The 72089-nt window shown below is 34.0% G+C and overlaps 2 protein-coding genes across 51 annotated transcripts; both read right to left on the bottom strand.

Moving 5' to 3' along the window:
- Nucleotides 1-12592: 12592 nt before the first annotated feature.
- On the bottom strand, nt 12593-57482 carry LOC105168707 (uncharacterized). 50 transcript variants are annotated; one of them, XM_088882189.1, is made up of 54 exons: nt 57191-57481; nt 56480-56731; nt 55753-55889; nt 55470-55548; nt 55264-55349; nt 53147-53283; nt 52884-53037; nt 52673-52782; nt 51504-51925; nt 50810-50912; nt 50405-50578; nt 49836-49926; nt 48408-48581; nt 48109-48209; nt 46936-47361; nt 45514-45625; nt 44086-44259; nt 43787-43887; nt 42614-43039; nt 41761-41934; nt 41192-41303; nt 39764-39937; nt 39465-39565; nt 38297-38717; nt 37444-37617; nt 36875-36986; nt 35447-35620; nt 35148-35248; nt 33981-34400; nt 33286-33388; nt 32312-32423; nt 30884-31057; nt 30585-30685; nt 29418-29837; nt 28723-28825; nt 27749-27860; nt 26321-26494; nt 26022-26122; nt 24855-25274; nt 24160-24262; nt 23186-23297; nt 21758-21931; nt 21459-21559; nt 20292-20711; nt 19597-19699; nt 18623-19365; nt 17195-17368; nt 16833-17006; nt 16590-16724; nt 16388-16488; nt 15219-15640; nt 14217-14389; nt 13953-14107; nt 12593-13576 (listed from the first exon to the last, which is right to left on the bottom strand). In XM_088882189.1, exons 5-12 carry the CDS (start codon nt 55313-55315, stop codon nt 49873-49875), a joined length of 1206 nt encoding a protein of 401 aa, XP_088738315.1. In that variant the 5' UTR covers nt 55316-55349; nt 55470-55548; nt 55753-55889; nt 56480-56731; nt 57191-57481; the 3' UTR covers nt 12593-13576; nt 13953-14107; nt 14217-14389; nt 15219-15640; nt 16388-16488; nt 16590-16724; nt 16833-17006; nt 17195-17368; nt 18623-19365; nt 19597-19699; nt 20292-20711; nt 21459-21559; nt 21758-21931; nt 23186-23297; nt 24160-24262; nt 24855-25274; nt 26022-26122; nt 26321-26494; nt 27749-27860; nt 28723-28825; nt 29418-29837; nt 30585-30685; nt 30884-31057; nt 32312-32423; nt 33286-33388; nt 33981-34400; nt 35148-35248; nt 35447-35620; nt 36875-36986; nt 37444-37617; nt 38297-38717; nt 39465-39565; nt 39764-39937; nt 41192-41303; nt 41761-41934; nt 42614-43039; nt 43787-43887; nt 44086-44259; nt 45514-45625; nt 46936-47361; nt 48109-48209; nt 48408-48581; nt 49836-49872. The 50 variants fall into 50 exon arrangements, with proteins under 50 accessions (XP_088738315.1, XP_088738337.1, XP_088738355.1 ...); XM_088882211.1 differs by having other exon boundaries at nt 12593-14107; nt 48408-48553; nt 57191-57482; XM_088882229.1 differs by having other exon boundaries at nt 12593-14107; nt 53147-53320.
- An 11932-nt stretch (nt 57483-69414) lies between these two features.
- LOC110012429 (uncharacterized) lies at nt 69415-71912 on the bottom strand. The gene is made up of 3 exons (XM_020696044.2): nt 70608-71912; nt 69904-70042; nt 69415-69755 (listed from the first exon to the last, which is right to left on the bottom strand). The coding sequence occupies exons 1-3, from the start codon at nt 71910-71912 to the stop codon at nt 69415-69417; spliced, it is 1785 nt and encodes a 594-aa protein (XP_020551703.2).
- Between the last annotated feature and the right edge of the window lie 177 nt (nt 71913-72089).

Raw genomic sequence — 72089 nt, 5'->3', positions numbered from 1 at the left:
GCACTCCTGATCTTGAGTTCAGAACTGCATGCTATAATGTTCATGATGATTTTTCATTGATGTGCAGTGAGGTTCCTTCTATGGCTCCTTATGCATGGCTGGTATATTCTGAAACAAAGAGAGGTTCTAAACATAAGCGGGGACTATTTGGATGTAGTGCATAGAGAACTTGCAGTGTTCTTTTCTTTTTTAATCTATTTATGTTGAAAGTATGACAGTGACTTATGATTTGTACTTTGGTGTGATCATTTGCAGGTTTGGTAAGAAAAAAACATAGTCCTTCTGATAGCCAATATTTGCAGATCAGATTCGCTCTATGTGCCAAAGCATGTGTGCTGGGTCAAACCTCGAATATGATTCTTCATTTGATTTGAGCACTGAGCGAAAGAAAGTGAGAGTATCATGCAGTTGTTGCTGGCCAGCCCATGTTCCACTTTCTGGGAGTGCTGAGACGGTAGCATCCCTATGATCCATGTGATCATGGCAGCAGTGGCAAGACATTCCTATGGTGGAGAACAAGATAAGGTAGTACTGTTAGTTAAAACATGTTGAACCAGAGGGCACCAATTGTTTACCCTTTTCATTTATTCTTTTGTTATGCTATTGAATTAGCTGCTTATGGATTCTTATTTGATGGCAGGATCCAGATGCTTCGATCCGTAAAAGGGCCCTCAAGCTTGTTTATCTTCTAGTAAATGAAAGCAATGTGAAGCCTTTGACAAAGGAGCTTGTTGATTATCTAGAAGTAAGTGTACTGGAATTTAAGGGAGACCTCACGGCCAAAATTTGCTCAATTGTGGAGAAGTCGAATGATCTATAGTTTGTCTATAAGGTTTGCTCACTTTCTTGTCCAATTAGTTTTATAATATGATGTTTGATGCATGCTATGTTCATGACTTCATGTGAATGTGTGTCCATGTGTCTTGAAGCAGCTCATAACTATGGAGTACTTTACAGAGTATCTACTTGATTTGGTCTCTGGATGAGTTGTTTTCTCCAACTTGCAAGGTTTAAGAAAGTTTGGTTATTGATTGATTTTGCTTTGTTTTATAGGTCAGATATTTGCTTTGTTCTGAAACAATTGTTTCAGTAACAGAACATTTTAAAGGTCTTTCTTCCTTTTCCCTACTAGTGGCCCCTCTAGCTCCTCTACGTATTGCATGTCAAAACCTTATTTTGCTCTCATTATGGTCTTTCACAGCCACATATTTCTCAGATGCTTCAATTCTATGCCTTCACATATTTTTTCTCTTCTTTTCCATGTGTTGTGGCCTGTGATCACCCAAGTAGTAAAACATGCATGACCTGCTATATAGGTTGACAATATAAATAAATTGGTTGAACTTGAATAATGATGTATCTTCTAGTTTATTGTAGTTAAACATAATCTCATTCATCTTGCTGTGTGGTGCCAGGTTTGTTGTTTGTGGCTTTATGTATAGTACGGAGATAACATGTCTGTTGTATGCCTCTTTATTTGTGTTGTTAATAATTATTTCACAAATGGATCAAGAAAAGCTTTTGGGTATCAAATATTACTTTCTTTTTTGTCAATCTGGGAGTCGGCTTACAAGCATTATTTTCATCCCAAACACTGGGGTGGAGTTAAGCTTAATTGCTTAAATTCGCTTCTCGATTGAAAGAGATACTGTATGAGATTAAAGCAAAATGATGAAAATGTTAATGTTCCTCTTTATCAGCAGAGCTGGGATTAATGTGCTTGGCTGATTGTATAGATGTTAAAAACTTATCTAGCATTGATTGTGTTGTTTCTTAGGGGTGTTCGTTAAGAGTCCTCCAACCTGGAGATATCCCAAGGGCTTTGCCATTTGGGCAGAGTCTTAGCAGGCACCTTGCAAAACATATTTCTATATCTCATAATTGGATTCACATCTTGAAAAAAGTGACTCTCCTTGTTCCTCATAATTGGAATGACATCCAGGGAAAAGTGACTTGCCTTGCCTTGCCTTGCCTTGCCTTTTCTTTTGTAACTCATTCTGATAGATGCCTTGTTAATTAAAATTCATGTAATCTGGGAATTAATCTGTTCTTGTGGTATACACTATGCTCTTGCGAGCTTGGACTGAGCTTCAAGCTTCTCAATTTTACCACCTTGTAAAGACAGCCTTGTAGCCACGTAATAACACTTTGCAGGGAATGAAAACACAGTTGCTGAACTGAGGATGGTAACCTTCCAGTGACGGGCAAACACGGATTTACTTTGCATGGTGAGAACATCTACATTCTAATGTAGCTCTTTCCATTCCTACTTCAACCTTAGGAAAGAAACAGGATTAATAAACAAACTTGTTTTTTCATTTATTTGTGTTCTTTACTAACCATTCATTTCGTTTTGCTTACAGCATATTGCCAAGAAGCGAATGAAGTTCATTCCATTGGTTATAGCACTCAGTTGTTTTAAATTTATGAGATGAGCTTCTGATTGATAATTTTTATGAATAATAAGACCTCATACTTTTTAATCATATATATTAATTTAAAATATAAATAAGAGATTAAATTTTAAATGTAGAGGGGTATAAATATCTGTATATATCTAATTAGTTATTAGGTTATAAATTTAAATTATCTATGCTAATAAATTTTTTTGGAAACAATGAAATTGATGAGAGCAATCGAGAAGAAGTGTGGTTGTTAGGAGTACTGGAGAGTGAATATTCAAATTTAGGCATTGAATAGAAGTTGAATGCTTTTATTGCGTTGATTGATCTACTCAGAGTTGGTACTTAGAGATGGTTGCAGTATCAAAATGGAGGTAATCCTTTTATTTAATCCTTAATGTATCAAATAGCTCCTCTTTTTTGTGCAGGAATGTGATTGTTGTGGAAAATTGGCAAGAGCAACAACTGTCAGGTTTGCAATTTGCATGGAGTTTTGCATTCTCTCTGTTGTTATCTCTCTCTCTCTCTCTCTCTTAACATAACTCAACTTTTTGATCGGTTTGTAGTTTATTATTTTTTATAAAATTTTTATATTAAATAATATTTAATTGATATAAAATTAAAAGATTATTTTTTTATTTATATTTATAGCTAAACTTATTACAAAAAGATCAAAAGGGGTATGAAAGCAATATTTACAAGAATGAATAATACGATCCAAAGTACTTTTATTAAATCACATCTTAATCGAAATACTAAATGAATTACCACACTTGCATAAATTATTTTTATTACTAAAAAGTAGAAGGGGTGTCAAAGTAATATTTATAGAATGAATACTATAACTTCATATATATCTATATTATTTTTACTAAATCCAAAATTATTTTATTAATCTTCTTATTGAATCTGCGTGTAATTTACTCTTTTTAAAATTAAAATATTAAATTGTTTAAGTCATAAATTAATAAAATAGATCAATTAAGATATTATAAATTATTTATAATTAATATTCTAAATTTTTTAATCAGTGTATAATTTACTCTTCTTAAAAATAAAATATTATATTATTTGATTTTATATTATATTAATAAAATAGTTATTAGGTTATAATTTAAATTAAAAATTACCATATTAAAATTTTAAATTAAAAGGTTAATATTTTATTTTTATTTATAGCTAAATTTTTATTAGCAAAAGATAGGAACAATATTTAATAGAGTAGATAGAGTGTGTAGGATCAATATTTATTAGATTAGATAGAGAGTGTGTCATGAGAACTATAATATGATCTCCAATTTTTTTATTATAATAATATAAATTGTTATTATTTTATTAACTTTTTTTATGTATAATAAGTACACCTTTTTATTATAAATTTAGATTAAAAAGTTATCAAGATTAATTTTTTATTTTTATTATCCGAATGGGCCAAAGTCAATATTTGAGAATGAAAATACACCCACATATATTTTTTATTTGTACTAATTTAAATTTAATTAAATTGGAATATAAAGTAACATCTTTTAACAGTTTTATATCAAATTATTTAATGAATATACTAATAAAATTACTTAAAAGGTTTTAAATTTAAATTAAAAAATTAACACCTGTATAAATTAATTTTTTTTAATTATCAAAAGGATAGGGGTGGTGTCAAAGCAATACTTATGAATGAATGATTCCGTATATCTTTTTATTATCTGTACTAATTTATATTTATATTATTTTATTAGTTTTATAGAATGTATATATTAAATATGATATTTAATTGATATTAATAGTTACGAGATAATAAATTAAATTATAAAACTATACATCTAATTGCAATACTAAATTATTAAGTTAATATATAAAATTGCATCTCTTAATAATTGAATATTAGATTATTTAATTAATATATTAATAAAATTAGTTATTAAGTTATGATTTCAAATTAAAACTTTTTGTAATAAAAATTAATAAATTTATTTATTTATTTTACTTATGCTAATCAGATGTTTTGTGTCTTATAAAATAAGATTATTAAAAATCTACTAAATAATTTATAATATTAAGAATCAAAATTTACTCTGTAACATAAATACTCATCACAATAATATAAAAATATGATTTAATAAATTATAAACACAAATGTAATACCATTCAGCTTCTATCATTTAATTTAATCATCAAAATTAAAATTCAGATTATTAGAAATTTATTAATTTAAATTATACTTAAACTAGGCATTATATTTTTAAACCTTATTTTTCTAACCTTTCATAAATTATATTAATTAATTATATGAAAATATATGTTACAGAGTAAATTACATTAAGAATAAATTTAATTTTAGATCATACTTAAACTAAGTTGTACATAATATTTTTAAATTTGACTTATTGTTTGATTTGAAAATATTTTAATAAATTTGATAGGGTATAAATAGTAACGAAATTGATATAGAATTCAATTTATGATATGCAGATTGTAAAAATATTTATAATTTATTAGTAAAATAAAATAGTCACTTTTGATATAAATAATAAAATTTTATTTGTATTTTTTAATTTAAATAAACTCTGATTATACATTTAAATAATTCAAAGGTTCCTATGATTTTTTACTTTCTTTATAACTAAATCAATATTTATAAGAATGAAATATTTCATATATATTTTTGACTTTTTCTTTATTTCTATGCATAAAAATCAATATTTATGAGAACTAATAATATGTTCCCAATTTTTTTATTATTTATACAAATTTACATTCTTATATTTTTATGTATAAAACTACACCTCTTTATAGTGAAAATACTAAATCATCTAATTAATATATTATGTTATAAATTTACATTAAAAAATTATCAAGATTAATTTTTTATTTTTATTATCTGATAGCGTCAAAACAATATTTATGATAATGAACAATATAACCCCGATATATTTTTTTATTTATACTAATTTAAATTTAAACTATTTATTAACTTTTTTCATCAAAATAAATATATAAAATTACATCTCTTAATAATTAAATATTAAATTATTTAATTAATATATTAATAATTAGTTACTATGCTATAAATTTAAATTTAAAATGTATAAACTAATTCAAATTTTTATTTTTATTTATAACTTAATATTAATTATCAAAAGATAGGAGAAGTCAAAGCACTTGAATGGATTATATGATACCGTATATTTTTTATTATTTATTACCTTATATTTAAATTGTTTGATTAATTTTTTTTATAGAATCTTTATATTAAATTACATAGTTAATAGATATATTAATACGTAAATTTCTAAATTACCAGAAGCTAGAGGGGGTGTTAAAATATGTTTATGGGAATGAAAATATGACCTCATTAAATTTATTAGCATTATTGAAATTGTATGTAATTTACTCAATTTAAAATTAAAACAATTAAATTATTTGATATTAATAATTTAAATTAGTCTAAATAAAAAATTAATCTTTGATAGTTTCTTAACCTAAATTTATTGTTTAATATATTAATTAAATCATTTAGTACTATTTTATTATAAAGAGAAGTGATTTTATACATAAAAAATAAGAATTTAAATTATTATCATAATCGGACCGGTTAAATTACTGGGTCACTGGTCCAACAGTGGTCTGACCAGTTCAACGGGATATATAATATCCACCCACCTCCTTTGCTTCTCCAATCCTAACTGGTAGACGAGTCGAATCAGCTCGTGAGGTTCGATTTTTCCTACCTCTTCTTTCCTTCTTCTTCCCCCCACCCCCTTCTCCTTCTTTTCATCCACCACTAACTTTTTTTCCTTCTTCTCCACCTGATTTGTTATTCAGCTCATCATCTTTTCTTATAATTTGATTGGGTTGGTCAAGTTTCACTGGTTTTGTATGGTTTTATATTAATTTTTTATTTTTATAACATTAATTTTTTATTTTTGTTTATAATTAAAAATTTTATTAACAAAAGGTAGAGGGGTCGAAGCAATATTCATGAAGTATAATTTTATTATTTACACTAATTTAAATAGTTATTTTTTTTTATTATTTATACTAATTTAATTTATTAATATTAACTTTTTTATGTATAAATTTACACATCTTCTATAAAAAATTATTATTTAATATTATAAAATTAATTTTTATTTATAAATAAATTTTTTATAGGGTGTCAAATAGAATGAATATGACGTTATTTATTTTTATACTATTATTGAATCTGTATGAAATTTATTCTTCTTAAAATTCAAATGTTAAATTATTAGATTAAAAAATAGTTATTAAAGTTAAAATTTTAAATTAAAAAATGATTTTAAAGTTATAAATTTATATTATAAAATTCTTAAAGTTATAGGGTCACCATCTTTTTTCTTGTAACATATTTTTGAATTTTTTATAGAATTTTTATCATCACTATAATTATTTTTCGACCACACAGACTTGGGCATAAAGCTTCTGAGCAACTTGGGCCGCACCTACTCCTCTGCTGGACCGATCATCCCTCTGCTGGGCCGTTCATCCACCATTTTGTTATTCCTGATAACGGGATCTCGATAATTTTCCTATTTAAAAAAAAACTAAAATAATGTAACCCCAAATTTTTTTTATTATTGAATATATAATTTACTACCAACTTTCCCCCAGAAAATACCCTACAGCTGTTGTTTTCCAACGTCTTAATCCAACACGGATAGTATCAATCGAAGGACGTACGATGACCTCACCATTTTTTATTTATACTAATTTAAATTTAATTAAATTGGAATATAAAGTTACATCTTTTAGCAGTTTTATATTAAATTGTTTAATGAATATATTAATAAAATTACTTAAAAGGTTTTAAATTTAAATTAGAAAATTAACACCTGTATAAATTAATTTTTTTTTTAATTACCAAAAGCATAGGGGTGGTGTCAAAGCAATACTTATGAATGAATGATTCTGTATATTTTTTTATCATCTGTACTAATTTATATTTATATTATTTTATTAGTTTTTATAGAATGTATATATTAAATATGATATTTAATTGATATTAATAGTTACGAGATAATAAATTAAATTGAAAATGACTTAATCTATATATAAAACTATACATCTAATTGCAATACTAAATTATTAAGTTAATATATAAAATTGCATCTCTTAATAATTGAATATTAGATTATTAATTAATATATTAATAAAATTAGTTATTAAGTTATGATTTCAAATTAAAACTGTTTGTAATAAAAATTAATAAATTTATTTATAAATTTCACTAATTAAAAATAATTAACTTTTTCTTTATTTCTATACATAAAAATCAATATTTATGAGAACTAATAATATGTTCCCAATTTTTTTTATTATTTATACAAATTTACATTTTTATATTTTTATGTATAAAACTACACCTCTTTATACTGAAAATATTAAATCATCTAATTAATATATTATGTTATAAATTTACATTAAAAAAATTATCAAGATTAATTTTTTATTTTTATTATCTGAAGGCATCAAAACAATATTTATGATAATGAATAATATAACCCCCGATATATTTTTTTACTTATACTAATTTAAAATTAAACTATTTATTAACTTTTTTTTCATTAAATCAATATATAAAATTACATTTCTTAATAATTAAATATTAAATTATTTAATTAATATATTAATAATTAGTTACTAGGCTATAAATTTAAATTAAAAACGTATAAAGTAATTCAAATTTTTATTTTTATTTATAACTTAATATTAATTATCAAAAGATAGGAGAAGCCAAAGCAATACTTGAATGGATTATATGATACCGTATATTTTTTATTATTTATTAACTTATATTTAAATTGTAGAGGGGGTATAAATGCAATAATAGATATAATTTTATTATTATTATTGAATATATAATTTACAAAAATTTGGATTGGACTGCTTCTGCATTGGGCCCAAAGCGTCATTTCACTGGGCTGCTTGGGCCGCCTCATCCTTCTTCTGAGCTGTTCATCCACACGATTTTGGAGTTAAAATTTAACTTTTTATTGGGCCCAAACAATAATAACATTATGTACATTCCTAATGTGTTTATTTCCCTATTTAAAAAAAATAAAATATTATAATAATTTAAAATTTTATTAACTTTTTTTCTGTATAATTTGAAAATTATTGTTTTATTAATAATTTATGCAAATACAAAATAATTAATTTGCATTAAGATGAAATTATTTATTTGTGAAAATATAATTACAGACAACAATAAATGCATATTTTAATAAATCCATGACCAAAGCATATAATATAATAAATTATTATGGTTGGTCTTAAATATGGATTAATTCAATAACTAAACTTTGCATTTCTTATCCACTAATTAAATAAAGTTTTGCAACTAAAATAATTTATGCCAATACAAAATAATTAAATAATTTATTTTTACTTATGCTAATCAGATGTTTTCTGTGTCTTATAAAATAAGCTTATTAAAAATCTACTAAATAATTTAAGAACCAAATTTACTCTATAACATAAATACTCATAAATACTCAAATTTTCTCATTAAAATTAAAATTCAATTTTCAACTTTTATTTTTAATTATTGGTAACTAACGTATATTATTCTTGTATTTGAGAGAAAAATGATGAAGCGTTAAAAAACCCTCATATGATAATGTTCCCTTGGTACACTCAACTATTAAAAAGTAATAAATTTTTACTCATTTGTCAAGAAAAAATGCAAAAAAGTATAGTTACATTCTAAATAAAGCCACCAAAAATTAAACCGCCTTCGTAAGAGAAAATAATAGTAGAAAAATAAAATTATCTATTTTAATAAATTAATTTTAAATTATAAATATAGTGTTTGTATTTAATAAATTTATACCTATTTATTACTTTCTGAATTTAAATAATAACTTAGTATATTAATAAACTTCGACCATACATCATCATAAATCCACATTTATTTTTTAAAACAAAAATTTGGAAAAATTACATAAAGAATAAATTAATTTTAAACTATACTTACTAATAAATAAAATAGAAAAAACTAAATGATCCAACTTATCTTTAATGTTTAAAATTATCTATCTGATTTAGTTTCATTTTAAAATATAAAATATTATTTATCATATGCACATAAGAATGATGCATCAATTAATAAATAAACTTTGACAACAAATTATAATAATAAATAAAGTTTATTTTTTAAATAGTGAAATTTAAATAATAAAATTAAAATTTTAAATTATAATGAATTTTAATAAACAGATTACTAGAAATTTGTTTTACAAAAATAATAAATTAATTTTACGACTTATTATTTGATTGGAAAATATTTTGATAGACAATAATTAATAAATAACAGTTAAGTAAAAGAATATAACAGGGTATAATGAGGAAAACAAATATAAATGGCAATAAAGAGAAATTTATTAACAAAATTGAGAAAACTATTGTCTTTATTTCTGTTTAAAATTAACAATAAATATATTTAAAATATATTAATAAATATTTACCAATATTTTACATTTAAAATATACTAATAAACATTTACCACATATTTTACACTTACATTTGATTTCTTCGTAGCAATATAAGATGGTGAATCCTTTCAAATTAACCACATAATAATTATAAGATGTAGTAAAAAAAATAGGGGTAATGAAGCCACATTCACATACCTAAATGGAAATACCAAATTGAGAAACCCAAAGTCTAAAGAAAGAAAGCAAGAATCTTGAGAGAAGACGGACGTAAGTATAATTTTAAATGAAAAAGAGGACCTAAGTATAATTTTAAATATTTTTTGGGTGAAAAATATAATTTAGATTTAGAGCATTAACATTCAATCTCTTCTCTTTCTACAACTACCATTATTTTTTTTCTTAAAGACTTTATGAGGTGAAACCCACAAACAAAAAAGCTATAACTCTACCAACAATATCAGAACAAGGACAAAGATACTTACCATTCTACCTATTTCATTACATTATGTCTTTAAACTTAACCTTCACCTTCATTGTTGTTCAAAGAAAGAAATTTAAAACTATGGCAAGTAAGTTCAGTTTTTTAATAGGGTACATAATAATCAAAAGTATACATCTGAGTGAAGAATAACAACCATAGTACCACCATTCACAACAAGCAAATGAGGTATGATAAGCAACTAACAATCATCCGAAGAACTCTCCGAATTTAGGTCTCAATAACTTGACAAAAAGGATTCACATGGCAGAGTAGAAGTTAAAAAATTTCAGACAATCATTGTAGACTATATCTGTAAACTAAGTTCCACGTTTTCACTCATATATGCAAATAAAAAGAAACTGTAGTTAGCAATTAGTAAACAACAAAATTGACCTAAATCACTTACTCATTTGTCAAGAAAAAATGCAAGGAAAATGTATTATATTTTAAGTAAAGCCACCAAAAGTTTACCCAACTTTGCAAGAGAAAATGATTGTAGGAAAATATAATATATTTTAAGTAAAGCCACCTAAAAGCTAAAATTTCCAACAAACATTGTATACCATATCTCTAAACTAATTCCAGTTTTTCACTCATATATCCAAATTAAAAGGAACTGGAGTTGCCATTTGTAACAAATTATCCATTTGTAACAAAAAGAATCTATAACTAAAATACCCAAATTTATCAAAATGTATTCACAGAACATGAATAAAAATTTATTAATACAGAGAATTAACTTGTGGAAAATTTAATTATATTTTAGGATATATTAATGGATGAATATCATGATAACCAGACGGATAAGATACAAGAGAGAAAGAGCATGCATGGAAGTGTTATCTTCAAGCATATTATATGATCACATCCCCTTGAATACAAAAAACTATTAAAAAGTAATAGATTAAAACGAATTACTAGAATTATTGGCCAAATGCTTTCCCCATAAAACACTACAGTAGAGTTACTCGTTTGTCTCGAAGGAAAATGTAATACATTTTAAGTAAAGCCATAAAAAATTTACCAACCTTCCCAAGATAAAATGATAACATGAAAATGCAATATATTTTAAGTAAAGCCACAAAATGATCGTAGAACTTACTGCTTTTTGAACAAACCGCATAACTTACTGCTTTTGGACAATGATTGCGAGTCTATCGAATGAAGAGTTACTCCAACTTAAATATGATAAATTAAAAATGGACAGGTTATACATACAACAAAATACAAGAGAAAGAACCTCTATTGATTCCTTGCAGCACCACGAATAGATTTAGAGCAATAAGATTCAATATCTCCTCTTTCTATAAGTTATTTCTCTTCATCAATAGGTTTTGCGGGATGAAACCCTGAAACTAAAAAGTTGCAATATTCACATACGCTAACTCAAAGAACTCTACCTACAATAAGTGGGAAATATGAGATGTGAGTTGCAGGATCGATGCATCAGGTTTAACACGTAATCTATGTTAATTCTTACTTAAGCTAGAGGAGCACAATTACATTAATTTGTTATCTAAGTAACACGGAAAATGCACTCCCTCATCCTCTTTCTCCTGCCCAATTTTTAGGGAACCAAAAGAGCCTTAATTGAGTTCATCCCCTATTCCTTTGTCAGTCGACATCAAAAGATAATAATAGATAGGATTCAGAATGTAACAACTAGAAACAAGAGCACAAAAACAATCATTTTTAAGAGAAATCGAAAAAGAAAGATAAGAGGAACATTCTAGTTAATTCACATATTTATACACCATATGTCTGAAAAGTGGTATTAAAATAGTATTCATGATAATTAAATGAATGAGAACAATGGATCAATCTACATTAATTCACACATTAATTCTTCTCTTGCTATTTTAGAAGAATCAAGTAGATTAAATAATGTGTGAGATAACCTTTCATAAATTATCCAATTTACAAGCTCAATATATGAAACTATATTTTATAAAGTAAATTACTTATATTACCAAATACTTTACATAAAGAATAAATTTAATTTTAGATCATACTTAAACTAAGTTGTTGAGCTCCTCACATAATATTTTTAAATTTGACTTATTATTTGATTTGAAAATATTTTAATAAATTTGGCAGGATATAAATAGTAAGGAAATAGATATAGAATTCATTCTACGATATGCTTTCTTTTTCTCTTTTGTACAACATCCATTTTTATCTTATCGACTCAGGATTTGACCCACAAAATCCATTGTACAGGCTTTTGTCTTCACATGCCTAAGGAATCATCAATATAACAATTTAAATAGGATTATAAAATAAACAATGGATCAATTTACATAATTCACATATTTCAGTATGGTAGGTGATAAGATGGCATCAAGCCCTATCAATGAAAATTCTCTCTCTTGGATAGCATTGAAAGAAACTTGCCACAGGCATGTCAAACGAATACTAAGGATCAAAAAATATTTTGAAATATCCTAGCTGCCATCAACATGTCACCCACTCGCATATTTCAGTATGGTCAGTGAAAAGATGGCATCAATGTTTTCATGACGTACCCAATCTGCTAGATGGAAAGCTTCTCGGGCAAGCTCCAAAAAACAACACTATAGCTACGAGGGAATAAATTAACTCAATTATTGGAATAATGAGCATATGGAAAGCACATATCCTCATGACTTTCATATACTATAAAATCCTTAGCAAACAGAATTTCCTGAAATACTGGCACAAGCCTCTTTAGATTTATATAATTTCCACGTGTGATAAAGTAAATAATAATGCTTCTACATCAGGCATTACAAAAATTGGAAGCCTAGGAAGCAATAAATATCTGTGGAGAACTAAAGAAAAATAAGCCATTGTTCTGTTCCATTTTGGCCTAAATGGCCAACTATACTCAATTCTAGCTGTGATGTGCTCAATTGCAACGCTGTTATTATACGACTGGTTTCCATGAACAAGTGTTCATGGTGTTCCAACCGCACAAGCAGAGAAAATGATTCCAATTTTATTTGAAAAGCTAGTTTGATTCAAGCATTATGAGTTACTATGAGTAACTTTGTGGACGTGATAGAGACTACCAACAACTACGCAAGCCACTTTCTAGATTATTGAAGGAAACTACATGCTACTAACCAAAATAAATTAACCAATAGCCATCTCACTTAAACAACAAACCACAAACCAAGTACCTTTGCATGCACCAACATCATAGGTTGTGTCTTCATCTTACGAGCACCAAAAATTATTTTCCAAGCACTCAATTGTCTCTGCATCCAGAGCAACAACTCCAGTTAGCGAGTGGATATTGCTTTTTAGCACTTGTAGATATTGCATTTTTTTCTTTTTTTCTTCTTTTTTTTTTGTATATATAGCTTTTTTGTGTTTCTTTTTCTTTTTTTTTTGCGCATATTCCTTTTTTCTTTGTTTCTTGTGCTTGTCTCCAAATGCATCTTGAGAAGTCTATTGAAAAATACCAGAGATGTAGAGAGGTCAGCGTAAGACAACCTATCACTTATAAAAAATCGTTGCTGTAGCAAAAATCCTAAGCTACGAAAGAGAAAAAATAACTTAGGCGCCTTCAAGGCGGTGAGTGGATTCCAAAGGAAGAAGAAAGAAAGAAACACAAATAAAGAAATATCCTACCTCCAAGTGATCCCAATTCGACCATTTTTTTGTCAATTTCAGCTACAATGGATTTTAGAGTATATTTCTCCATTTCCCACTACTGCATCTCCTTTTTATATTTTTTTCATCTCAACACCTTCGGATTTTGAAGAGGCTGTAAGCAGCTTCTCTTGCTATTTTAGAAGAATCAAATAGGTTAAATAATGTGTCAAATAAATGAAAAACATGCAAGCACATCCACATATAAACATATTCATATGCAAGCTTTGAGTAATGACTTACTTCTTTCACTTGTTTCTTTTCTTCCATTAGACGAAGTATCTCCTCCTTGGATATTTTCTTTGGTTTCATTGTTTCATATGCCTTCTTTTTCTCTTTTGTATAACATCCATCTTTATCTTGTTGCTCAAGATTTGACCCATAGAATCCATTGTCCAGGCTTTGTCTTCACATACCTAAGGAATCATCAATTCAACAATTTAAATAGGATTATAAAATAAACAATGGATCAATTTACATTAATTCACATATTTTAGTATGGTAGATGATAAGATGGCATCAAGCCCTATCAATGAAAATTCTCTCTTGGATAGCAATAAAAGAAACGTGTCACAGGCATGTCACACGAATACAAAAAGGATTAAAAAATATCCTAGCTGCCATCAATATGTCACCACCACTCACATATTTCAGTATGGTCACTGAAAAGATGGCAGCAATGTTTCATGACGTAGCCAATCTGCTAGAAGGGAAGCTTCTCGGGCAAGCTCCTAAACAAAATACAACTACGGGGGAATGAATTCACTCAATTATTGGAATAATGAGCATACGGAGAACACATATTCTCATAACTTTCATATACTATAAAATCCTTATCAAACAGAATTTCGAGAATACTAGCACGAGACTCTTTAAATTTATATAATTTCCACGTGTGATAGAGTAAATAATAATGCCTCTACACCAGGCTTACAAAAACTGGAAGCCTAGGAAGCAATACATATGTGTGCTCAATTGCAACGCTATTATTATAAGACTAGTTTCCATGAACAAGTGTTCGGGGTGTTCCAACCGCACAAACACAGAAAGTGATTCTATTTTTGTTTGAAAAACTAGTTTGATTCAAGCTTTATGAGTTACTACGAGTAACTTTGTGGAGGTGATAAACGACTACCAACAACTATGCAAGCCACTTCCTATAATATTAATGGAAACTACTTGTTATAACCAAAATAAATTAACTAAGAGCCATCTCACTTAAACAGCAAACTACAAACCAAGTACCTTGCATGCAGTAGCGGTTGTGTCTTCATCTTGCCAGCACCAAAAATTATTTTCCAAGCACTCAATTGTATGTGCATCAAGAGCAACAACTCCAAGTTGGCGAGTGGATGTTGCTTTTGTTTTTCTTTTTCTTTTCTCTTTTGGATATTGCTTTTTTTATCTGTTGCTTTTGCTTCTTTTTTTTTGAATATATTGCTTTTTTTCTGTTTCTTTTTCTTTTTTTTTTTTACAGATATTCCCTTTTTTTTCTGTTTCTTTTTCTTCTTCTTTCTTTTCTATATATTGCTTTTTTCTGTTTCTTTTTCTTTTTTTTTCGCGGATATTCTTTTTTTCTTCGTTTCTTTTCTCTTCTTTCGTCGATATTGCTTTTCCTCATTCCTTCCTAGTTCTCTTGTGCTTATCTCCAAGGCATCTTCAGAAATCTGTTGAAAAAATACGAGAAAAGTAGAGGTGTCAGTGTAAGACAACCTATCACTTATAAAAAATCGTTGCTGTAGCAGAAATTGTATGGAGCAAACGAAACAGGCAAACTGCAGCATTTCACTTGATTCTGCTGCACATTTTTTGTGCACTAATTCTATAAAATGAATTTCGGCAGCAACAGGAATCAATTATGCAGAATAATCCATTTAAACATATTGAAGTCTGCTATTCATTTACGGGAAAAAGTTGGAAATATGGAATGTGAGTTGCACGATCAATGCATGAGGTTCAACACGTAATCTACGTTAATTCTTACTTAAGCTAGAGCTGCACAATTACATTAATTTGTTATCTAATCCTAGTGACTTACGTATTTCCTTGGAACAGAACTATTTTCAAGTAACGCTGAAAATGCACTCCCACATCCTCTTTCTCCTGCCCAATTTTTAGGGAACCAAAAGAGCCTCAAATGAGTTCTTCCCCTTTATCCTTTGTCATTCGACATCAAAACATAATAGTAGACACAACTAGGATTCAGAATGTAAAAACTAGAAACAAGAGCCAAAAAACAATTATTTTTAAGAGAAATCAGAAAACAGAGATAAGAGGAACAATTCTAGTTAATTCACATATTTATACACCACATGTGTGCAAAGTGGTATTAAAATAGCATTCATGGTAATTGAATGAATGAGAACATAGAAAATCTTCATAAAAACGTTCACCAATAGGGGAAGGACAATTACCACATAAGTTTCTTCAGGAACTACTGTAGTAGTTCTTTCCATGGGGTTTGACATTGTGCAATATGTAACTCCTTTCTCCGCAAACCTTGTGACCAGATGTCCTAAGCAACGAAAGCGAAAAAATAGCTTAGGTGCCTTGAAGGCGGTGAGTGGATTCCAAAGGAAGAAAGAAGAAAGAAACACAAATAACGAAAGATCCTACCTCCAATTGATCCCAATTCAACCACTTTTTTGTCAATTTCAGCTACAATGGATTTTAGAGTATGTTTCCCCATTTCCCACTTCTGCATCTCCTTCTTATAATTTTTCATCTCAGCACCTTCGGCTTTTGAAGCAGCTGTAAGAAGAATCAAGTAGATTAAATAATGTGTCACATGAATGAAAAACATGCAAGCACATCCACATATAAACATATTCCATATGCAGTTTTTGAGTAATGGCTTACTTCTTTCAGTTGTTTCTTTTCTTCCATTAGACAAAGTATCTCCTCCTTTGATAATCTCTTTGGTTTCATTGTTTCATATGCTTTGTTTTTCTCTTTTGTATAGCATCGATCTTTATCTTGTCGACTCAGGATTTGACCTACAGAATCCATTGTACAGGCTTTGTCTTCACATGCCTAAGAAATGATCAATACAACAATTTAAATAGGATTATAAAAAAAACAATGGATAGTTCTACATTAATTCTTCTCTTGCTATTTTAGAAGAATCAAGTAGATTAAGTAATGTGAGAGATGAATGAAAAACATGCAAGCACATCCACATAAAAACATATTCCATATGCAGTTTTTGAGTAATGCCTTACTTCTTTCAGTTGTTTCTTTTCTTCCATTAGACAAAGTATCTCCCCCTTTGATAATCTCTTTGGTTTCATTGCTTCATATGTTTTGTTTTTCTCTTTTGTATAGCATCGATCTTTATCTTGTCGACTCAGGATTTGACCTACAGAATCTATTGTACAGGCTTTGTCTTCACATGCCTAAGAAATGATCAATACAACAATTTAAATAGGATTACATAATAAACAATGGATCAATCTACATTAATTCACACATTAATTCTTCTCTTACTATTTTAGAAGAATCAAGTAGATTAAGTAATGTGAGAGATGAATGAAAAACATGCAAGAACATCCACATATAAACATATTCGAGGGAAACCTCCATACTCAAAAAGCCTTAAAAGATCACTATATTGGCCGTGAATGTCACGTGAAGTAATGAGAAATATAGATAAGGTCATGTTCATGACAGTTCTTGTGCACAGGTCAGCATGACTCTAAGTTACGACAACTGAAACTGATGGACTGGTTAGGCGAATTGATAGCTAGCTATCAGAGTAAATAAACCAGCAAAAGAAAAGAAGAGCAAAGTAAAAGAAAATTTAAGAAAGAAGACAATCAACCAGAAAAGTAGAAGACTAAAAGACTGCATTTTCCCTTGCCTTCTCCCCTTTTACTGCTTCAAAAATTGAGATACCAAAATATGGAGACAAGTCAGACAGAGGCCAAGCACTGTAAAAAGTATAAAGGGGACCGGCACGACATGAAAAACTGCTACAGTTAAGAACATTGGTTTCTGAAGTAGCCTAATTGACTCCAATATTAGTTACATTTACTTCATCTGTAGACACAAATACTTCAGAACTTTGATCCATCCAGAGGACACTTTATCCAAGCATTGGCAATTTAAATAACACCCAGAAAGATGTGGTAGAGTTGAAACATATAGTAACTACACGTACGGAACTTGTCCAATGAGGCTTCGACCATAATTTGCTGTTATAATTTGGGACTTCAAGTCTCTTTAAGCTGTACAAATCTTATAGTGAAGTTTAAAACACAGCTAAGCCCAGTTCATCGAGTAAATTGGATTTGTATCATGTCGTTATCCCCTTAACTTTTCCCACTTCAACCCACCAAACTGATGGAATCAGAGTGAACACTCCCACAACATTTCAACTTGAGCTCACTATAATGTAGGTTTCATCTATAATGTATGCCCTCACTTCCTCCTGTAAATATCTGAATTTTTAGGAAAATAAAGAATTACACAAACAATCTCGATTCTCAACACAACTTTTCAGCTATCTCTCTCATTTTTGTAATCAGCTTTCTCTTTTGCTCGTTATAAAAGTCTAATCCTTCTTTGCATCAGATATCATATATTAAGTTTCGCATATTACTTCTTGTGAATGTGCGATGCCCAAAGAATATTATGAGTAATTCCCTTACCTTCTAATTCAGTGCAAGAAACTGCATCTGTTGAGTATCAAGCTGTGTCTTCAATCAAGCGTTCAGATTCCATCCTCCTTAGAGTAGCTCCCTATTCATCATTGACAACCACCTTCATATCAAGAAAAAGCCTCAACCATCAGTATATCACTTATACGTGAAAATGATGCTGCACCACTTGCCTAGGAACATACAAATGCGGCCTATTAAATAATAGCAATAAACCTTGTTGTCGAGATAGAGAATACATAATCACACAGAAAGAACCTAAACATTCACGGCCAAAGTCAAAGCCAAAGCCCCTTCAAACATGAAAGATTCTATCGTATGGAACTTTTTCTTAAGAAATTGAAAGATGCCAACCAGCACTACAGATATGTTTTTTCTTGAGTTGCCACTTGCCACAATAATGAAATTAACATTAAAATATTAATTTTTCATGACAAAGATCATAACACACAATTAGCAATCTTTTTTTTACTAATCATGAAAACTTGCATTTGAGCAAAAACATGACGAGCCAAACAACTCATATAGCTGAAGTATGCAGTTTTTGAGTAATGACTTATTTCATTCAGTTGGTTCTTTTCTTCCATTAGACGAAGTATCTCCTCCTTTGATACTCTCTTTGGTTTCATTGTTTCATATGCCTTCTTTTTCTCTTTTGTATAGCATCCATCTCTATCTTGTCGACTCAAGATTTTACCCACAGAATCCATTGTACAGGCTTTGTCTTCACATGCCTAAGGAATTATCAATACAGCAATTTAAATAGGATTATAAATTAAATAATGGATCAATTTACATGAATTTGACATATTTTAGTATGGTAGGTGATAAGATGCAATCAAGTCCTATCAATGAAAATTCTCTCTCTTGGATAGCACTGAAAGACACGTGTCACAGGCATGTCAAACGAATACAAAAGGATCCAAAAATATCCTAGCTGCCATCAATATGTCACCACCACTCACATATTTCAGTATGGTCACTGCAAAGATGGCAGCAATGTTTTTGTGACGTAGCCAATCTGCTAGAAGGGAAGCTTCTCCGGCAAGCTCCAAAACTACAATACAGCTACGAGGGAATGAATTCACTCAATTATTGGAATAATGAGCATACGAAGAACACATATTCTCATAACTTTCATATACTATAAAATCCTTATCAAACAGAACTTCAAGAAATACTAGGACGAGGCTCTTTAGATTTATATAATTTCCACGTGTGATAAAGTAAATAATTATGCTTCTACACAAATTTATGTATCTTTACATAAACTGGAAGCCTAGGAAGCAATACATATGTGTGGAGAATTACACAAAAATAAGTCGAGCTTTTCCATTCCATTTTGGCCTAAATTTCCTACTATACGCAATTCCAGCTGTGATGTGCTCAATTGCAACGCTGTTCTTATAAGACTAGTTTCCATGAACAAGTGTTCGGGGTGTTCCAACCACACAAACACAGAAAGTGATTCTATTTTTATTTGAAAAGCTAGTTTGATTCAAGCATTATGAGTTACTACGAGTAACTTTGTGGAGGTGATAAAACACTACCAACAACTATGCAAGCCACTTCGTATATTATTAATGAAAACTACTTGTTATAACCAAAATAAATTAACTAAGAGCCATCTCACTTAAACAGCAAACTACAAACCAAGTACCTTGCATGCAGTAGCGGTTGTGTCTTCATCTTGCCAGCACCAAAAATTGTTTTCCGAGCACTCAATTGTATGTGCATCAACAGCAACAACTCCAAGTTGGCGAGTGGATGTTGCTTTTGTTTTTCTTTTTCTTTTCTCTTTTGGATATTGCTTTTTTTATCTGTTGCTTTTGCTTCTTTTTTTTTTGAATATATTGCTTTTTTTCTGTTTCTTTTTCATTTTTTTTTACGGATATTCCCTTTTTTTTCGGTTTCTTTTACTTCTTCTTTCTTTTCTATATATTGTTTTTTTCTGTTTCTCTTTCTTTTTTTTCGCGGATATTCATTTTTTCTTCGTTTCTTTTCTCTTCTTTCGTCGATATTGCTTTTCCTCATTCCTTCCTAGTTCTCTTGTGCTTGTCTCCAAGGCATCTTCAGAAATCTATTGAAAAAATACGAGAAAAGTAGAGGTGTCAGTGTAAGACAACCTATCACTTATAAAAGATCGTTGCTGTGGCAGAAATTGTATGGACCAAACGAAACAGGCAAACTGCAGCATTTCACTTGATTCTGCTGCACATTTTTTGTGCACTAATTCTATAGAATGAATTTCGGCAGCAACAGAAATCAATTATGCAGAATAATCCATTTAAACATATTGAAGTCTGCTATTCATTTACGGGAAAAAGTTGGAAATATGGAATGTGAGTTGCACGATCAATGCATGAGGTTCAACACGTAATCTACCTTAATTCTTACTTAAGCTAGAGCTGCACAATTACATTAATTTGTTATCTAATCCTAGTGACTTACGTATTTCCTTGGAACAGAACTATTTTCAAGTAATGCTGAAAATGCACTCCCACATCCTCTTTCTCCTGCCCAATTTTTAGGGAACCAAAAGAGCCTCAAATGAGTTCTTCCCCTTTATCCTTTGTCATTCGACATCAAAACATAATAGTAGACACAACTAGGATTCAGAATGTAAAAACTAGAAACAAGAGCCAAAAAACAATTATTTTTAAGAGAAATCAGAAAACAGAGATAAGAGGAACAATTCTAGTTAATTCACATATTTATACACCACATGTGTGCAAAGTGGTATTAAAATAGCATTCATGGTAATTGAATGAATGAGAACATAGAAAATCTTCATAAAAACGTTCACCAATAGGGGAAGGACAATTACCACATAAGTTTCTTCAGGAACTACTGTAGTAGTTCTTTCCATGGGGTTTGACGTTGTGCAATATGTAACTCCTTTCTCCGCAAACCTTGTGACCAGATGTCCTAAGCAACGAAAGCGAAAAAATAGCTTAGGATTATATAATAAACAATGGATCATTCTACATTAATTCACACATTAATTCTTCTCTTGCTATTTTAGAAGAATCAAGTAGATTAAGTAATGTGAGAGATGAATGAAAAACATGCAAGCACAACCACATATAAACATATTCCATATGCAGTTTTTGAGTAATGCCTTACTTCTTTCAGTTGTTTCTTTTCTTCCATTAGACAAAGTATCTCCCCCTTTGATAATCTCTTTGGTTTCATTGCTTCATATGCTTTGTTTTTCTCTTTTGTATAGCATCGATCTTTATCTTGTCGACTCAGGATTTGACCTACAGAATCTATTGTACAGGCTTTGTCTTCACATGCCTAAGAAATGATCAATACAACAATTTAAATAGGATTACATAATAAACAATGGATCAATCTACATTAATTCACACATTAATTCTTCTCTTACTATTTTAGAAGAATCAAGTAGATTAAGTAATGTGAGAGATGAATGAAAAACATGCAAGAACATCCACATATAAACATATTCGAGGGAAACCTCCATACTCAAAAAGCCTTAAAAGATCACTATATTGGCCGTGAATGTCACGTGAAGTAATGAGAAATATAGATAAGGTCATGTTCATGACAGTTCTTGTGCACAGGTCAGCATGACTCTAAGTTACGACAACTGAAACTGATGGACTGGTTAGGCGAATTGATAGCTAGCTATCAGAGTAAATAAACCAGCAAAAGAAAAGAAGAGCAAAGTAAAAGAAAATTTAAGAAAGAAGACAATCAACCAGAAAAGTAGAAGACTAAAAGACTGCATTTTCCCTTGCCTTCTCCCCTTTTACTGCTTCAAAAATTGAGATACCAAAATATGGAGACAAGTCAGACAGAGGCCAAGCACTGTAAAAAGTATAAAGGGGACCGGCACGACATGAAAAACTGCTACAGTTAAGAACATTGGTTTCTGAAGTAGCCTAATTGACTCCAATATTAGTTACATTTACTTCATCTGTAGACACAAATACTTCAGAACTTTGATCCATCCAGAGGACACTTTATCCAAGCATTGGCAATTTAAATAACACCCAGAAAGATGTGGTAGAGTTGAAACATATAGTAACTACACGTACGGAACTTGTCCAATGAGGCTTCGACCATAATTTGCTGTTATAATTTGGGACTTCAAGTCTCTTTAAGCTGTACAAATCTTATAGTGAAGTTTAAAACACAGCTAAGCCCAGTTCATCGAGTAAATTGGATTTGTATCATGTCGTTATCCCCTTAACTTTTCCCACTTCAACCCACCAAACTGATGGAATCAGAGTGAACACTCCCACAACATTTCAACTTGAGCTCACTATAATGTAGGTTTCATCTATAATGTATGCCCTCACTTCCTCCTGTAAATATCTGAATTTTTAGGAAAATAAAGAATTACACAAACAATCTCGATTCTCAACACAACTTTTCAGCTATCTCTCTCATTTTTGTAATCAGCTTTCTCTTTTGCTCGTTATAAAAGTCTAATCCTTCTTTGCATCAGATATCATATATTAAGTTTCGCATATTACTTCTTGTGAATGTGCGATGCCCAAAGAATATTATGAGTAATTCCCTTACCTTCTAATTCAGTGCAAGAAACTGCATCTGTTGAGTATCAAGCTGTGTCTTCAATCAAGCGTTCAGATTCCATCCTCCTTAGAGTAGCTCCCTATTCATCATTGACAACCACCTTCATATCAAGAAAAAGCCTCAACCATCAGTATATCACTTATACGTGAAAATGATGCTCCACCACTTGCCTAGGAACATACAAATGCGGCCTATTAAATAATAGCAATAAACCTTGTTGTCGAGATAGAGAATACATAATCACACAGAAAGAACCTAAACATTCACGGCCAAAGTCAAAGCCAAAGCCCCTTCAAACATGAAAGATTCTATCGTATGGAACTTTTTCTTAAGAAATTGAAAGATGCCAACCAGCACTACAGATATGTTTTTTCTTGAGTTGCCACTTGCCACAATAATGAAATTAACATTAAAATATTAATTTTTCATGACAAAGATCATAACACACAATTAGCAATCTTTTTTTTACTAATCATGAAAACTTGCATTTGAGCAAAAACATGACGAGCCAAACAACTCATATAGCTGAAGTATGCAGTTTTTGAGTAATGACTTATTTCATTCAGTTGGTTCTTTTCTTCCATTAGACGAAGTATCTCCTCCTTTGATACTCTCTTTGGTTTCATTGTTTCATATGCCTTCTTTTTCTCTTTTGTATAGCATCCATCTCTATCTTGTCGACTCAAGATTTTACCCACAGAATCCATTGTACAGGCTTTGTCTTCACATGCCTAAGGAATTATCAATACAGCAATTTAAATAGGATTATAAATTAAATAATGGATCAATTTACATGAATTTGACATATTTTAGTATGGTAGGTGATAAGATGCAATCAAGTCCTATCAATGAAAATTCTCTCTCTTGGATAGCACTGAAAGACACGTGTCACAGGCATGTCAAACGAATACAAAAGGATCCAAAAATATCCTAGCTGCCATCAATATGTCACCACCACTCACATATTTCAGTATGGTCACTGCAAAGATGGCAGCAATGTTTTTGTGACGTAGCCAATCTGCTAGAAGGGAAGCTTCTCCGGCAAGCTCCAAAACTACAATACAGCTACGAGGGAATGAATTCACTCAATTATTGGAATAATGAGCATACGAAGAACACATATTCTCATAACTTTCATATACTATAAAATCCTTATCAAACAGAACTTCAAGAAATACTAGGACGAGGCTCTTTAGATTTATATAATTTCCACGTGTGATAAAGTAAATAATTATGCTTCTACACAAATTTATGTATCTTTACATAAACTGGAAGCCTAGGAAGCAATACATATGTGTGGAGAATTACACAAAAATAAGTCGAGCTTTTCCATTCCATTTTGGCCTAAATTTCCTACTATACGCAATTCCAGCTGTGATGTGCTCAATTGCAACGCTGTTCTTATAAGACTAGTTTCCATGAACAAGTGTTCGGGGTGTTCCAACCACACAAACACAGAAAGTGATTCTATTTTTATTTGAAAAGCTAGTTTGATTCAAGCATTATGAGTTACTACGAGTAACTTTGTGGAGGTGATAAAACACTACCAACAACTATGCAAGCCACTTCGTATATTATTAATGAAAACTACTTGTTATAACCAAAATAAATTAACTAAGAGCCATCTCACTTAAACAGCAAACTACAAACCAAGTACCTTGCATGCAGTAGCGGTTGTGTCTTCATCTTGCCAGCACCAAAAATTGTTTTCCGAGCACTCAATTGTATGTGCATCAACAGCAACAACTCCAAGTTGGCGAGTGGATGTTGCTTTTGTTTTTCTTTTTCTTTTCTCTTTTGGATATTGCTTTTTTTATCTGTTGCTTTTGCTTCTTTTTTTTTTGAATATATTGCTTTTTTTCTGTTTCTTTTTCATTTTTTTTTACGGATATTCCCTTTTTTTTCGGTTTCTTTTACTTCTTCTTTCTTTTCTATATATTGTTTTTTTCTGTTTCTCTTTCTTTTTTTTCGCGGATATTCATTTTTTCTTCGTTTCTTTTCTCTTCTTTCGTCGATATTGCTTTTCCTCATTCCTTCCTAGTTCTCTTGTGCTTGTCTCCAAGGCATCTTCAGAAATCTATTGAAAAAATACGAGAAAAGTAGAGGTGTCAGTGTAAGACAACCTATCACTTATAAAAGATCGTTGCTGTGGCAGAAATTGTATGGACCAAACGAAACAGGCAAACTGCAGCATTTCACTTGATTCTGCTGCACATTTTTTGTGCACTAATTCTATAGAATGAATTTCGGCAGCAACAGAAATCAATTATGCAGAATAATCCATTTAAACATATTGAAGTCTGCTATTCATTTACGGGAAAAAGTTGGAAATATGGAATGTGAGTTGCACGATCAATGCATGAGGTTCAACACGTAATCTACCTTAATTCTTACTTAAGCTAGAGCTGCACAATTACATTAATTTGTTATCTAATCCTAGTGACTTACGTATTTCCTTGGAACAGAACTATTTTCAAGTAATGCTGAAAATGCACTCCCACATCCTCTTTCTCCTGCCCAATTTTTAGGGAACCAAAAGAGCCTCAAATGAGTTCTTCCCCTTTATCCTTTGTCATTCGACATCAAAACATAATAGTAGACACAACTAGGATTCAGAATGTAAAAACTAGAAACAAGAGCCAAAAAACAATTATTTTTAAGAGAAATCAGAAAACAGAGATAAGAGGAACAATTCTAGTTAATTCACATATTTATACACCACATGTGTGCAAAGTGGTATTAAAATAGCATTCATGGTAATTGAATGAATGAGAACATAGAAAATCTTCATAAAAACGTTCACCAATAGGGGAAGGACAATTACCACATAAGTTTCTTCAGGAACTACTGTAGTAGTTCTTTCCATGGGGTTTGACGTTGTGCAATATGTAACTCCTTTCTCCGCAAACCTTGTGACCAGATGTCCTAAGCAACGAAAGCGAAAAAATAGCTTAGGATTATATAATAAACAATGGATCATTCTACATTAATTCACACATTAATTCTTCTCTTGCTATTTTAGAAGAATCAAGTAGATTAAGTAATGTGAGAGATGAATGAAAAACATGCAAGCACAACCACATATAAACATATTCCATATGCAGTTTTTGAGTAATGCCTTACTTCTTTCAGTTGTTTCTTTTCTTCCATTAGACAAAGTATCTCCCCCTTTGATAATCTCTTTGGTTTCATTGCTTCATATGCTTTGTTTTTCTCTTTTGTATAGCATCGATCTTTATCTTGTCGACTCAGGATTTGACCTACAGAATCTATTGTACAGGCTTTGTCTTCACATGCCTAAGAAATGATCAATACAACAATTTAAATAGGATTACATAATAAACAATGGATCAATCTACATTAATTCACACATTAATTCTTCTCTTACTATTTTAGAAGAATCAAGTAGATTAAGTAATGTGAGAGATGAATGAAAAACATGCAAGAACATCCACATATAAACATATTCGAGGGAAACCTCCATACTCAAAAAGCCTTAAAAGATCACTATATTGGCCGTGAATGTCACGTGAAGTAATGAGAAATATAGATAAGGTCATGTTCATGACAGTTCTTGTGCACAGGTCAGCATGACTCTAAGTTACGACAACTGAAACTGATGGACTGGTTAGGCGAATTGATAGCTAGCTATCAGAGTAAATAAACCAGCAAAAGAAAAGAAGAGCAAAGTAAAAGAAAATTTAAGAAAGAAGACAATCAACCAGAAAAGTAGAAGACTAAAAGACTGCATTTTCCCTTGCCTTCTCCCCTTTTACTGCTTCAAAAATTGAGATACCAAAATATGGAGACAAGTCAGACAGAGGCCAAGCACTGTAAAAAGTATAAAGGGGACCGGCACGACATGAAAAACTGCTACAGTTAAGAACATTGGTTTCTGAAGTAGCCTAATTGACTCCAATATTAGTTACATTTACTTCATCTGTAGACACAAATACTTCAGAACTTTGATCCATCCAGAGGACACTTTATCCAAGCATTGGCAATTTAAATAACACCCAGAAAGATGTGGTAGAGTTGAAACATATAGTAACTACACGTACGGAACTTGTCCAATGAGGCTTCGACCATAATTTGCTGTTATAATTTGGGACTTCAAGTCTCTTTAAGCTGTACAAATCTTATAGTGAAGTTTAAAACACAGCTAAGCCCAGTTCATCGAGTAAATTGGATTTGTATCATGTCGTTATCCCCTTAACTTTTCCCACTTCAACCCACCAAACTGATGGAATCAGAGTGAACACTCCCACAACATTTCAACTTGAGCTCACTATAATGTAGGTTTCATCTATAATGTATGCCCTCACTTCCTCCTGTAAATATCTGAATTTTTAGGAAAATAAAGAATTACACAAACAATCTCGATTCTCAACACAACTTTTCAGCTATCTCTCTCATTTTTGTAATCAGCTTTCTCTTTTGCTCGTTATAAAAGTCTAATCCTTCTTTGCATCAGATATCATATATTAAGTTTCGCATATTACTTCTTGTGAATGTGCGATGCCCAAAGAATATTATGAGTAATTCCCTTACCTTCTAATTCAGTGCAAGAAACTGCATCTGTTGAGTATCAAGCTGTGTCTTCAATCAAGCGTTCAGATTCCATCCTCCTTAGAGTAGCTCCCTATTCATCATTGACAACCACCTTCATATCAAGAAAAAGCCTCAACCATCAGTATATCACTTATACGTGAAAATGATGCTCCACCACTTGCCTAGGAACATACAAATGCGGCCTATTAAATAATAGCAATAAACCTTGTTGTCGAGATAGAGAATACATAATCACACAGAAAGAACCTAAACATTCACGGCCAAAGTCAAAGCCAAAGCCCCTTCAAACATGAAAGATTCTATCGTATGGAACTTTTTCTTAAGAAATTGAAAGATGCCAACCAGCACTACAGATATGTTTTTTCTTGAGTTGCCACTTGCCACAATAATGAAATTAACATTAAAATATTAATTTTTCATGACAAAGATCATAACACACAATTAGCAATCTTTTTTTTACTAATCATGAAAACTTGCATTTGAGCAAAAACATGACGAGCCAAACAACTCATATAGCTGAAGTATGCAGTTTTTGAGTAATGACTTATTTCATTCAGTTGGTTCTTTTCTTCCATTAGACGAAGTATCTCCTCCTTTGATACTCTCTTTGGTTTCATTGTTTCATATGCCTTCTTTTTCTCTTTTGTATAGCATCCATCTCTATCTTGTCGACTCAAGATTTTACCCACAGAATCCATTGTACAGGCTTTGTCTTCACATGCCTAAGGAATTATCAATACAGCAATTTAAATAGGATTATAAATTAAATAATGGATCAATTTACATGAATTTGACATATTTTAGTATGGTAGGTGATAAGATGCAATCAAGTCCTATCAATGAAAATTCTCTCTCTTGGATAGCACTGAAAGACACGTGTCACAGGCATGTCAAACGAATACAAAAGGATCCAAAAATATCCTAGCTGCCATCAATATGTCACCACCACTCACATATTTCAGTATGGTCACTGCAAAGATGGCAGCAATGTTTTTGTGACGTAGCCAATCTGCTAGAAGGGAAGCTTCTCCGGCAAGCTCCAAAACTACAATACAGCTACGAGGGAATGAATTCACTCAATTATTGGAATAATGAGCATACGAAGAACACATATTCTCATAACTTTCATATACTATAAAATCCTTATCAAACAGAACTTCAAGAAATACTAGGACGAGGCTCTTTAGATTTATATAATTTCCACGTGTGATAAAGTAAATAATTATGCTTCTACACAAATTTATGTATCTTTACATAAACTGGAAGCCTAGGAAGCAATACATATGTGTGGAGAATTACACAAAAATAAGTCGAGCTTTTCCATTCCATTTTGGCCTAAATTTCCTACTATACGCAATTCCAGCTGTGATGTGCTCAATTGCAACGCTGTTCTTATAAGACTAGTTTCCATGAACAAGTGTTCGGGGTGTTCCAACCACACAAACACAGAAAGTGATTCTATTTTTATTTGAAAAGCTAGTTTGATTCAAGCATTATGAGTTACTACGAGTAACTTTGTGGAGGTGATAAAACACTACCAACAACTATGCAAGCCACTTCGTATATTATTAATGAAAACTACTTGTTATAACCAAAATAAATTAACTAAGAGCCATCTCACTTAAACAGCAAACTACAAACCAAGTACCTTGCATGCAGTAGCGGTTGTGTCTTCATCTTGCCAGCACCAAAAATTGTTTTCCGAGCACTCAATTGTATGTGCATCAACAGCAACAACTCCAAGTTGGCGAGTGGATGTTGCTTTTGTTTCTCTTTTTCTTTTCTCTTTTGGATATTGCTTTTTTTATCTGTTGCTTTTGCTTCTTTTTTTTTTGAATATATTGCTTTTTTTCTGTTTCTTTTTCATTTTTTTTTACGGATATTCCCTTTTTTTTCGGTTTCTTTTACTTCTTCTTTCTTTTCTATATATTGTTTTTTTCTGTTTCTCTTTCTTTTTTTTCGCGGATATTCATTTTTTCTTCGTTTCTTTTCTCTTCTTTCGTCGATATTGCTTTTCCTCATTCCTTCCTAGTTCTCTTGTGCTTGTCTCCAAGGCATCTTCAGAAATCTATTGAAAAAATACGAGAAAAGTAGAGGTGTCAGTGTAAGACAACCTATCACTTATAAAAGATCGTTGCTGTGGCAGAAATTGTATGGACCAAACGAAACAGGCAAACTGCAGCATTTCACTTGATTCTGCTGCACATTTTTTGTGCACTAATTCTATAGAATGAATTTCGGCAGCAACAGAAATCAATTATGCAGAATAATCCATTTAAACATATTGAAGTCTGCTATTCATTTACGGGAAAAAGTTGGAAATATGGAATGTGAGTTGCACGATCAATGCATGAGGTTCAACACGTAATCTACCTTAATTCTTACTTAAGCTAGAGCTGCACAATTACATTAATTTGTTATCTAATCCTAGTGACTTACGTATTTCCTTGGAACAGAACTATTTTCAAGTAATGCTGAAAATGCACTCCCACATCCTCTTTCTCCTGCCCAATTTTTAGGGAACCAAAAGAGCCTCAAATGAGTTCTTCCCCTTTATCCTTTGTCATTCGACATCAAAACATAATAGTAGACACAACTAGGATTCAGAATGTAAAAACTAGAAACAAGAGCCAAAAAACAATTATTTTTAAGAGAAATCAGAAAACAGAGATAAGAGGAACAATTCTAGTTAATTCACATATTTATACACCACATGTGTGCAAAGTGGTATTAAAATAGCATTCATGGTAATTGAATGAATGAGAACATAGAAAATCTTCATAAAAACGTTCACCAATAGGGGAAGGACAATTACCACATAAGTTTCTTCAGGAACTACTGTAGTAGTTCTTTCCATGGGGTTTGACGTTGTGCAATATGTAACTCCTTTCTCCGCAAACCTTGTGACCAGATGTCCTAAGCAACGAAAGCGAAAAAATAGCTTAGGATTATATAATAAACAATGGATCATTCTACATTAATTCACACATTAATTCTTCTCTTGCTATTTTAGAAGAATCAAGTAGATTAAGTAATGTGAGAGATGAATGAAAAACATGCAAGCACAACCACATATAAACATATTCCATATGCAGTTTTTGAGTAATGCCTTACTTCTTTCAGTTGTTTCTTTTCTTCCATTAGACAAAGTATCTCCCCCTTTGATAATCTCTTTGGTTTCATTGCTTCATATGCTTTGTTTTTCTCTTTTGTATAGCATCGATCTTTATCTTGTCGACTCAGGATTTGACCTACAGAATCTATTGTACAGGCTTTGTCTTCACATGCCTAAGAAATGATCAATACAACAATTTAAATAGGATTACATAATAAACAATGGATCAATCTACATTAATTCACACATTAATTCTTCTCTTACTATTTTAGAAGAATCAAGTAGATTAAGTAATGTGAGAGATGAATGAAAAACATGCAAGAACATCCACATATAAACATATTCGAGGGAAACCTCCATACTCAAAAAGCCTTAAAAGATCACTATATTGGCCGTGAATGTCACGTGAAGTAATGAGAAATATAGATAAGGTCATGTTCATGACAGTTCTTGTGCACAGGTCAGCATGACTCTAAGTTACGACAACTGAAACTGATGGACTGGTTAGGCGAATTGATAGCTAGCTATCAGAGTAAATAAACCAGCAAAAGAAAAGAAGAGCAAAGTAAAAGAAAATTTAAGAAAGAAGACAATCAACCAGAAAAGTAGAAGACTAAAAGACTGCATTTTCCCTTGCCTTCTCCCCTTTTACTGCTTCAAAAATTGAGATACCAAAATATGGAGACAAGTCAGACAGAGGCCAAGCACTGTAAAAAGTATAAAGGGGACCGGCACGACATGAAAAACTGCTACAGGTAAGAACATTGGTTTCTGAAGTAGCCTAATTGACTCCAATATTAGTTACATTTACTTCATCTGTAGACACAAATACTTCAGAACTTTGATCCATCCAGAGGACACTTTATCCAAGCATTGGCAATTTAAATAACACCCAGAAAGATGTGGTAGAGTTGAAACATATAGTAACTACACGTACGGAACTTGTCCAATGAGGCTTCGACCATAATTTGCTGTTATAATTTGGGACTTCAAGTCTCTTTAAGCTGTACAAATCTTATAGTGAAGTTTAAAACACAGCTAAGCCCAGTTCATCGAGTAAATTGGATTTGTAACATGTCGTTATCCCCTTAACTTTTCCCACTTCAACCCACCAAACTGATGGAATCAGAGTGAACACTCCCACAACATTTCAACTTGAGCTCACTATAATGTAGGTTTCATCTATAATGTATGCCCTCACTTCCTCCTGTAAATATCTGAATTTTTAGGAAAATAAAGAATTACACAAACAATCTCGATTCTCAACACAACTTTTCAGCTATCTCTCTCATTTTTGTAATCAGCTTTCTCTTTTGCTCGTTATAAAAGTCTAATCCTTCTTTGCATCAGATATCATATATTAAGTTTCGCATATTACTTCTTGTGAATGTGCGATGCCCAAAGAATATTATGAGTAATTCCCTTACCTTCTAATTCAGTGCAAGAAACTGCATCTGTTGAGTATCAAGCTGTGTCTTCAATCAAGCGTTCAGATTCCATCCTCCTTAGAGTAGCTCCCTATTCATCATTGACAACCACCTTCATATCAAGAAAAAGCCTCAACCATCAGTATATCACTTATACGTGAAAATGATGCTGCACCACTTGCCTAGGAACATACAAATGCGGCCTATTAAATAATAGCAATAAACCTTGTTGTCGAGATAGAGAATACATAATCACACAGAAAGAACCTAAACATTCACGGCCAAAGTCAAAGCCAAAGCCCCTTCAAACATGAAAGATTCTATCGTATGGAACTTTTTCTTAAGAAATTGAAAGATGCCAACCAGCACTACAGATATGTTTTTTCTTGAGTTGCCACTTGCCACAATAATGAAATTAACATTAAAATATTAATTTTTCATGACAAAGATCATAACACACAATTAGCAATCTTTTTTTTACTAATCATGAAAACTTGCATTTGAGCAAAAACATGACGAGCCAAACAACTCATATAGCTGAAGTATGCAGTTTTTGAGTAATGACTTATTTCATTCAGTTGGTTCTTTTCTTCCATTAGACGAAGTATCTCCTCCTTTGATACTCTCTTTGGTTTCATTGTTTCATATGCCTTCTTTTTCTCTTTTGTATAGCATCCATCTCTATCTTGTCGACTCAAGATTTTACCCACAGAATCCATTGTACAGGCTTTGTCTTCACATGCCTAAGGAATTATCAATACAGCAATTTAAATAGGATTATAAATTAAATAATGGATCAATTTACATGAATTTGACATATTTTAGTATGGTAGGTGATAAGATGCAATCAAGTCCTATCAATGAAAATTCTCTCTCTTGGATAGCACTGAAAGACACGTGTCACAGGCATGTCAAACGAATACAAAAGGATCCAAAAATATCCTAGCTGCCATCAATATGTCACCACCACTCACATATTTCAGTATGGTCACTGCAAAGATGGCAGCAATGTTTTTGTGACGTAGCCAATCTGCTAGAAGGGAAGCTTCTCCGGCAAGCTCCAAAACTACAATACAGCTACGAGGGAATGAATTCACTCAATTATTGGAATAATGAGCATACGAAGAACACATATTCTCATAACTTTCATATACTATAAAATCCTTATCAAACAGAACTTCAAGAAATACTAGGACGAGGCTCTTTAGATTTATATAATTTCCACGTGTGATAAAGTAAATAATTATGCTTCTACACAAATTTATGTATCTTTACATAAACTGGAAGCCTAGGAAGCAATACATATGTGTGGAGAATTACACAAAAATAAGTCGAGCTTTTCCATTCCATTTTGGCCTAAATTTCCTACTATACGCAATTCCAGCTGTGATGTGCTCAATTGCAACGCTGTTCTTATAAGACTAGTTTCCATGAACAAGTGTTCGGGGTGTTCCAACCACACAAACACAGAAAGTGATTCTATTTTTATTTGAAAAGCTAGTTTGATTCAAGCATTATGAGTTACTACGAGTAACTTTGTGGAGGTGATAAAACACTACCAACAACTATGCAAGCCACTTCGTATATTATTAATGAAAACTACTTGTTATAACCAAAATAAATTAACTAAGAGCCATCTCACTTAAACAGCAAACTACAAACCAAGTACCTTGCATGCAGTAGCGGTTGTGTCTTCATCTTGCCAGCACCAAAAATTGTTTTCCGAGCACTCAATTGTATGTGCATCAACAGCAACAACTCCAAGTTGGCGAGTGGATGTTGCTTTTGTTTTTCTTTTTCTTTTCTCTTTTGGATATTGCTTTTTTTATCTGTTGCTTTTGCTTCTTTTTTTTTTGAATATATTGCTTTTTTTCTGTTTCTTTTTCATTTTTTTTTACGGATATTCCCTTTTTTTTCGGTTTCTTTTACTTCTTCTTTCTTTTCTATATATTGTTTTTTTCTGTTTCTCTTTCTTTTTTTTCGCGGATATTCATTTTTTCTTCGTTTCTTTTCTCTTCTTTCGTCGATATTGCTTTTCCTCATTCCTTCCTAGTTCTCTTGTGCTTGTCTCCAAGGCATCTTCAGAAATCTATTGAAAAAATACGAGAAAAGTAGAGGTGTCAGTGTAAGACAACCTATCACTTATAAAAGATCGTTGCTGTGGCAGAAATTGTATGGACCAAACGAAACAGGCAAACTGCAGCATTTCACTTGATTCTGCTGCACATTTTTTGTGCACTAATTCTATAGAATGAATTTCGGCAGCAACAGAAATCAATTATGCAGAATAATCCATTTAAACATATTGAAGTCTGCTATTCATTTACGGGAAAAAGTTGGAAATATGGAATGTGAGTTGCACGATCAATGCATGAGGTTCAACACGTAATCTACCTTAATTCTTACTTAAGCTAGAGCTGCACAATTACATTAATTTGTTATCTAATCCTAGTGACTTACGTATTTCCTTGGAACAGAACTATTTTCAAGTAATGCTGAAAATGCACTCCCACATCCTCTTTCTCCTGCCCAATTTTTAGGGAACCAAAAGAGCCTCAAATGAGTTCTTCCCCTTTATCCTTTGTCATTCGACATCAAAACATAATAGTAGACACAACTAGGATTCAGAATGTAAAAACTAGAAACAAGAGCCAAAAAACAATTATTTTTAAGAGAAATCAGAAAACAGAGATAAGAGGAACAATTCTAGTTAATTCACATATTTATACACCACATGTGTGCAAAGTGGTATTAAAATAGCATTCATGGTAATTGAATGAATGAGAACATAGAAAATCTTCATAAAAACGTTCACCAATAGGGGAAGGACAATTACCACATAAGTTTCTTCAGGAACTACTGTAGTAGTTCTTTCCATGGGGTTTGACGTTGTGCAATATGTAACTCCTTTCTCCGCAAACCTTGTGACCAGATGTCCTAAGCAACGAAAGCGAAAAAATAGCTTAGGATTATATAATAAACAATGGATCATTCTACATTAATTCACACATTAATTCTTCTCTTGCTATTTTAGAAGAATCAAGTAGATTAAGTAATGTGAGAGATGAATGAAAAACATGCAAGCACAACCACATATAAACATATTCCATATGCAGTTTTTGAGTAATGCCTTACTTCTTTCAGTTGTTTCTTTTCTTCCATTAGACAAAGTATCTCCCCCTTTGATAATCTCTTTGGTTTCATTGCTTCATATGCTTTGTTTTTCTCTTTTGTATAGCATCGATCTTTATCTTGTCGACTCAGGATTTGACCTACAGAATCTATTGTACAGGCTTTGTCTTCACATGCCTAAGAAATGATCAATACAACAATTTAAATAGGATTACATAATAAACAATGGATCAATCTACATTAATTCACACATTAATTCTTCTCTTACTATTTTAGAAGAATCAAGTAGATTAAGTAATGTGAGAGATGAATGAAAAACATGCAAGAACATCCACATATAAACATATTCGAGGGAAACCTCCATACTCAAAAAGCCTTAAAAGATCACTATATTGGCCGTGAATGTCACGTGAAGTAATGAGAAATATAGATAAGGTCATGTTCATGACAGTTCTTGTGCACAGGTCAGCATGACTCTAAGTTACGACAACTGAAACTGATGGACTGGTTAGGCGAATTGATAGCTAGCTATCAGAGTAAATAAACCAGCAAAAGAAAAGAAGAGCAAAGTAAAAGAAAATTTAAGAAAGAAGACAATCAACCAGAAAAGTAGAAGACTAAAAGACTGCATTTTCCCTTGCCTTCTCCCCTTTTACTGCTTCAAAAATTGAGATACCAAAATATGGAGACAAGTCAGACAGAGGCCAAGCACTGTAAAAAGTATAAAGGGGACCGGCACGACATGAAAAACTGCTACAGTTAAGAACATTGGTTTCTGAAGTAGCCTAATTGACTCCAATATTAGTTACATTTACTTCATCTGTAGACACAAATACTTCAGAACTTTGATCCATCCAGAGGACACTTTATCCAAGCATTGGCAATTTAAATAACACCCAGAAAGATGTGGTAGAGTTGAAACATATAGTAACTACACGTACGGAACTTGTCCAATGAGGCTTCGACCATAATTTGCTGTTATAATTTGGGACTTCAAGTCTCTTTAAGCTGTACAAATCTTATAGTGAAGTTTAAAACACAGCTAAGCCCAGTTCATCGAGTAAATTGGATTTGTATCATGTCGTTATCCCCTTAACTTTTCCCACTTCAACCCACCAAACTGATGGAATCAGAGTGAACACTCCCACAACATTTCAACTTGAGCTCACTATAATGTAGGTTTCATCTATAATGTATGCCCTCACTTCCTCCTGTAAATATCTGAATTTTTAGGAAAATAAAGAATTACACAAACAATCTCGATTCTCAACACAACTTTTCAGCTATCTCTCTCATTTTTGTAATCAGCTTTCTCTTTTGCTCGTTATAAAAGTCTAATCCTTCTTTGCATCAGATATCATATATTAAGTTTCGCATATTACTTCTTGTAAATGTGCGATGCCCAAAGAATATTATGAGTAATTCCCTTACCTTCTAATTCAGTGCAAGAAACTGCATCTGTTGAGTATCAAGCTGTGTCTTCAATCAAGCGTTCAGATTCCATCCTCCTTAGAGTAGCTCCCTATTCATCATTGACAACCACCTTCATATCAAGAAAAAGCCTCAACCATCAGTATATCACTTATACGTGAAAATGATGCTGCATCACTTGCCTAGGAACATACAAATGCGGCCTATTAAATAATAGCAATAAACCTTGTTGTCGAGATAGAGAATACATAATCACAGAGAAAGAACCTAAACATTCACGGCCAAAGTCAAAGCCAAAGCCCCTTCAAACATGAAAGATTCTATCGTATGGAACTTTTTCTTAAGAAATTGAAAGATGCCAACCAGCACTACACATATGTTTTTTCTTGAGTTGCCACTTGCCACAATAATGAAAGTAACATTAAAATATTAATTTTTCATGACAAAGATCATAACACACAATTAGCAATCTTTTTTTTACTAATCATGAAAACTTGCATTTAAGCAAAAACATGACGAGCCAAACAACTCATATAGCTGAAGTATGCAGTTTTTGAGTAATGACTTACTTCTTTCAGTTGGTTCTTTTCTTCCATTAAACGAAGTATCTCCTCCTTTGATACTCTCTCTGGTTTCATTGTTTCATATGCCTTCTTTTTCTCTTTTGTATAGCATCCATCTCTATCTTGTCGAATCAAGATTTGACAGACAGAATCCATGGTACAGGCTTTGTCTTCACATGCCTAAGGAATCATCAATACAGCAATTTAAATAGGATTATAAATTAAACAATGGATCAATTTACATGAATTTGACATATTTTAGTATGGTAGGTAATAAGATGCAATCAAGCCCTATCAATGAAAATTCTCTCTCTTGGATAGCACTGAAAGACACGTGTCACAGGCATGTCAAACGAATACAAAAGGATCCAAAAATATCCTAGCACGAGGCTCTTTAGATTTATATAATTTCCACGTGTGATAAAGTAAATAATAATGCTTCTACACAAATTTATGTATCTTTACATAAACTGGAAGCCTAGGAAGCAATACATATGTGTGGAGAATTACACAAAAATAAGTCGAGCTTTTCCATTCCATTTTGGCCTAAATTTCCTACTATACGCAATTCCAGCTGTGATGTGCTCAATTGCAACGCTGTTCTTATAAGACTAGTTTCCATGAACAAGTGTTCGGGGTGTTCCAACCACACAAACACAGAAAGTGATTCTATTTTTATTTGAAAAGCTAGTTTGATTCAAGCATTATGAGTTACTACGAGTAACTTTGTGGAGGTGATAAAACACTACCAACAACTATGCAAGCCACTTCGTATATTATTAATGAAAACTACTTGTTATAACCAAAATAAATTAACTAAGAGCCATCTCACTTAAACAGCAAACTACAAACCAAGTACCTTGCATGCAGTAGCGATTGTGTCTTCATCTTGCCAGCACCAAAAATTGTTTTCCGAGCACTCAATTGTATGTGCATCAACAGCAACAACTCCAAGTTGGCGAGTGGATGTTGCTTTTGTTTTTCTTTTTCTTTTCTCTTTTGGATATTGCTTTTTTTATCTGTTGCTTTTGCTTCTTTTTTTTTTTGAATATATTGCTTTTTTTCTGTTTCTTTTTCATTTTTTTTTACGGATATTCCCTTTTTTTTCGGTTTCTTTTACTTCTTCTTTCTTTTCTATATATTGTTTTTTTCTGTTTCTCTTTCTTTTTTTTCGCGGATATTCATTTTTTCTTCGTTTCTTTTCTCTTCTTTCGTCGATATTGCTTTTCCTCATTCCTTCCTAGTTCTCTTGTGCTTGTCTCCAAGGCATCTTCAGAAATCTATTGAAAAAATACGAGAAAAGTAGAGGTGTCAGTGTAAGACAACCTATCACTTATAAAAGATCGTTGCTGTAGCAGAAATTGTATGGACCAAACGAAACAGGCAAACTGCAGCATTTCACTTGATTCTGCTGCACATTTTTTGTGCACTAATTCTATAAAATGAATTTCGGCAGCAACAGGAATCAATTATGCAGAATAATCCATTTAAACATATTGAAGTCTGCTATTCATTTACGGGAAAAAGTTGGAAATATGGAATGTGAGTTGCACGATCAATGCATGAGGTTCAACACGTAATCTACGTTAATTCTTACTTAAGCTAGAGCTGCACAATTACATTAATTTGTTATCTAATCCTAGTGACTTACGTATTTCCTTGGAACAGAACTATTTTCAAGTAACGCTGAAAATGCACTCCCACATCCTCTTTCTCCTGCCCAATTTTTAGGGAACCAAAAGAGCCTCAAATGAGTTCTTCCCCTTTATCCTTTGTCATTCGACATCAAAACATAATAGTAGACACAACTAGGATTCAGAATGTAAAAACTAGAAACAAGAGCCAAAAAACAATTATTTTTAAGAGAAATCAGAAAACAGAGATAAGAGGAACAATTCTAGTTAATTCACATATTTATACACCACATGTGTGCAAAGTGGTATTAAAATAGCATTCATGGTAATTGAATGAATGAGAACATAGAAAATCTTCACAAAAACGTTCACCAATAGGGGAAGGACAATTACCACATAAGTTTCTTCAGGAACTACTGTAGTAGTTCTTTCCATGGGGTTTGACGTTGTGCAATATGTAACTCCTTTCTCCGCAAACCTTGTGACCAGATGTCCTAAGCAACGAAAGCGAAAAAATAGCTTAGGATTATATAATAAACAATGGATCATTCTACATTAATTCACACATTAATTCTTCTCTTGCTATTTTAGAAGAATCAAGTAGATTAAGTAATGTGAGAGATGAATGAAAAACATGCAAGCACAACCACATATAAACATATTCCATATGCAGTTTTTGAGTAATGCCTTACTTCTTTCAGTTGTTTTTTTTCTTCCATTAGACAAAGTATCTCCCCCTTTGATAATCTCTTTGGTTTCATTGCTTCATATGCTTTGTTTTTCTCTTTTGTATAGCATCGATCTTTATCTTGTCGACTCAGGATTTGACCTACAGAATCTATTGTACAGGCTTTGTCTTCAGATGCCTAAGAAATGATCAATACAACAATTTAAATAGGATTATATAATAAACAATGGATCAATCTACATTAATTCACACATTAATTCTTCTCTTACTATTTTAGAAGAATCAAGTAGATTAAGTAATGTGAGAGATGAATGAAAAACATGCAAGAACATCCACATATAAACATATTCGAGGGAAACCTCCATACTCAAAAAGCCTTAAAAGATCACTATATTGGCCGTGAATGTCACGTGAAGTAATGAGAAATATAGATAAGGTCATGTTCATGACAGTTCTTGTGCACAGGTCAGCATGACTCTAAGTTACGACAACTGAAACTGATGGACTGGTTAGGCGAATTGATAGCTAGCTATCAGAGTAAATAAACCAGCAAAAGAAAAGAAGAGCAAAGTAAAAGAAAATTTAAGAAAGAAGACAATCAACCAGAAAAGTAGAAGACTAAAAGACTGCATTTTCCCTTGCCTTCTCCCCTTTTACTGCTTCAAAAATTGAGATACCAAAATATGGAGACAAGTCAGACAGAGGCCAAGCACTGTAAAAAGTATAAAGGGGACCGGCACGACATGAAAAACTGCTACAGTTAAGAACATTGGTTTCTGAAGTAGCCTAATTGACTCCAATATTAGTTACATTTACTTCATCTGTAGACACAAATACTTCAGAACTTTGATCCATCCAGAGGACACTTTATCCAAGCATTGGCAATTTAAGTAACACCCAGAAAGATGTGGTAGAGTTGAAACATATAGTAACTACACGTACGGAACTTGTCCAATGAGGCTTCAACCATAATTTGCTGTTATAATTTGGGACTTCAAGTCTCTTTAAGCTGTACAAATCTTATAGTGACGTTTAGAACACAGCTAAGCCCAGTTCATCGAGTAAATTGGATTTGTATCATGTCGTTATCCCCTTAACTTTTCCCACTTCAACCCACCAAACTGATGGAATCAGAGTGAACACTTCCACAACATTTCAACTTGAGCTCACTATAATGTAGGTTTCATCTATAATGTATGCCCTCACTTCCTCCTGTAAATATCTGAATTTTTAGGAAAATAAAGAATTACACAAACAATCTCGATTCTCATCACAACTTTTCAGCTATCTCTCTCATTTTTGCAATCAGCTTTCTCTTTTGCTCGTTGTAAAAGTCTAATCCTTCTTTGCATCAGATATCATATATTAAGTTTCGCATATTACTTCTTGTGAATGTGCGATGCCCAAAGAATATTATGAGTAATTCCCTTACCTTCTAATTCAGTGCAAGAAACTGCATCTGTTGAGTATCAAGCTGTGTCTTCAATCAAGCGTTCAGATTCCATCCTCCTTAGAGTAGCTCCCTATTCATCATTGACAACCACCTTCATATCAAGAAAAAGCCTCAACCATCAGTATATCACTTATACGTGAAAATGATGCTGCATCACTTGCCTAGGAACATACAAATGCGGCCTATTAAATAATAGCAATAAACCTTGTTGTCGAGATAGAGAATACATAATCACACAGAAAGAACCTAAACATTCACGGCCAAAGTCAAAGCCAAAGCCCCTTCAAACATGAAAGATTCTATCGTATGGAACTTTTTCTTAAGAAATTGAAAGATGCCAGCCAGCACTACAGATATGTTTTTTCTTGAGTTGCCACTTGCCACAATAATGAAATTAACATTAAAATATTAATTTTTCATGACAAAGATCATAACACAAAATTAGCAATCTTTTTTTTACTAATCATGAAAACTTGCATTTGAGCAAAAACATGACGAGCCAAACAACTCATATAGCTGAAGTATGCAGTTTTTGAGTAATGACTTACTTCTTTCAGTTGGTTCTTTTCTTCCATTAGACGAAGTATCTCCTCCTTTGATACTCTCTTTGGTTTCATTGTTTCATATGCCTTCTTTTTCTCTTTTGTATAGCATCCATCTCTACCTTGTCGACTCAAGATTTGACCCACAGAATCCATTGTACAGGCTTTGTCTACACATGCCTAAGGAATCATCAATACAGCAATTTAAATAGGATTATAAATTAAACAATGGATCAATTTACATGAATTTGACATATTTTAGTATGGTAGGTAATAAGATGCAATCAAGCCCTATCAATGAAAATTCTCTCTCTTGGATAGCACTGAAAGACACGTGTCACAGGCATGTCAAACGAATACAAAAGGATCCAAAAATATCCTAGCACGAGGCTCTTTAGATTTATATAATTTCCACGTGTGATAAAGTAAATAATAATGCTTCTACACAAATTTATGTATCTTTAAATAAACTGGAAGCCTAGGAAGCAATACATATGTGTGGAGAATTACACAAAAATAAGTCGAGCTTTTCCATTCCATTTTGGCCTAAATTTCCTACTATACGCAATTCCAGCTGTGATGTGCTCAATTGCAACGCTGTTCTTATAAGACTAGTTTCCATGAACAAGTGTTCGGGGTGGTCCAACCACACAAACACACAAAGTGATTCTATTTGTGTTTGAAAAGCTAGTTTGATTCAAGCATTATAAGTTACTACGAGTAACTTTGTGGAGGTGATGAATGACTACCAACAACTACGCAAGCCACTTCGTATATTATTAATGAAAACTACTTGTTATAACCAAAATAAATTAACTAAGAGCCATCTCACTTAAACAGCAAACTACAAACCAAGTACCTTGCATGCAGTAGCGGTTGTGTCTTCATCTTGCCAGCACCAAAAATTGTTTTCCGAGCACTCAATTGTATGTGCATCAACAGCAACAACTCCAAGTTGGCGAGTGGATGTTGCTTTTGTTTTTCTTTTTCTTTTCTCTTTTGGATATTGCTTTTTTTATCTGTTGCTTTTGCTTCTTTTCTTTTTTGAATATATTGCTTTTTTTCTGTTTCTTTTTCTTTTTTTTTTTTTTTGCGGATATTCCCTTTTTTTTCTGTTTCTTTTTCTTCTTCTTTCTTTTCTATATATTGCTTTTTTCTGTTTCTCTTTCTTTTTTTTTCGCGGATATTCTTTTTTTCTTGTTTCTTTTCTCTTCTTTCGTCGATATTGCTTTTCCTCATTCCTTCCTAGTTCTCTTGTGCTTGTCTCCAAGCCATCTTCAGAAATCTATTGAAAAAATACGAGAAAAGTAGAGGTGTCAGTGTAAGACAACCTATCACTTATAAAAGATCGTTGCTGTAGCAGAAATTGTATGGAGCAAACGAAACAGGCAAACTGCAGCATTTCACTTGATTCTGCTGCACATTTTTTGTGCACTAATTCTATAGAATGAATTTCGGCAGCAACAGAAATCAATTATGCAGAATAATCCATTTAAACATATTGAAGTCTGCTATTCATTTACGGGAAAAAGTTGGAAATATGGAATGTGAGTTGCACGATCAATGCATGAGGTTCAACACGTAATCTACGTTAATTCTTACTTAAGCTAGAGCTGCACAATTACATTAATTTGTTATCTAATCCTAGTGACTTACGTATTTCCTTGGAACAGAACTATTTTACAGTAACGCTGAAAATGCACTCCCACATCCTCTTTCTCCTGCCCAATTTTTAGGGAACCAAAAGAGCCTCAAATGAGTTCTTCCCCTTTATCCTTTGTCATTCGACATCAAAACATAATAGTAGACACAACTAGGATTCAGAATGTAAAAACTAGAAACAAGAGCCAAAAAACAATTATTTTTAAGAGAAATCAGAAAACAGAGATAAGAGGAACAATTCTAGTTAATTCACATATTTATACACCACATGTGTGCAAAGTGGTATTAAAATAGCATTCATGGTAATTGAATGAATGAGAACATAGAAAATCTTCATAAAAACGTTCACCAATAGGGGAAGGACAATTACCACATAAGTTTCTTCAGGAACTACTGTAGTAGTTCTTTCCATGGGGTTTGACGTTGTGCAATATGTAACTCTTTTCTCCGCAAACCTTGTGACCAGATGTCCTAAGCAACGAAAGCGAAAAAATAGCTTAGGATTATATAATAAACAATGGATCATTCTACATTAATTCACACATTAATTCTTCTCTTGCTATTTTAGAAGAATCAAGTAGATTAAGTAATGTGAGAGATGAATGAAAAACATGCAAGCACAACCACATATAAACATATTCCATATGCAGTTTTTGAGTAATGCCTTACTTCTTTCAGTTGTTTCTTTTCTTCCATTAGACAAAGTATCTCCCCCTTTGATAATCTCTTTGGTTTCATTGCTTCATATGCTTTGTTTTTCTCTTTTGTATAGCATCGATCTTTATCTTGTCGACTCAGGATTTGACCTACAGAATCTATTGTACAGGCTTTGTCTTCACATGCCTAAGAAATGATCAATACAACAATTTAAATAGGATTATATAATAAACAATGGATCAATCTACATTAATTCACACATTAATTCTTCTCTTACTATTTTAGAAGAATCAAGTAGATTAAGTAATGTGAGAGATGAATGAAAAACATGCAAGAACATCCACATATAAACATATTCGAGGGAAACCTCCATACTCAAAAAGCCTTAAAAGATCACTATATTGGCCGTGAATGTCACGTGAAGTAATGAGAAATATAGATAAGGTCATGTTCATGACAGTTCTTGTGCACAGGTCAGCATGACTCTAAGTTACGACAACTGAAACTGATGGACTGGTTAGGCGAATTGATAGCTAGCTATCAGAGTAAATAAACCAGCAAAAGAAAAGAAGAGCAAAGTAAAAGAAAATTTAAGAAAGAAGACAATCAACCAGAAAAGTAGAAGACTAAAAGACTGCATTTTCCCTTGCCTTCTCCCCTTTTACTGCTTCAAAAATTGAGATACCAAAATATGGAGACAAGTCAGACAGAGGCCAAGCACTGTAAAAAGTATAAAGGGGACCGGCACGACATGAAAAACTGCTACAGTTAAGAACATTGGTTTCTGAAGTAGCCTAATTGACTCCAATATTAGTTACATTTACTTCATCTGTAGACACAAATACTTCAGAACTTTGATCCATCCAGAGGACACTTTATCCAAGCATTGGCAATTTAAGTAACACCCAGAAAGATGTGGTAGAGTTGAAACATATAGTAACTACACGTACGGAACTTGTCCAATGAGGCTTCAACCATAATTTGCTGTTATAATTTGGGACTTCAAGTCTCTTTAAGCTGTACAAATCTTATAGTGACGTTTAAAACACAGCTAAGCCCAGTTCATCGAGTAAATTGGATTTGTATCATGTCGTTATCCCCTTAACTTTTCCCACTTCAACCCACCAAACTGATGGAATCAGAGTGAACACTTCCACAACATTTCAACTTGAGCTCACTATAATGTAGGTTTCATCTATAATGTATGCCCTCACTTCCTCCTGTAAATATCTGAATTTTTAGGAAAATAAAGAATTACACAAACAATCTCGATTCTCATCACAACTTTTCAGCTATCTCTCTCATTTTTGCAATCAGCTTTCTCTTTTGCTCGTTGTAAAAGTCTAATCCTTCTTTGCATCAGATATCATATATTAAGTTTCGCATATTACTTCTTGTGAATGTGCGATGCCCAAAGAATATTATGAGTAATTCCCTTACCTTCTAATTCAGTGCAAGAAACTGCATCTGTTGAGTATCAAGCTGTGTCTTCAATCAAGCGTTCAGATTCCATCCTCCTTAGAGTAGCTCCCTATTCATCATTGACAACCACCTTCATATCAAGAAAAAGCCTCAACCATCAGTATATCACTTATACGTGAAAATGATGCTGCATCACTTGCCTAGGAACATACAAATGCGGCCTATTAAATAATAGCAATAAACCTTGTTGTCGAGATAGAGAATACATAATCACACAGAAAGAACCTAAACATTCACGGCCAAAGTCAAAGCCAAAGCCCCTTCAAACATGAAAGATTCTATCGTATGGAACTTTTTCTTAAGAAATTGAAAGATGCCAGCCAGCACTACAGATATGTTTTTTCTTGAGTTGCCACTTGCCACAATAATGAAATTAACATTAAAATATTAATTTTTCATGACAAAGATCATAACACAAAATTAGCAATCTTTTTTTTACTAATCATGAAAACTTGCATTTGAGCAAAAACATGACGAGCCAAACAACTCATATAGCTGAAGTATGCAGTTTTTGAGTAATGACTTACTTCTTTCAGTTGGTTCTTTTCTTCCATTAGACGAAGTATCTCCTCCTTTGATACTCTCTTTGGTTTCATTGTTTCATATGCCTTCTTTTTCTCTTTTGTATAGCATCCATCTCTACCTTGTCGACTCAAGATTTGACCCACAGAATCCATTGTACAGGCTTTGTCTACACATGCCTAAGGAATCATCAATACAGCAATTTAAATAGGATTATAAATTAAACAATGGATCAATTTACATGAATTTGACATATTTTAGTATGGTAGGTAATAAGATGCAATCAAGCCCTATCAATGAAAATTCTCTCTCTTGGATAGCACTGAAAGACACGTGTCACAGGCATGTCAAACGAATACAAAAGGATCCAAAAATATCCTAGCACGAGGCTCTTTAGATTTATATAATTTCCACGTGTGATAAAGTAAATAATAATGCTTCTACACAAATTTATGTATCTTTAAATAAACTGGAAGCCTAGGAAGCAATACATATGTGTGGAGAATTACACAAAAATAAGTCGAGCTTTTCCATTCCATTTTGGCCTAAATTTCCTACTATACGCAATTCCAGCTGTGATGTGCTCAATTGCAACGCTGTTCTTATAAGACTAGTTTCCATGAACAAGTGTTCGGGGTGGTCCAACCACACAAACACACAAAGTGATTCTATTTGTGTTTGAAAAGCTAGTTTGATTCAAGCATTATAAGTTACTACGAGTAACTTTGTGGAGGTGATGAATGACTACCAACAACTACGCAAGCCACTTCGTATATTATTAATGAAAACTACTTGTTATAACCAAAATAAATTAACTAAGAGCCATCTCACTTAAACAGCAAACTACAAACCAAGTACCTTGCATGCAGTAGCGGTTGTGTCTTCATCTTGCCAGCACCAAAAATTGTTTTCCGAGCACTCAATTGTATGTGCATCAACAGCAACAACTCCAAGTTGGCGAGTGGATGTTGCTTTTGTTTTTCTTTTTCTTTTCTCTTTTGGATATTGCTTTTTTTATCTGTTGCTTTTGCTTCTTTTCTTTTTTGAATATATTGCTTTTTTTCTGTTTCTTTTTCTTTTTTTTTTTTTTTGCGGATATTCCCTTTTTTTTCTGTTTCTTTTTCTTCTTCTTTCTTTTCTATATATTGCTTTTTTCTGTTTCTCTTTCTTTTTTTTTCGCGGATATTCTTTTTTTCTTGTTTCTTTTCTCTTCTTTCGTCGATATTGCTTTTCCTCATTCCTTCCTAGTTCTCTTGTGCTTGTCTCCAAGCCATCTTCAGAAATCTATTGAAAAAATACGAGAAAAGTAGAGGTGTCAGTGTAAGACAACCTATCACTTATAAAAGATCGTTGCTGTAGCAGAAATTGTATGGAGCAAACGAAACAGGCAAACTGCAGCATTTCACTTGATTCTGCTGCACATTTTTTGTGCACTAATTCTATAGAATGAATTTCGGCAGCAACAGAAATCAATTATGCAGAATAATCCATTTAAACATATTGAAGTCTGCTATTCATTTACGGGAAAAAGTTGGAAATATGGAATGTGAGTTGCACGATCAATGCATGAGGTTCAACACGTAATCTACGTTAATTCTTACTTAAGCTAGAGCTGCACAATTACATTAATTTGTTATCTAATCCTAGTGACTTACGTATTTCCTTGGAACAGAACTATTTTACAGTAACGCTGAAAATGCACTCCCACATCCTCTTTCTCCTGCCCAATTTTTAGGGAACCAAAAGAGCCTCAAATGAGTTCTTCCCCTTTATCCTTTGTCATTCGACATCAAAACATAATAGTAGACACAACTAGGATTCAGAATGTAAAAACTAGAAACAAGAGCCAAAAAACAATTATTTTTAAGAGAAATCAGAAAACAGAGATAAGAGGAACAATTCTAGTTAATTCACATATTTATACACCACATGTGTGCAAAGTGGTATTAAAATAGCATTCATGGTAATTGAATGAATGAGAACATAGAAAATCTTCATAAAAACGTTCACCAATAGGGGAAGGACAATTACCACATAAGTTTCTTCAGGAACTACTGTAGTAGTTCTTTCCATGGGGTTTGACGTTGTGCAATATGTAACTCTTTTCTCCGCAAACCTTGTGACCAGATGTCCTAAGCAACGAAAGCGAAAAAATAGCTTAGGATTATATAATAAACAATGGATCATTCTACATTAATTCACACATTAATTCTTCTCTTGCTATTTTAGAAGAATCAAGTAGATTAAGTAATGTGAGAGATGAATGAAAAACATGCAAGCACAACCACATATAAACATATTCCATATGCAGTTTTTGAGTAATGCCTTACTTCTTTCAGTTGTTTCTTTTCTTCCATTAGACAAAGTATCTCCCCCTTTGATAATCTCTTTGGTTTCATTGCTTCATATGCTTTGTTTTTCTCTTTTGTATAGCATCGATCTTTATCTTGTCGACTCAGGATTTGACCTACAGAATCTATTGTACAGGCTTTGTCTTCAGATGCCTAAGAAATGATCAATACAACAATTTAAATAGGATTATATAATAAACAATGGATCAATCTACATTAATTCACACATTAATTCTTCTCTTACTATTTTAGAAGAATCAAGTAGATTAAGTAATGTGAGAGATGAATGAAAAACATGCAAGAACATCCACATATAAACATATTCGAGGGAAACCTCCATACTCAAAAAGCCTTAAAAGATCACTATATTGGCCGTGAATGTCACGTGAAGTAATGAGAAATATAGATAAGGTCATGTTCATGACAGTTCTTGTGCACAGGTCAGCATGACTCTAAGTTACGACAACTGAAACTGATGGACTGGTTAGGCGAATTGATAGCTAGCTATCAGAGTAAATAAACCAGCAAAAGAAAAGAAGAGCAAAGTAAAAGAAAATTTAAGAAAGAAGACAATCAACCAGAAAAGTAGAAGACTAAAAGACTGCATTTTCCCTTGCCTTCTCCCCTTTTACTGCTTCAAAAATTGAGATACCAAAATATGGAGACAAGTCAGACATAGGCCAAGCACTGTAACAAGTATAAAGGGGACTGGCACGACATGAAAAACTGCTACAGTTAAGAACATTGGTTTCTGAAGTAGCCTAATTGACTCCAATATTAGTTACATTTAGTCCATCTGTAGACACAAATACTTCAGAACTTTGATCCATCCAGAGGACACTTTATCCAAGCATTGGCAATTTAAGTAACACCCAGAAAGATGTGGTAGAGTTGAAACATATAGTAACTACACGTACGGAACTTGTCCAATGAGGCTTCAACCATAATTTGCTGTTATAATTTGGGACTTCAAGTCTCTTTAAGCTGTACAAATCTTATAGTGACGTTTAAAACACAGCTAAGCCCAGTTCATCGAGTAAATTGGATTTGTATCATGTCGTTATCCCCTCAACTTTTCCCACTTCAACCCACCAAACTGATGGAATCAGAGTGAACACTCCCACAACATTTCAACTTGAGCTCACTATAATGTAGGTTTCATCTATAATGTATGCCCTCACTTCCTCCTGTAAATATCTGAATTTTTAGGAAAATAAAGAATTACACAAACAATCTCGATTCTCATCACAACTTTTCAGCTATCTCTCTCATTTTTGCAATCAGCTTTCTCTTTTGCTCGTTGTAAAAGTCTAATCCTTCTTTGCATCAGATATCATATATTAAGTTTCGCATATTACTTCTTGTGAATGTGCGATGCCCAAAGAATATTATGAGTAATTCCCTTACCTTCTAATTCAGTGCAAGAAACTGCATCTGTTGAGTATCAAGCTGTGTCTTCAATCAAGCGTTCAGATTCCATCCTCCTTAGAGTAGCTCCCTATTCATCATTGACAACCACCTTCATATCAAGAAAAAGCCTCAACCATCAGTATATCACTTATACGTGAAAATGATGCTGCATCACTTGCCTAGGAACATACAAATGCGGCCTATTAAATAATAGCAATAAACCTTGTTGTCGAGATAGAGAATACATAATCACACAGAAAGAACCTAAACATTCACGGCCAAAGTCAAAGCCAAAGCCCCTTCAAACATGAAAGATTCTATCGTATGGAACTTTTTCTTAAGAAATTGAAAGATGCCAACCAGCACTACACATATGTTTTTTCTTGAGTTGCCACTTGCCACAATAATGAAATTAACATTAAAATATTAATTTTTCATGACAAAGATCATAACACAAAATTAGCAATCTTTTTTTTACTAATCATGAAAACTTGCATTTGAGCAAAAACATGACGAGCCAAACAACTCATATAGCTGAAGTATGCAGTTTTTGAGTAATGACTTACTTCTTTCAGTTGGTTCTTTTCTTCCATTAGACGAAGTATCTCCTCCTTTGATACTCTCTTTGGTTTCATTGTTTCATATGCCTTCTTTTTCTCTTTTGTATAGCATCCATCTCTATCTTGTCGACTCAAGATTTGACCCACAGAATCCATTGTACAGGCTTTGCCTACACATGCCTAAGGAATCATCAATACAGCAATTTAAATAGGATTATAAATTAAACAATGGATCAATTTACATGAATTTGACATATTTTAGTATGGTAGGTGATAAGATGCAATGAAGCCCTATCAATGAAAATTCTCTCTCTTGGATAGCACTGAAAGACACGTGTCACAGGCATGTCAAACGAATACAAAAGGATCCAAAAATATCCTAGCTACCATCAATATGTCACCACCACTCACATATTTCAGTATGGTCACTGAAAAGATGGCAGCAATGTTTTTGTGACGTAGCCAATCTGCTAGAAGGGAAGCTTCTCCGGCAAGCTCCAAAACTACAATACAGCTACGAGGGAATGAATTCACTCAATTATTGGAATAATGAGCATACGAAAAACACATATTCTCAACTTTCATATACTATAAAATCCTTATCAAACAGAACTTCAAGAAATACTAGCACGAGGCTCTTTAGATTTATATAACTTCCACGTGTGATAAAGTAAATAATAATGCTTCTACACAAATTTATGTATCTTTACATAAAATAGAAGCCTAGGAAGCAATACATATGTGTGGAGAATTACACAAAAATAAGTCGAGCTTTTCCATTCCATTTTGGCCTAAATTTCCTACTATACGCAATTCCAGCTGTGATGTGCTCAATTGCAACGCTGTTCTTATAAGACTAGTTTCCATGAACAAGTGTTCGGGGTGTTTCCAACCACACACACACAGAAAGTGATTCTATTTTTGTTTGAAAAGCTAGTTTGATTCAAGCATTATGAGTTACTACGAGTAACTTTGCGGAGGTAATAAACGACTACCAACAACTATGCAAGCCACTTCGTATATTATTAATGAAAACTACTTGTTATAACCAAAATAAATTAACTAAGAGCCATCTCACTTAAACAGCAAACTACAAACCAAGTACCTTGCATGCAGTAGCGGTTGTGTCATCATCTTGCCAGCACCAAAAATTGTTTTCCGAGCACTCAATTGTATGTGCATCAAGAGCAACAACTCCAAGTTGGCGAGTGGATGTTGCTTTTGTTTTTCGTTTTCTTTTCTCTTTTGGATATTGCTTTTTTTATTTGTTGCTTTTGCTTCTTTTTTTTTTTGAATATATTGCTTTTTTTCTGTTTTTTTTTCTTTTTTTTTTTGCGGATATTCCCTTTTTTTTGTGTTTCTTTTTCTTCTTCTTTCTTTTCTATATATTGCTTTTTTCTGTTTCTTTTTCTTTTTTTTCGATGATATTCTTTTTTTCTTCGTTTCTTTTCTCTTCTTTCGTCGATAACGCTTTTCCTCATTCCTTCCTAGTTCTCTTGTGCTTGTCTCCAAGGCATCTTTAGAAATCTGTTGAAAAAATACGAGAAAAGTAGAGGTGTCAGTGTAAGACAACCTATCACTTATAAAAAATCGTTGCTGTAGCAGAAACTGTATGGAGCAAACGAAACAGGCAAACTGTAGCATTTCACTTGATTCTGCTGCACATTTTTTGTGCACTAATTCTATAGAATGAATTTCGGCAGCAACAGAAATCAATTATGCAGAATAATCCATTTAAACATATTTCAGTCTGCTATTCATTTACGGAAAAAAGTTGGAAATATGGAATGTGAGTTGGACGATCAATGCATGAGGTTTAACACATAATCTACGTTAATTCTTACTTAAGCTAGAGCTGCACAATTACATTAATTTGTTATCTAATCCTAGCGACTTACGTATTCCCTTGGAACATAACTATTTTCAAGTAACACTGAAAATGCATTCCCACATCCTCTTTCTCCTGCCCAATTTTTAGGGAACCAAAAGAGCCTCAAATGAGTTCTTCCCCTTTATCCTTTGTCGTTCGACATCGAAAGATAATAGTAGACACAACTAGGATTCAGAATGTAAAAACTAGAAATAAGAGTCAAAAAGTAATTATTTTTAAGAGAAATCGGAAAACAGAGATAAGAGGAACAATTCTAGTTAATTCACATATTTATACACCACATGTGTGCAAAGTGGTATTAAAATAGCATTCATGGTAATTGAATGAATGAGAACATAGAAAATCTTCATAAAAACGTTCACTAATAGGGGAAGGACAATTACCACATAAGTTTCTTGAGGAACTACTGTAGTCCATACAATAGTTCTTTCCATGTGGTTTGACGTTCTGCAATATGTAACCCCTTTTTCCGCAAACCTTGTGACCAGATGTCCTAAGCAACAAAAGCGAAAAAATAGCTTAGGCGCCCTGAAGGCGGTGAGTGGATTCCAAAGGAAGAAAGAAGAAAGAAACACAAATACCGAAAGATCCTACCTCCAATTGATCCCAATTCAACCACTTTTTTGTCAATTTCAGCTACAATGGATTTTAGAGTATGTTTCCCCATCTCCCACTTCTGCATCTTCTTCTTATATTTTTTCATCTCAGCACCTTCGGCTTTTGAAGCATCTGTAAGGAGCTTCTCTTGCTATTTTAGAAGAATCAAGTAGATTAAATAATGTGTCACATAAATGAAAAACATGCAAGCACATCCACATATAAACATATTCATATGCAGTTTTTGAGTAATGACTTACTTCTTTGAGTTGTTTCTTTTCTTCCATTAGACAAAGTATCTCCTCCTTCGATAATCTCTTTGGTTTCATTGTTTCATATGCTTTGTTTTTCTCTTTTGTATAGCATCGATCTTTATCTTGTCGACTCAAGATTTGACCTACAGAATCCATTGTACAGGCTTTGTCTTCACATGCCTAAGAAATGATCAATACAGCAATTTAAATAGGATTATATAATAAACAATGGATCAATCTACGTTAATTCACACATTAATTCTTCTCTTGCTATTTTAGAAGAATCAAGTAGATTAAGTAATGTGAGAGATGAATGAAAAACATGCCAGCACATCCACATATAAACATATTTGAGGGAAACCTCCATACTCAAAAAGCCTTAAAAGATCACTTTATTGGCCGTGAATGTCACGTGAAGTAATGAAAAATATAGATAAGATCATGTTCATGACAGTTCTTGTGCACAGGTCAGCATGACTCTAAGTTACGACAACTGAAACTGATGGACTGGTGAGGCGAATTGATAGCCAGCTATCAGAGTAAATAAACCAGCAAAAGAAAAGAAGAGCAAAGTAAACGAAAATTAAGAAAGAAGACAATCAACCAGAAAAGTAGAAGACTAAAAGACTGCATTTTCCCTTGCCTGAGACCCTTTTACTACTTCAAAAATTGAGATACCAAAATATGGAAACAAGTCAGACATTGGCCAAGCACTTAAGCACTGTAACAAGTATAAAGGGGACTGGCACGACATGAAAAACTGCTACAGTTAAGAACATTGGTTTCTGAAGTAGCCTAATTGACTCCAATATTAGTTACATTTACTACATCTGTAGACACAAATACTTCAGAACTTTGATCCATCCAGAGGACACTTTATCCAAGCATTGGCAATTTAAGTAACAACCACAAAGATGTGGTAGATTAAGAGATTGGTTAAACTCATTTACGGAGTTCAACTGCACTCACAGAAATTGAACATTAAAAGTGAGAAGGACTTGATCATTCTGAAGCACAATTGGTCAACAAAGATGTTTGGTCGTTTAAGATAGAAATAATAATAGAAAGAATATACAAGACTAGTTTGATAATCTAGTCAATGACAACACAGCCACCGATTGCAGAAAGCTAAATTGGTGGTGCTTGATAAGATCGTCATTTTAAGTTTTTCAACTGAAAAAGGAAGAAAACAACAAAAATGTCTCAATCATTTCTTTGCATTACTGGTAAATTGAATTTAGTATATAAACAATGTAAAGCATTAGTTTACGTGGCACTACATGAGATAAATATAATGTGATGTTCTACACTAGCCTGGTCAATCACGGCCTGAAGAGCATGAAGCACCTCAGACATTGCAAATGAGTAAAGCCCATTTTATGTTTTTCTATTTTGCACCCACAAAAGCATCCCCATGTATTCTATCTCGCACTCAAATTCTTGGTTGTTGCATTGCAACCAAGAACTTTCAATGTAGCACTTCAATCCATCAAAATACTTTGATTTAGCAGGCAAATGTTATTCCTCTCATCTAGAATTTGTGAATATGACAATTGAAAATTCTGATAGATATAAAGCCAAGAGGGCGTCAAATTAATAAGTAGCCCATGGAATATATGACACGTATTTATTTGGCTCTTTCTTCCTGCTATCTATATTTCAAGTGACAGCACAGCTCCATTTAGTAAACGAAACAACGAAAGCATGAGATGGCTGCAAGTCTCTAAAGATGTAAACATTATAACTATAAAAATACTGTTTGGATATGAGGACAGAGATCAGGAAAAAAGAAGAAAAGTCCAATCGACCAGTAGCTTATTCCTCTCATTTGTTTCCACACAAGGAGCAGAAGAAATCAAAGGAAAGGAACGGTTTAGTCACACCAAGAATGTTCTATTTTCGCAGTTGATCCGGTTACAATTTTTCAGTCATCCTAATCAAACAAAAGAATCCATTTTTCATTAATCAGCCTCTCTTAAATTTCCTTAATGTTAGATTTACTTGATATGCTCCCACTTCCACCAAAATAACTAAATTGTCCATGGTTACAAATGTATATGAAATAAAATCGAAGGAATTCAGAAGTTCAAGAATGGAGAGGAAAGATCATGATCAATGTATACCTGTAATCAAAATAACGGTGAAGGTTTTCCAATGCACCCGGATAGTCATCATGATAAAGGCTATTCAAATATCACAAGTAGTGCACCTGCAATTAGAAAATGGAGACAAGAGCATTTTTCAAAGTCCAGCTGAATTAATCTCAAATCAAAAGATGTAGACAAGTTGAAATTGGATAAACCCGGGAAGTCCCAAACAAGCAACTCACTCGATGTAATTCGGGTGCCAATTGCTGAAGCTTTTTCAGTATAGATTCAAAAGCATTTAGGGGGAAGGAGCTTCCGTGTCTGCCGCAAGAGTAAATGATTTCAATTCAATGGTTATGAAGTGAGATGATAAATAATATGTTTCTTGTTTTCACTGAGGTCAATAATTACAAAGTTTGATCGTTTGAAATATGATTGATTAAAAAGATCTAATTTAGATGTATCTGAAACCACAATCATTCACTTCTCAATAGCAACTGCTTGCTCCGAGAGGTAACCTTGTACCTGCCAGCTTGTATGTAGGAAAGTTCCACCAAGGGCGCCAATATCTTTGGACATATCACTCGAAGACAATGCACCAGGGCAAACTTCTGCATTCATATCATTATGTTCCAGCGTAGGCCTCGGAGAGATACCAGTACCTATGTCAATCAGAAACAATATCAAAGTTCATATCCTGGACTCTTATAGTTCAAAAGAAATCGCTGTTTGAGCCACAGGACCATAAGGAGTAAACATGGTCCCAGCTGCAAAGCTTCTCATCCAGTAAGGAAGAGGATAAAACTAAAGGAGATTTAACAGTTAGAATCAAAAGGAAAAAGTATGACCCAACTATTGGAACATCCGAGCCACCACAGGGCATAACTATCCAGCTGTGTGGGAAATGCAGTAGCATAAACTAGATTTTAATGCAAGCCCAAGTACAGAAGTGATATATCCTTTTCACATTATGTACAAACATTTAAAGAAAAAAGGTACCACAGAAGGAAGGGAAAAAAAAGCATCAACCAAATATTTCCTCGAACTGAACAAAAGGAGAAAAAGGACAGGCAAAATAATTCAAACTTATTGATGAATATTTCATCAGTTCCACAAGGATTAGAAGTGCTTTTAACCTGGGTAACACAAATATTCATTTCCAACAGGTCATACTGAAACTATCCTCAATAGAGGCATAGCTAACAACTTACATCTTTCACACATAAAAAAGTTGTTAGTCCAGTGACAATACCTTCAACTACTTCTGGAAAATCTTTGGGTGCATGTCCCTGGGAAGGACTTCTTCCAATTCCCATTTTGCTTTCTTCAAAATCTTCACTAACATTCTCATAAACAAAATTGTCCATCTCCATATTCTCAAATTCGAATGAGGGATTTGGGGATCATTTGTTGAATCATCCAAATGTGATAACTCATAAGGAGGGTACCCTGAGATGGATTCCTTACAATATGTCCCTATATTTGTTAAAAGATGGCAGATACCCTGCAGAAAGAAAATATTGTCAAGTCAATTTCCAAGCATCAACCTATCACGGAGTTGACATTAGCAGGTACTCACTCTATAACCGTAATTACTTGTACCACTTCTCTAGGAACTTCGTAACCTCTCTTCTACTAATCACATCTAGTATCATGAATTTGAAATTTTGACTCGTTACAAAGGTATTATCAACACATGAAAATAGTTGTACGATTTGTTTTGATGCAATATATTTGCTCGTAGTATGGCAAGACATAAGACTGGCAGTGATTTTGAGTATTTTTACCAAGAAATGAAATGAAGAAAACCTTTTCACAAAAAGTTCAAGAAATGAAATGAAGAAACCCTCTTCACAAAAAATTTCATTTCTTGAAATGAAGAAACCCTTTTCACAAAAAATTCAAGAAATGAAATTCAAGAAATGAAATGAAAGGAAGAGACAGTGATTTTGAGTATTTTTACCAGCGATTTTTTTCTTTCTTGCATTTTTCTGTGTTTTACCCAACCTCCGCCGCTGCTTCTCCTGCGGATGCTGCCCTGCAAACGGGCATCATCAGGCTTAGCCATGTTCGCCTCCTTGACTCCGCCATCCTCGGCGTACTCCACCGAGGCTCTTTCACTAGACTAGGCATGCAGATTGATGAATAAAGGCTTTTCTTGATTTTCTTGATTTTCTTTCCGTTGTTTTTCTGGGTGAGAAGAGGACGAGGAAAGGGGGTGAAAACATGTCGTGGGTTTTTCAAGATTGAAAATAACACTAATAACTATATTTATACTAATTGAATCAAAATCCCAAAAAATCAATAAAAATTATTTTTTAATAACAGCACACGGTTTCTCTCTCTTCCTTTCCCTTTTTATTTTTTATTATCCCATCTCTACTCCTACCAAAAATTTCCTTGTATTTTTAAGGAATAATCCTTCTGCCTATTCTATACTAATTAATTGTCTTTTTTAATATTATCAATTTTATTTTTTTATATCATTAAATTTATTATTTTATATGGAGCATATTATAATTCACATGATTTAATAAAATTATATTTATTAAATTATCAATGTATTAGTGATGACAATACTCGATCGTATACTCATATAAAATACAATAATGAAAAATCAATTATTTTTTATTCTTTTTTAAAAAAAATAAAATGAGTGAAAACGACAACTAATTGACTAGTTAAAGAAATGAAATAGCATATTCATATCCAAAGTTTTTAATCTGATTTATAGTAATAAATAAATACTGTAATGCGTCCAGCCCAATTTGTTGATAGGACTGAGCCCATATTAAATCTCACACTGTTGTTGGGCTTTATTTGCTATTATACTGGGTCAATATGGTGAGCTATTGAGTACTAATATAATGTGACACACTCAAATATATGTGCACAATGAATTTTAACTTTAAAAAACTAATTATTATTTTAAAAATATGTTAATTAGATAAATAAATTATTAAAAATATTTAAGAAAGGTATGAGAAAATATTAAAAAAGAAGAAAAAGGTATGTGGAAGTTGAGGATAGGGGGGGAAATATTAATAAAATATTCAAACACTAAAAAAATTGGCATATCATAAAAATTGAAGGCACCAATAGGATGCTTTTCAATTATATAAAGGTATAGATTTTATTTAAAATAATGAATAATTGTGTGTTTGTAAGGATATAGATAGATATCTAATATTATTATCCTTTTTATGGTTAAGTGTAAATTTCATGAATGTATAATAAGTTGTACAAAAACATCCTATAATTTTTTCTAAACTAATAAGGCCGTGTTTACTAACGTGGAATATAAAGGATTTTCGCCTTAAGCGGGGTTAGCACCTCGTTTTACATTCGAACAGCGTAAGCCCGGTATTCATGACAAATGCCCGGTACTTGGTTGGATAAAATGCCAGATATGGATCCGCGCTAGGGGGGTGGGATTGAATCCCGTCGACTTATTCCACTTTCTGCACTTGCTCATTTTACATTTGTATCCTTGATTTTCTACCGAAAACGACGAAAATGCTCTTGTCCACCTACCGACTTTAATTCTTTGTGACTTTTTCATTTCCCACCAATGCCTTGTACTCATTTTAAAACTTCCCTCTACAGGAGTCGTTCTGCAGCGACACTATGTTCCTACCGGGAATGTGGGTTCTTTCAGTACAACGACATCGCATCCAAAATGTTCAGGAACCAGTACGACACCGACGTCACGACGTGGGCTCCGGCGGAGTGGTTGTTCCAAGTTGAATACGCGATGGAGGCGGTGAAGCAGAGCTCGACGGCGATAGGGCTAAGATCGAAGACTCATGTGGTGCTCGCCAGCGTTGACAAGGCGAGCTCTGATCTCTCCTCGCACCAGAAGAAGATCTTCAAGGTCGACAACCACATCGGTGTGGCCATCGCTGGACTGACAGCCGATGGATGACAAGGCTCAGGTTTAGTTTAATTTCTTAGTTAAAGTGTTTCATTTCTCGTTTCTCGTACTTGTTTGGTGGTTTATTTTGTGGAGCATTGTCTAATTGAGAGTTAGGGTTTAAGATTAGGGAACCAGTAGTATAGAAATTCGTGAAAGGATCACAAGAAAAAAAACGGATTAATGTATATCAGTAACTTAATGCTTTGACGAGAACTGCTTCATTTTTCATTGATGGTATTCTTTTGGGGGTTTCTTGTGTTTACATGTGGAGAATTGTGTAATTGAGAGTTTGGGTTTTGATTGAGCAGTAGAATGGGAGTTTCATGGATGGATCTAAAGAAAACCTTGGCCAAACTTTTGTTAATGTTTATTATGTTGAATTGAATTAATTTTGTACTCTATATACCAGCAAGGGGAATTGTACAACTAAATTTATTTGAATTAAGGGGTAGGGTTTGGACGGGGAGTGTACACTGTCAGACTTCTTCTAATAGAATTTGCTAGGGGCTTTTTAAGAAAAAATCTTATTTAGGTCTGACAGTTTCTAGACACAAGCTAAGGGGAATGTAGGAATCTGCATCTGTTAGTCCTTCTGGGGCAAGGGAGTCATTGTCATGGACTCATGGAAGCAAATGATTAGCAGTTAGTAGCTTTCAAGTTTGGATAAAGGATTGTCCAGATGATAGGTGATGTTAATTACTTTAGAACATCTAATCTGGATAATATAGGGAGTGTGTTATTCTGCATGTTGGACATAGGGGCCTCAATTAAACTATCACTTCTCAATGGTGGGGCAATAATATTCATTGAAGAGTTGATTGATTCATTCTAAATTTGCATCTGTACTATCTTATTTCAGCCAATTAATAAACTGATAGTGACTAAATATTACTTTCCTTTCTAGTCCTTGGACCCCCATGTACATAGAACTTCTGATTTATATTCAACAGTCAGCGATTCATCATTCATGTTGAAGTCTGTAGGGTGGTAATCCCCTCAGTGATACCTCAAATATGAATGGCCTAACAACTATTACAAAGCAATATGGAGTACTAAACTCCTTTGAGAATTACAGACCAAGTATTAAAGGAATAAGAGAATATAAACAGATTATATTTAAAAAGAAAAGGCGGCTCAGATAGAACCAGATCCGAGTGGCTAACAGATGCCTGAAGAATGTCACTGAGACTTCCACCACACCGTCGATCAGACCCACGGCTACCCCACACTCAACCGGTTTCCACAGATCACGAAGATCCCGTGCTTTTCCTTTACAGTCACAAAGACTCGACAACGATATTCACTCAAGCGGCTTTTGGAAGTGAAGTATTTTAACTGTATCTTACCGAAGAAGAAGGGGGTTGTATTTATAGAGTTCACGAAGAGCCATAAGTATGGAAAGAGAGGAAGCTTTCCAAGAGAGCCATTGATTTGGCTTTGGAAAGCTTCCTTCCAAAACACCGGAGAAGAAGGAAGGTAGAAGAGGAATATCCATGGAGGATATTTGATTTTGAGAGAGAAGAGAGTATTCAGCGGCGCAAGATAAAAGAGAAGAGAGTTGACCGATTTAGGATTAGGGTTGCAGGAATAAGTAGGCACTCAAAGCGGGTCGGATTTCCGGGCACGGGCCTGGGCCGGTTTTGGGTGGGTCGTGCCAGGTGGGCTGTCGTCGTGGGCTTTAGTTTTAGTGGATCAATGGGCCATCCAACAAAACCCAACATGCTCCACCTTGGACCAATGATCCATACGAAACATTGTCCGGAGCTTTCTGTTCGGATCAGGAACTTTCATCATAGCCTGGCGGCCCTCCTGCGTTTTACCTGCAGAAAAACACTGAGACAGAAGAAACGTTAGTCAGGAATTAATCTCAGAATTTTTAGACACAGTTTGAACTTGTCTACTGGTAGGCTTTTGGTCCCCATATCGGCGGGGTTTTCCTCAGTCTTGACCTTTTCCAGTTTTATAACTTCCTTACCCACAATGTCACGGATAAAATGAAATCTTACATCAATATGCTTTGTGCGATCGTGAAAAACGGGGTTTTTACAAAGTTGTATAGAAGACTGACTATCCGAAAAAACAACTAACTTTTCTTTTGAAAAACCAATTTTTTTGATAAGACCATCGAGCCAAATGGCTTCTTTGAAAGCTTCGGTTGTAGCAATGTATTCTGCTTCAGTGGTTGATAAAGCAACTATGTGTTGTAGTTGGGATTTCCAACTAATGCATGCACCGCATAAAGTAAACACATAAGATGTAGTGGACTTACGGCTATCACGATCATTTGCATAATTTGAGTCCACAAATCCAACAAGTTGAATAGAATTAGAATTTCTAGAAAAGGTAATGCCAATATCAATAGTGCCACGTAAATATCTAAGCAAAAACTTCAGCGCTTCCCAATTAGGTGTACCAGGGTTTGACATATATCTACTAAGACAGCTAATTGCGTATGCAATATCAGGTCGTGTGCATACCATGAGATACATGATGGAACCAATAACATTTGAATAGGGAATTTTATCCATCTTGGCTTTTTCAGAATCTGTTTTGGGAGATTGATCTTTTGAGAGTTGAAAATATGCAGCTAGAGGTATCAAAACAGGTTTTGCATTTTTCATGGAAAACTTTTTCAAAACAGATGAGATATAAGACTTTTGGTTCAAAAGAATAGAGGATTTTTCTCTATCTCTAGAAATGTTCATGCCAAGAATTTGCTTTGCATTTTCGAGGTCTTTCATTTCAAAAACATTACACAGCTGTTTTTGTAAATCACTAATGAGATGAGAATTTGGGCTAGCAATGAGCATGTCGTCAACATAGAGAACAAGAAAGATGGGTGAATCATGCACATGCTTAAAGTAGAGGCAGTGATCATAATGACTCCTATTGAATTTCAAGGAATGCATAAATGAGTCAAATTTCTTATTCCACTGTCTAGGTGATTGTTTTAAGTCGTATAAAGATTTTTTCAGCAAACACACAAAATCAGGCTTGGATTTATCAATAAAGCCAGCAGGTTGACACATATAAATATTCTCATCCAAATCACCATGTAGGAAAGCAGTTTTAACATCCATTTGCTTGAGTTCCCAATTGTAGTGTGCAGTGAGAGCAAGAATAATACGCACAATTGTATATTTCACAACAGGAGAAAAAATTTCATTATAATCTATACCCTCTTTTTGCGTAAACCCCTTAGCTACTAATCTAGCCTTGAATTTGATAGGGTATTCGTGCTTGATTTTGTAAATCCACTTACAGTCTACTATGGAGGCATTTTGTGGTTTGGGAACTAAAACCCAAGTTTTGTTTTCCTTCAATGATCTCATTTCTTCATTCATGGCACTAAGCCACTGTTTGGATTTCATAGCCTCATCTATGCTAGTGGGTTCAGTCATCTCAGTATTTAAGGCGGTTTCAAAATCTCTAAGTTTCATTGGAGCCCTAATTTGTCTTCTATTTCTGTCCCTAGCAAGTTGGTAGTTTTCTAGAGGGTTTGGTTCAAAATTTTCAGTATTTTCAGTCTCATTTTCAGGTTCATTTTTTAATGTGTTTTCTAATTCTCCCTCCTGTTGGTTATCCCCTAGATTGTTCTCCACCTTATTAAAGGTTTTCTCTTTCTCTAAGGTTGTGGTTTTTCCTAAGCAAGGCATCTCGTTTTCATTGAATGTTACGTCTCTACTTATTAGAACCTTAAATCCGGGTTGACTACGTACCCAAAGGCGATACCCTTTAACCCCCATAGGATAACCAATAAAAACACATTTTATGGCCCTAGGTTCTAATTTATCAACAGATTGATGAACGAATGCGGCACATCCAAAAACACGTAATGCAGATAAATCAGGAATTTTACCATTCCAAACATGTTCAGGGGTTTTTCCAAGAAGTGGCACAGAAGGAGACATATTAATCAAATGTGCAGTAGTAAGAACAGCCTCACCCCAAAACGTTTTTGGTAAACCAGAACTCACAAGTAAGCATCTAACTTTATCAAGCAATGTTCGGTTCATTCTTTCAGTAACGCCATTTTTTTGGGGTTTATAGGGGTTTGTTTTATGCCTTTTTATGCCATGTTTTTCACACATTTCAGAAAAGCTCTGATTACAAAATTCTAAGCCATTATCAGTACGAAGAGATTTCAACTTTTTTCCAGTTTGGTTTTCAACTAAAATTCTCCATTTTTCAAACTTTTCAAACACTTCAGATTTGTGCTTCATTAAGAAGACGAAAACTTTTCTAGAGAAATTGTCAATGATAGATAAGAAATATGTATTACCACCATGAGTAGGCATATTCGAAGGTCCCCAAACATCAGCATGCACATAATCAAGAATGCAAGTAGACATGGAGGGATTTGGGGAGGGTGAAGCAGGAAAATGCACTTTGTGATGTTTACCAAGCACACAATCATCACAGAAATCCAATTTTCAATGTTCTCATTCAAAATGCCATCTTTTCTCAAAAAATCAAGACCTTTTTGACTAATATGACCAAGTCTCTTATGCCATAGAGTAGTAGAATCACATTCAGAAACAGAAGCAGTAAGATAGTCATAGGAAACAGTGCATATATAAAGATTACGCTTGCGTTCAGCTTTAAAAACAACTAATGATCCCTTCATGATTTTCATGAGGCCTTTGCCCCACCTACCCTCTAGACCATCTTCTTCTAAAGCGGCACAAGAAATAAGATTATGACTCAAATCAGGAACATATCTCACGTTTTTCAAAGTCATTTTATAGCCATCTTTAAAACACATAGAAATGTCACCAAGACCTTCAATTTCACATCTTTTCTCATTAGCCATAGAAACAAAACCAGCATGCTCATAACGCAGATTAGTGAAAATATCCTTGAAAGGACTCATATGAAATGTGCAGCCAGAATCAATCAACCATTCATGCATGTCAAAGGAATTCACAGAGTTTGCTTCGCACACAACAAAAACTTCGCCATTATTCTCATCAGACACATTATTAACCTTTTCTTTTTCCTCATATCTATCTCGATTATCCTTTCTAGGTTTTCTACAATCCTTAATGTAGTGACCTTTTATCCCACAGTTATAACAACGTCTTTCTCTAGTTTTGTCATCATTATTAAAATTCTCTCTGGGTCTAGACTTATTCCGATATCCATTCCTACTCTTACTTCTACTTTTGCTTCTATTATATCTAGAGTTTCTAAACTTAGGTCTTCCCCTAACCGAATTCACTTCATGTTGGTTTTGACTAGGTTTATTAGCCCTAAGGTCCATCTCCTTACTCTTAAGTCCGTTCACAACAGTTTCAAGATTAACAGAATCTCTACCATACTTAATAGCAGATTTAACATCAGAGTAAGATTCAGGAATAGCATTCAGCAAAACAATAGGAGAATATTCATCAATGTTTTTGTCACCAGTGAGTTTAATATCTTGTATAAGCTTTGTAAAATCATCCAAGTTTTCATCAATGTTTTTAGACAAGTCAAGTTTATACTTAAAAAAATTTTCTAATAAAAACAGCTTACTCGGCAACGAAGTCTCAGTATAAAGCTTCTCAAGTTTATCCCATAAATCTTTGGAAGAATTTCGTTTGCCAACTTTTCGTAAAACCGTGTCAGATAAGTTTAAAATAATTGAAGAGTAAGCAAATTCATCATTTTCTTGTATTTTCTCTTCAGAAATATTTTCCAAATAATTGCCATCAATGGCTTTAAAAACTCTTTGTTGGATCAAAATCCCCTTCATTTTCTGTTGCCAAATTGAAAAATCACTTTTACCATCAAATGGTTGTAGGTTATAACCGGCCATTAAAACTTAAGGTAGATTTAGGAAACGGTTTTGAGCAGGTTTTAAAAAAAAAAGTTTTTAGAAAAGAGGTTTTGATAGATAAATCACAGAGATGTCACAACTGACCACAAATAAAGTAGATGATATCACAGGATTTCAGATTTCAGAGTTAAGCACTAAAAAATGCAGCAAGTTAAAAAATAGCAACAAATAACCGAGTTGTAAGATTACTAAGGTCTCAACAGGTTACAAACCAATCAACCAGTAACAGTTTCACAACAGAGCTTAAGAAACAGTTTAGAGATCACACAGATGACTGTTATGAGATCACAGTAATTCAAGAGTTTACCAAGAAACGGATGAAATCACAACAGAGTATATGTCAGCAGTTCATATGAGATCACACAGATCGATATTAAGGAATCACACAGATTAAGAGATATCACATGTATTTAAGAAATCGCAGCAGATCAACACAAACAACGGACAATAATATGAACCAAAATAGTACGAACCGAGGCTCACCAGCCTAAGTCCCGTCCAGATACCCGACGACCTCGAGGGTCCGGCCAAGAGGGATATTAGGGGGTGATAACCGCGGTAAACCAGAAACAGAAATATTTCAACCGTAATACGAAGTGAGATATCAAGAGATAATTATCAGCAGAATAATCAACAGAAAATTAACGAGGAGGGGTTTCGGATGTTTACCACCACCGGAGACCTTTCGGATTAGAGACGGCTCTGATACCACTGTAGGGTGGTAATCCCCTCAGTGATACCTCAAATATGAATGGCCTAACAACTATTACAAAGCAATATGGAGTACTAAACTCCTTTAAGAATTACAGACCAAGTATTAAAGGAATAAGAGAATAAAAACAGATTATATTTAAAAAGAAAAGGCGGCTCAGATAGAACCAGATCCGAGTGGCTAACAGATGCCTGAAGAATGTCACTGAGACTTCCACCACACCGTCGATCAGACCCACGGCTACCCCACACTCAACCGGTTTCCACAGATCACGAAGATCCCGTGCTTTTCCTTTACAGTCACAAAGACCCGACAACGATATTCACTCAAGCGGCTTTTTGGAAGTGAAGTATTTTAACTGTATCTTACCGAAGAAGAAGGGGGCTGTATTTATAGAGTTCACGAAGAGCCATGAGTATGGAAAGAGAGGAAGCTTTCCAAGAGAGCCATTGATTTGGCTTTGGAAAGCTTCCTTCCAAAACACCGGAAGAAGAAGGAAGGTAGAAGAGGAATATCCATGGAGGATATTTGATTTTGAGAGAGAAGAGAGTATTCAGCGGCGCAAGATAAAAGAGAAGAGAGTTGACTGATTTAGGATTAGGGTTGCAGGAATAAGTAGGCACTCAAAGCGGGTCGGATTTCCGGGCACGGGCCTGGGCCGGTTTTGGGTGGGTCGTGCCAAGTGGGCTGTCGTCGTGGGATTTAGTTTTAGTGGATCAATGGGCCATCCAACAAAACCCAACAAAGTCGAAACGTCTTTTCATACTGCACACTTACTGTGGGTTGCCACGTGTAGGGCTAGTATATTCGTCTCGAGCCTTGTGCTGCCACGCGTCTCTCATCAGGAATGCTCTTTCTTCTAGATTTTCCCTCTCCTGCTTTCTATATATAGAACCTCTATTCAAATGGCAGTACTTTTGTTGCTTTCTTCTAAGGATCGCCTCCTCTTCCTCTCGACCTCGCCTTCTGCTATTCGATCTTGTTTACTTCCATCCAGTTATAATGTCTTCCTCTCCTAATTCCCATTCTAGTTCTTCATTTGGTACTTCTCCTCATTTAGTTGCGCCTCCTGCTCTCCCTGAGGGTCCTTCTGGGGCTAGATCTCGCCGTAGACCACATAAAAATGACCATGAGGAGCTTGACTCCGAGGAAACCCTACTTATGCTAGGTTTCAATCTATGTTAGATCATAGTCCTAGGGCTGGTATAGTTAGTTCAGTAAAGCAACCGATACATAAAATAAAGGAAAAGTATTTTATTCCTCACAACTATGAAGTAGTTATTCCCATATCGTTTGATAGGATGCACCGACCTCTGAAGGGTTTTGTTGCTTTTTCTCTTCATCATTTCGATGTGGGGTTGCGTCTTCCTTTAGCCCCAGGTCCTGCCCAGATTCTTACTAAATTGAAGCTGTGTCCAATGCAGCTCTCTCCTAACTCCATCCGCCAAATTATCCTTTTTATCATAGTCATGAGGGTTCACCATTTTGAACCTAACTTTGACAACTTTTGGTCTTTATATTCATTTACTACTTCAACGAGATCTACGGATAGGGGATTTTTTTACTTGTCAGCTTGTAAAGATTGTAGGTTTCTTGATTCTCTTACCTCCAATGTTGGCCCATGGAAAAAGAAGTTTGTATTCATCCGACCTCCCCCAGGTCGCGAGTGGCCGTTCAGGCTTGACTGGGTTATAGAAAAGCTTAAACCTATTATTAAGGGAGGGAGGCTGGAGGAAGATCAGATTAATAGCCTAACTTCTTTTCGGTATGACCCGAAGTGACTTTTGGTAGAAGAAATCCTTTGGCTCGTACATCTCACTCCAGCACCCCTCTGGGTCGAAGAATCTCTAGGTGACCTGCTGTTCTGTTTCTAAGCCCTTTTATCCATCGATGGTCGATAACTCTTTTTCTTTCTTTACAGACGATATGGTTAACCAGGCCTGCCTTACTCAACGAATTCGCGCTGCTTAAGCTAGGGCTGCGGCTCAAGCCAATCCACTTCTGTCGCTCCTCCTTCGGTTGCTTCGACCTAGCCGGGGCCCGACCATTCATCTGTTCCCGTAAGCAACGTTCCCCAGGATAGGGCCTTGATCGAGGTGCGGAGTGAGGAGACTATATCCCGTGGTTTGGTAGGGGATGCGCCAATTGCCGAGTTATCTCCTGCTCGCTCGCAGGCAGGTGAATCAAGCCCATACGATTTGGCAGGTCGCAAACAGGAGAATACGACCAAATACAGGAGATCGATCTCTACCTTTTCGAGGCAATCCGCCGATGCATGTAGCTCACAATGAGGAGATCCGGAACATGGAGCGTTTTGGGGAGGTCGTGGAGTGTTGGAAGAAGGCTCGAGAAGATCTGCGTTCTCCCCATCATCTATCTGCCCAATTGCGGGGAGAGAAGTTGGTACTTGATTGGAAGATTTCTTCCAATAGTACACAGTCTTAAACACCCAATCAGGTCAGGACTCTTGGGAATTCTACAATGCTAGTTGCCCTCCAAGGGACCAGGCCGCCTTGCTTTAAACGTCGTTCACCCCTCTCGAGGAGCATGCTGCTCATTCCTTGATCCAGGTTAGGTCCCTTATATCCCGAATTCTAACTCCCTTTTCGATCTGTAGTTCTCTCACAATGTTCTGCAGGCTGCCTATTTTGTACGCGCACTTTCTTTGAAATGTGTTGGATTTCGGAGGAATCAGATTGTTGCCGAACATAGAAATCACGACCTTCAAGCTAAGATGGAGGAGTCCTCATCAAGGTCGCAAGATCTTGAAACCCGATTGGCATCTCTGGAAGCGAAGAACAAATAGTTAGAAGAAAAGATGGATTCGGAGATTGCGCAGGCCATGAATGCAGGGAAAGAGGCTGGCTTCTCTGCTGGACATGCTGCCGGGAAAATTGCAGGTGCTATTGAGGGTCGCAAGGAATTCTTGAAGTCCGAAGACTTCGCAGCTCAGATTCGTGGAGGCTCGTTACTAGGGAGCTCGCGATTTTATGAAGGCTCTTGCTTTCGAGTCTGCTTTGGAGATCAAGGCTGCAGACTATCTGATGCAAGGTTTCGAACGTTGCAAGGCTCAAGTGACTACCCTGAGTGGATTTGCTCCCGACTTCGATACCTCAAGATTGGATCCTGGCCTTGGTGGCGACCTTCAACCTTTCCCTGATAAAGACATTCCTCAGGCAGAAGAAGAAGATGAATTTGCTGCTTTATTAAATGAGATTGAAGACTAATATTCTTGTATATATGAATTTCGATCTTTGACTTGGGGAAATTTTCTATAACTTTGATGCTTTCACCTATGTCTGAATATTCAACTTGCCTTCTCAAAGCTTTGATAAGTTCATTCAACTCGTAGTTCTCTTTTTCTGATCGTGAGAGTTTGCTCGTTCTTATACATGGGTCCTTTTCGGATCAACTGATTTGCCAAGCAATAATGGGATCTTTTGCAGATCACTTGTTTGGTCAAAAATTCCCAAGATCTTTTTCAGATCCTTTTATAAAATTCATTCAAGGGAGGTCATTTTCAGATCGCTTTATAAAATTCCCTAAAAGGAGATCTTTTTCAGATAAAGTTTATGGATGGATCTTTTGCAGATCGCTTCATTAAATTCATAAAAATGGGGATCTTTTTCAGATCGATCTTATTTGTATACATTGATCTTTCTCAAATTGGTGTTATTCGAGCCTTTTTCAAGCATACATTCAAACGTAGAATTTTCTAAGGTTTTGTATATTCCACGGTCATGGTAGATCTTTGCCATATGTGTCCTGAAGCTTGTACATTCCCTGTTTCTTTATTTCGACCACTTTGTATGGCCCCTCCCATCCAGAGTCTAGTTTTCCCACATGCTTGGAAACTTCGACCCTTTTCAAAACTAGGTCACCTATTTGTAGCTCTCTCTTTCGCAATTTTTTGTCACTATTTCTCATTATCAGTCCTTTGTGGTGAAGCATTCTTGCAAATGCCTTCTCCCTTTTTTCTTCCACGGTGACAAGGTCGAAGGTTCTTGCTTCGCCATTGGTCGTGGGGTCGTAGGCAGCTACCCTTTGCGACTCCTCGCCTATTTCTGTAGGAATGATAGCTTCAGAACCATAAATTAGACAAAAAGAAGTCTCACTGGACCTTGGTGTGGTTCGATACGCCCACGACACTCCCGAGAGCTCCTCATCCCACGAATCCTTTGTTTTTAATCGAGACTTCAAGTGTTGAAGTATGATCCGGTTCGTTACTTCTGTTTGCCCGTTCACTTAGGGATGACCGACCACTGTGAAGTTCTACTGAACCCTTAACTCTTTGAACCAAGCTGTTATTTGCTTTCCCTGGAATTGCGTTCCGTTGTTGGATATTAAAATCCTTGGGATTCCGAATCTGCAGATAATATTCTTCCAAATGAAATCAATGATTGCCTTTTTAGATATTTTCGCGACCGCTTCGGCCTCGACCTACTTAGAGAAGTACTCGACCGCGACCACTATGAATTTTTTCTGAGTTTTTCCTGGGGGAAAAGGACCTAGGATGCCGATCCCCCATTAATCGAAAGGGTAGGTGACCTTGATTGGTTGCATAAGGGCGCTGGGGTGCATGTATCTGGGAGGCATATTTTTGGCAGTTTTCACATTTTTGAACGAATTCTTTTGTATCCTTCAGTATAGTAGGCCAGAAGTATCCTTGTCTTGTCAGCTTCTGCGCTAACAACTTTGCACCCAAGTGGTTGCCACAGCTGCCTTCGTGGACTTCCCTCATCACATATCTAGCTTGATCGTCGTCCAAGCACTTCAAAAGCGATCCTTCAATGGACCAGACCCAATTAAAGTGAACCGGATAGCTCTAAATTTCAGTTTTCTTGCTTGGGTCGGACTTCCTGGTAGTGTTCCGTCCTTAGGTATCTTGTAATCTCATCTTTCCATGAACATGGGGTTTCAACCGTATTTACCTCGTCCCCTTCTGAGATTGCTGGTCGATCTTTTACCATGATTGTTAACTTTTGGTTCCTAATTCCCGTCAAAAGTACTCTGAACTTCGACAACGCATCTACCCTATCATTTTCACTCATTGGGATTTTTTGGATCGAGCATGTCGTGAATCTTTGCATCAGAGATTTCGCCCTATTGCGATACATCATCATGGTCTTCTCTTTTGTTTCATAGCTCCCTTCGATCTGCATAGCTACTAACTGCGAATCTGTGTATACTTCCAAGGCTCTAGCTCCTGCCTCGTACGCTAGTTCCAGCCCCATGATCAGCGCTTCGTATTCTGCCTCGTTAGTGGTTGAGGATGAGAGCTTTGCAGCAATCTCTATCTCTACCCCCTTCGATCCTTGGATCAGTATCCCTGCTCCGCCATTACTTGCATTTGACGACCCGTCCACGTGTAACATCCAAGTGTTTTGCTCCGACGTCGACTCTCCAGACATCTCCATCACAAAGTCAACTAGGACTTGCGCTTTCTCTGACGTTCGGGTTTGATAATCAATGTCATATTCTCCTAGCTCAGTTGCCCATTTGACAAACCTTCCTGACACTTCTGGACGAGATAGTATACTCTTAAGGGGTTGATTTGTGAGTACGACGACCCTGTAGGACTGGAAGTACGATCGCAGCTTCCGAGTTGTAACTACAAGTGCCAATACCAATTTTTCGGTTGATGTGTATAATTTTTCCGCTCCTTGCAACATCTTACTAACGTAATAAACTGGGTTATGTATTTTCCTATCTTCTCTTACTAGTACGGAGCTAACTGCATTTTCTGAGACAACCAGGTATAGGTACAATGTATCTCCTGTCTTTGGGTTCGCTAACAACGATGGGGTTCTTAGATATTTCTTAAGTTCTTGGAACGCTTGTTCGCATTCCTCGGTCCACTTAAATTCCTTAGATTTTCTCAATATTTTGAAGAAATGTAAATTTCTATCTGCGGATCTAGAAATAAAATGATTTAAAGACGCGAGCTTACCAGCTAGCTTCTGAACATCCTTTATTGAGGCAGGTGATTTCAATTGCAAGATTGCTTCGATTTTTTCTGGGTTAGCCTCGATTCCACGACTGCTCACCATGTACCCAAGAAATTTACCGCCTCCGACCCTGAACGTGCATTTACTTGGGTTGAGCTTCATCCCATATTCTCTCATGATGGCGAAGGCGACCTCCAAATGCGACAAATGATCTTCTGGTCGCTGACTTTTGACGAGCATGTCATCCACATAAACTTCCATGGTCTTGCCAATATGGTTTCTTGACATCTTATTCACAAGTCTTTGGTAGGTTGCCCCTGAATTCTTTAACCCAAAGGGCATAACATTGTAGCAATAGATACCTTGTTCAGTGACAAATGATGTTTTACCTCTATCTTATGTCGCCATGTAGATCTAGTGATAGCCTTGGTAAGCGTCCATCATCGAAAAAAGTTCATAACCGGC

This window comes from Sesamum indicum, linkage group LG6, assembly GCF_026168435.1.
Source record: "Sesamum indicum cultivar Baizhima isolate 11 linkage group LG6, ASM2616843v1, whole genome shotgun sequence".
Taxonomy (NCBI): Eukaryota; Viridiplantae; Streptophyta; class Magnoliopsida; order Lamiales; family Pedaliaceae; genus Sesamum; species Sesamum indicum.
The sequence above is the reverse complement of the archived record's forward strand: the minus strand, read 5'-3'. Positions and strand labels throughout refer to the sequence as shown.

What these genes read in the sequence shown, in the direction of transcription:
- LOC105168707 (XM_088882211.1), bottom strand. Translation starts at nt 55,315, where the DNA reads ATGATGACTATCCGGGTGCATTGGAAAACCTTCACCGTTATTTTGATT. An exon ending in CAACCGCTACTGCATGCAAG is followed by an intron (nt 50,913 to 51,503) that starts GTACTTGGTTTG and finishes ATTCCCTCGTAG; the next exon opens with CTGTATTGTAGTTTTGGAGC. An exon ending in AAAAGAACCAACTGAAAGAA is followed by an intron (nt 49,927 to 50,404) that starts GTAAGTCATTAC and finishes AATGATGAATAG; the next exon opens with GGAGCTACTCTAAGGAGGAT.
- LOC110012429 (XM_020696044.2), bottom strand. Translation starts at nt 71,912, where the DNA reads ATGTCAAGAAACCATATTGGCAAGACCATGGAAGTTTATGTGGATGAC. An exon ending in CAATCTCAGAAGGGGACGAG is followed by an intron (nt 70,043 to 70,607) that starts GTAAATACGGTT and finishes TATTATCTGCAG; the next exon opens with ATTCGGAATCCCAAGGATTT. An exon ending in AAGTGAACGGGCAAACAGAA is followed by an intron (nt 69,756 to 69,903) that starts GTAACGAACCGG and finishes ATGGTTCTGAAG; the next exon opens with CTATCATTCCTACAGAAATA.